Source organism: Archocentrus centrarchus, chromosome 16 (genome assembly GCF_007364275.1).
Source record: "Archocentrus centrarchus isolate MPI-CPG fArcCen1 chromosome 16, fArcCen1, whole genome shotgun sequence".
In the NCBI taxonomy this organism is placed as follows: domain Eukaryota; kingdom Metazoa; phylum Chordata; class Actinopteri; order Cichliformes; family Cichlidae; genus Archocentrus; species Archocentrus centrarchus.
In genome coordinates, this window is record NC_044361.1 from 11,555,991 (window position 1) to 11,626,956 (window position 70,966).

General features: G+C 41.4%; 4 protein-coding genes across 6 annotated transcripts; 2 read left to right on the forward strand and 2 right to left on the reverse strand.

The window, feature by feature from the left end:
* Positions 1 to 243: 243 nt before the first annotated feature.
* On the reverse strand, positions 244 to 16,409 carry ttk (ttk protein kinase). Of its 2 annotated transcripts, none has more exons than XM_030750039.1 (25): positions 16,289 to 16,409; positions 15,679 to 15,766; positions 15,357 to 15,579; positions 15,103 to 15,209; positions 14,868 to 15,011; positions 14,584 to 14,695; positions 14,423 to 14,504; positions 14,205 to 14,314; positions 9,239 to 9,326; positions 9,002 to 9,110; positions 8,664 to 8,886; positions 6,748 to 6,854; positions 6,246 to 6,389; positions 5,993 to 6,156; positions 5,398 to 5,537; positions 5,029 to 5,155; positions 4,628 to 4,720; positions 4,360 to 4,517; positions 4,082 to 4,233; positions 3,839 to 3,963; positions 1,826 to 1,900; positions 1,554 to 1,730; positions 1,219 to 1,315; positions 1,048 to 1,133; positions 244 to 974 (listed from the first exon to the last, which is right to left on the reverse strand). In XM_030750039.1, exons 2-25 carry the CDS (start codon positions 15,764 to 15,766, stop codon positions 906 to 908), a joined length of 3,000 nt encoding a protein of 999 aa, XP_030605899.1. In that variant the 5' UTR covers positions 16,289 to 16,409; the 3' UTR covers positions 244 to 905. The 2 variants fall into 2 exon arrangements, with proteins under 2 accessions (XP_030605899.1, XP_030605900.1); XM_030750040.1 differs by having other exon boundaries at positions 16,294 to 16,364.
* Positions 16,410 to 17,803: 1,394 nt separating this feature from the next.
* On the forward strand, positions 17,804 to 23,794 carry ebag9 (estrogen receptor binding site associated antigen 9). The gene is made up of 7 exons (XM_030749833.1): positions 17,804 to 18,099; positions 18,358 to 18,452; positions 18,768 to 18,849; positions 18,984 to 19,139; positions 20,836 to 20,946; positions 21,058 to 21,149; positions 22,115 to 23,794. The coding sequence occupies exons 2-7, from the start codon at positions 18,370 to 18,372 to the stop codon at positions 22,230 to 22,232; spliced, it is 642 nt and encodes a 213-aa protein (XP_030605693.1). The 5' UTR covers positions 17,804 to 18,099; positions 18,358 to 18,369; the 3' UTR covers positions 22,233 to 23,794.
* Positions 23,795 to 25,213: 1,419 nt separating this feature from the next.
* sybu (syntabulin (syntaxin-interacting)) lies at positions 25,214 to 37,499 on the reverse strand. 2 transcript variants are annotated; one of them, XM_030749757.1, is made up of 8 exons: positions 37,362 to 37,499; positions 32,806 to 32,852; positions 32,472 to 32,658; positions 31,871 to 32,014; positions 30,068 to 30,167; positions 29,736 to 29,888; positions 28,372 to 28,527; positions 25,214 to 27,025 (listed from the first exon to the last, which is right to left on the reverse strand). In XM_030749757.1, exons 2-8 carry the CDS (start codon positions 32,827 to 32,829, stop codon positions 25,852 to 25,854), a joined length of 1,938 nt encoding a protein of 645 aa, XP_030605617.1. In that variant the 5' UTR covers positions 32,830 to 32,852; positions 37,362 to 37,499; the 3' UTR covers positions 25,214 to 25,851. The 2 variants fall into 2 exon arrangements, with proteins under 2 accessions (XP_030605617.1, XP_030605616.1); XM_030749756.1 differs by having other exon boundaries at positions 31,871 to 32,068; positions 37,362 to 37,498.
* A 3,399-nt stretch (positions 37,500 to 40,898) lies between these two features.
* On the forward strand, positions 40,899 to 47,687 carry gdf6a (growth differentiation factor 6a). The gene is made up of 2 exons (XM_030750223.1): positions 40,899 to 41,393; positions 45,357 to 47,687. Exons 1-2 carry the CDS (start codon positions 41,033 to 41,035, stop codon positions 46,334 to 46,336), a joined length of 1,341 nt encoding a protein of 446 aa, XP_030606083.1. The 5' UTR covers positions 40,899 to 41,032; the 3' UTR covers positions 46,337 to 47,687.
* Positions 47,688 to 70,966: the final 23,279 nt, after the last annotated feature.

Consider the following 70,966-nt stretch of genomic DNA (forward strand, 5'->3'; position numbering starts at 1 on the left):
CTTTTATGTAGAGTTTGCATATTTTGCAAAGACATGCATGTTAGGTTTACCGAGAAATTGTTAATTGGCTGTGATTTTAAGATAAAGGTTTTAGCACTGTTTACCATAAAAATCCATGCTAGACAAATGATGTGAAAAGCTGGGAGGAAAAAAAAAAAAAACGTATTCCATGCTCAGAAGTTACACAATTAAAGTACACAATTTGTTCCTTCCTATCAGCTGGAACAAATAAACCAGCAACTCTTATGGTACAATACAGTATGTTTATTTGACTATACTGGACAAACTGATAAACCAGAACATTAAAACCAAGTTAAGCAAATAACACTTATGGGTTCTGCCATTCAGGCGGATCTTTGAGAAGTACCACCCATCTAAACGCTGTTGCAGACCAAGGACATCATTTAATGGCAACAGCACTCCCCAAAACAGGAGGAAAATGCATCCCATTTCACCCCTAAAAGTGCCTAGGAAAGCCTCAAAACACAAAAAGTGTTGCCCTGAACTCCCTAGATCCCAATCTAACATTTGCAGGATGCACTGGAACAAGCCATATCCATGTGATGAGACCCCATCCTGCAACTGACAGGATCCAGATGAGCCACTGCAGAAGGTCTTGTGTCCATGTCACAACAGGTCATTTTTTTTGTTTATTTGTTTCTTTTTTGGTGGTGCGGGGGTGGGGGGGCACTCAATACTATACTAACAGGTAGTTTTAATGATGGCCAATTGGTGTATGCTTATATTTACTAACATAAGTAAAAACAAAACTATTTGATATTTTGGTTCAAGAAAAACAGATTTGTTCATTTTGTCAGCTTACAAAAAAAGGAAACTTTACTTTAGTGGTTAAAAGGGGGTCAAAACAACAAAAGAAGAAATATCCACAACATCTTCCAGAACAGTTAAGATGATGGCTTTGCACACTCTGCAACATCCAGCTTCCTGCCACTGCTGCACATTTTTGCCAAATTCTGTGAGGATCAGAGAGCAAAATTAGTGCTTCAGAAACTTGTCTGAGAAGATATTTCAGTAGGTTAATCTTACGTTAGCTGCTCGGATGATGCTGTTTGGAGACTGGAGGGCTGCGAGGTCTGTCAGGATCCTCTTAAGATCATTGTTAGAAGGATTTTCTGAAAAAAAAAAAAGAGTACATGTCAGTTTCTAATGGTGACCAATAAAAGGTAGCTTCTTAGTAAACAAACTATGTGTATGTACCTGGTTCTGGTGATGCTTGCGGCTTGAGCTGCAGGTATGGATGCTCCAGCAACTCTGGAATAGAGATTCTATCTCTGGGGTTTCGTACCAAGCATCTCTGTTTAAAAAAAAAAAAAAAAAAAAGACCATAACAATGGGTTATTTTTAATTTTACATCACTCTATTAACACTTCTGAGTGTTTTAATCAGCAACTCATTACAATCTCATTTTAATCAATGTAAATTAAACAGAAGTGCCATCTGTGGAAAATGTGTATAATTCTTGACTAGTAACAGTTATCCACGCCAGACCAAAATTATTTTAATTTAATTTAATCTTAATTCTTTTGTTTCACCTTCAACACATCCAGCAAATCCTTCTCCGAGATGTCAGGAAACTCTATCTCATGAGAGGGATCGATGATGGCATGCAGCTTGCTGATCTGATTGGTGATACTTTGGAATGGAGTCTTCCCGTAAGTCATACAGTACAGGATGCATCCGAGTGACCATACATCACCTTTGGGGCTGATCTGTAGAACAAAATTAGCAAGGGGTCTCTTAGATGCTGTTGCATTCATTATTTAGATATTGAACCTGTTAAATCAGTAAATATGAAGACAAGTACCTTTGAGCGTGCTTTTCCTGTCTGGGATGACGTGTCTTTGATGGCTTCAGGGGGCATATAGTTTAGAGTTCCTACCTGTGTTGACAAATGATCAAGTGTTACATGTGTTGAGCCATTATTTCTCCATTAATCTATATCTTGTCTCTAAAGCTGAGGCACAATGAGTGTTTCTCCTTCACTCAGTTTTAACTATTGTTTGCATTTAGTCCCGTCTCTTAGCTTTCTTTCCCCTCATTCCCAACTGGTCCCAGCAGATGGCTGCCCCTCTCTGAGCTTGGTTCTGTCAGAGATTTCTTCCTGTTAAAAGGAACTTTTTCCTTCCCACCGTTGCCAAGTGCTTGCTCATAGGGGGTCATGTGGAATCCTGCTCTACCACATCTCATACTGTAGGTGCTCTTGGATTGAGATCTGGTGACTATGGAGGCCAGTGAACTCACTGTCATGTTCAAGAAACCAGTTTGAGATGATTTGAGCTTTGTGACAATGTTCTGTCATCCCACTAGAAGCAGCCATCAGAAGATAGGTGCACTGTGATCATAAAGGGATGGACATAGTCAGCAGCAATACTCAGGTAGGCTGTGGTGTTTAAATGACGCTCAGCCAAGTACCAAGAAGCCCAGTGTGTACCAACAAAATATCCCCCAATCCCCCATGCCATTACACCATCTTATTTTTTTTTTTTTTTTAAAACATCTTCTATTGGACAATAGAGGATTGTGTAAACTTTTGCAAATTGTAGCCTCAGTTCCCTCTCTAACTTGCAGGAGTGGCACCTAGTGCAGTCTTCTGCTGCTGTAGCCCATCTGCTCCAAGGTTCAGAGATGCTTTTCTGGATACCTTGGTTGTAAAAAAGTTCTGGAGTTACTCTTGGCTTCCTATCAGCTCAAAGCAGCCTGGTCATTCTCCTCTGCCTTCCTATCAGCTCGAGGCATTTTCAACCAGAAAACTGCTGCTCACTGGATATTTTCTCTTTTTCAGACCAGTCACTGTAAAACACACAGCTGGTTGTGTGAGAAAATCCCAGCAGATCCTCAGGCCAGTCCATGTGGCACCAACAACCATGAGAGTTCAAAGTCACTTAACTCCACCTTTCTTCCCCATTCTGATGCTCAGTTTGAACTTCATCAGGTCGTCTCACAGGTGCTCGAAGACAGACAAGCATTTAGGCACGTCTACATGCCTTAATGCTTTGAGTTAATGCCATGTGACTGTTAATACAAACATCTAATCACCCAAGCAGTTGAACAAGTGTACCTAACAAAGTAGCTGGTGAGTGTATATTGTATAAAATTGAACTTTTAAAAAAAAGGAAGAAAAAAGAAAAGAAAAGAAAAAAAGGCCCATTTAAGATGAGAGCAGAACTGTAATTGTCTTACATTAAAGACAGGTTTTGAATTGCACAACAATGCTTCCTTTCTTTCTTGTAGTCAACACTGAGGATGCACCAAATCTTGTTACAATATACTTTCTCGACAGTGGACATTTTGATTTATTATAGCAAAGGAGAAAACACAAAAAAACAACAACCCACACACAGGCGAAATAAATTTCCTTAACAATGGCTCTGTTGCTTTAACTTTCCCAGTAGGCCATGATCACAAGCCAGCAAGCAGTTGGACCTCACCTTGGAGGAATGCACTTATTCATACAGTACATCTGTGTTATTAATTCGTCTGTGCTTTTCCTGCTATGTCAAAACATCTGTTGGTCTATTGGAAAGGACACTTGGAAGAAATGACTGTGGGTCCTCAATCTATCTTATCTGACAGACTCTGGAAGAGATTCAGTTTCTATCCTGGGATTGGGAATATGCAGACATTGACCATGCAAAAAGAAATTGTTTGAACCTCTGGCTACACTGAACAATCTACAACCACTATCATCACTCCTCTAGGACTCACACCCAGATTTCATGCATTTTCCCCACAATTACATTCCTTTATAGTGTGACTGTTGGGGAGCCTAGCTGACACGACACAGGACAGATACAGAGTATGCATTGGTATGACTTACTTGTGAATCCTTCATAATGCTCGTTACATCTGGTTGGATTCTGTTTGCAATGCCAAAGTCGATCAATTTCAGCGAAGCATTCACTATGACAAAGTTAGCTGGCTTCAAGTCACTGTGAACAATTCCTGTATAGAACATAAACACGTGCAGTGGTTAGAAATGACCAAAATTTACAGCACCATTCAGTAAACAACAGTGATAGTCAGTGGGGCAACAATAGTGAGAGGCACAAGAGAAAAGAACCGTGTTTGTGGATGGTATGGACGGCCTCCAGCATGTTCTTCCAGTAGAACTTCCTCTCTAGAGGGTTCACAGTTTTGCGGTTTCGCAACCAAGTGTTCAGATCCAAGTTTCCACACTCCATCAGCATGTAGATATAGCTGTTGGTTATTTCACTAAAATTAAAAAAAAAAAAACAAAAAAACCCACACACATATTACTGTGAGGGATCGATATTGCAGGTAAACAAAAAAAGATTGACGTATTAATACACATTATTTCTGGGTAGGCTGTGTACTCACTAGTCATAGAGCTTTATAATTTGGTCGCTGTACTGCTGCAAGTGGTTCAGATGTTCAATTTCATTTTTGTAACTCTCTATTGTCTGAGCATCAGCCTCCTCCAGGTTGACATATTTCACTGCATACAGCTGCTTTTTATGGTCGAGCACCTGGTAGACCTGGGGTGGGGGGGTGGGCAGTTATTTAAAATACAACACGTGAAGGCAACTGGAATGTTGGAACATGGTGAAAAGTTTTTTAACATCATGGGAACTCAGCACTGTTTTACCTTGCTTGATCCACCACGTCCAATCATCTTCAGAATGAAGAACTGCTTCCCCTTAATGGTAATGGACTCATTGGACAATGCACTAATAGAAGCCTAAAATGAGATCCAGAGATAATATTTTGTCATTACAGTTTAGAGTAATATTTAAATTACTGCTGATCTATCCAACTGACTGACTGCATTCAAGTGACTGTTTACTGTTCAGTCAAACTGGAAAAAGTTTGTTTGCAGTCTTGTGCAATATTCCTAACACACATCTGACATCTTAAAAAAAAAACAACAAAACAAAAAAAAGCAAAACAAAATAAACAAACACCCCCCCCCCCCCCCCCCCCCCCCCCCAAAAAAAAGGTATGTTTTCCTGTATAGAACAAAGCCAAAACTAGGGCATGAAAATGTACCTGTGGTGTCTGGGCACACAGCGTTTGATTTAGAGGTATGCATGGCTGCTGAGCAGGCCCAGCTCTGTGTGCTGCTGCAGCAGAGGAAGACACCTCGGGGCCTCTCTTTACAACAGGAGTAATAAAACTGAGAGGAGACAGATGGAGGTATGCAGAGTATGACAATTTATTTCAATTAAAATATTCTAAAATGAAAATGCACTATATTTTGTTATTTTAGAAGTAGAATTTACTTAATGATCTCTACAATAAAGCATGATATTTAAATACGGTTCCCAATGGAAACAGCAGAATTACAGATATCCAAAACGCTTTTGCTTATGCAGCACATTTAAAGAGATTTCACAGACACCCAAGTCAGAGCATTACCTGTTAGCAGCTGGATTTCTGTAGTTGTTAGGTGTTTGGTAGACCGAATCAACTTTGGATGAAAATTGGAGGGATGGCGTAAGGAAAGACTCTGGCAGACGAGGAATGGGTCTGGGTTCAGGAGGCGTAGTCCGTTTATCCTTAAAAGAAAAAAGAATGTTTAAGGTTAAACAAAGTTTAATAACTTTTTGAGACAAACAGAATCAATGCTAATGGTAAAAATTACTTGAAATTGTCATAACAAAACAAATGCACTGGATGTGAAGTTCAAAGTCTTTGGGACTGTAAAGTACCACAAACGGAGATAAGTAAATTTTACTGAGCTTCCTCAACTTGATCAATTATAACAGAGACAAGTAAGTCAAAACAGTTACTTTCAATTATGTGACATGTTCTGAGTCAAGATAATAAAAGTCCACCAAGGCTTCAGGCATTTCACAAGGACTGCATGCTCTGCATAAAACCAGCTGGCACATAAATGTGACTGGCTAAAGTTTTTAATCATTTTACAATCTAAAAACTTAGCAATTAAAGACAATAAATTAATTAATTAATTAAAAAAAAAAAAAAAAAAAAAAAAAAAGGGCCATCAGACCTCTGGAGAAACATGCCGGTTGATGGAAGTTGGGATCTTCCAGTCTGATAAGGGCTCCTTGCTGGCAGGTTTAGGCCGTTCTACTGAACGATTCACAGGGACGCGAGCAGGAAGCTGCACTTCCTGGATTCCCCCACACACAGACATTACTGGAGTTTTCATATCTAAAAGTAATATGGGGAAAAATTTATTTTAAAAGCATTCAAACCACTGCTTTGACCCATACAACAAATCAGCTTCCAATAAAAACTACCTGTGGGAGGAGCCTCCTCACTGGTGGGCAGTAGTTGTTTTTCTCCAGCTTTAAGGTTACGTATGGCCATCTCCAGGAGCTCAGGTGGCTTCACATTTAATGCCTGAGCTTTGTGCAGAATTGATGTTCCTTTGAGGAGATTACCTAAAAAGAGGATGGATAGGAGCATGAATAAATGGTATTCCACCTATATTTTGATCAAGGAATGGATTGACATGTACACATTTTTATGGCGGAACAAAGCTATGCCTATTGGTCAATGTAGATACAAGGATCCATGGATTAGATCTAGACAAAAACTGTGTCTTCTTACCAGGTGTATATGGGTCATTATTGTAATAGACGACATTGATAAATTTTTCTTTAAAAATAAATACATCTTTTACAGTGATTACATTTAAAAAGATTTCATACAAACATAGCCCTTATTTTTATGAGTTTCTCCTTATTTTCCTTTCAGTGTTTTAAAAATGAGGCTCCAGATTTGGTGAAAATGACATACCTTGAGAGACCTCAAACTGGGCATGTGCAATGTGGACAAAGGCAAAGGCTTTGCAGTTGGATCTTGCAACTACGAAGTAGTCCTCTGCTTCATCTGGATCTTCAATCCTGCAGAAGAAAAAAAGAAATCAGTTCTGAAAGGTAATGTTTGCTTGTACCTGTACTCTTTTTGGCAGGACTGAGAGCTGAATGTTTTTTTTTTTTTTTTTTTTTTTTTTTTAAAGCAAATAAACCACATAAATAATCAGTTAACATTACTAGAATGGCTTATGCATCTTTTCCACTAGTACCTACTCAGTGCCACTTGACTCGACATGGTCTTGTTTTGTTTTCATTACAACTGAGTACCACCTCAATTGCTGCGTTTCCATTAGTACCTACTCAGCACGGCTCGACTTGACACGGTTTGTAGGCATTTCCATTAGTACCTGGTACCAGGTAACTTTTTAGTACCCACTCAGCCGGGGTTGCAAGCTATCTGAGGTGATGCAAAAAAATATGACGTTGAAGAATATCATGCCACTGATTGGCCAGGGAGTGTCATCACTAGTGGAGTCATGAGAGCGACTCCTTCACCAGAATCAACCGCACCATTTTTAAAACCCAACCGCAGAAACTGGAGGCACGCAAACCAACACCCTAGTCGAATGAGGAGGTGCAGACATTTCTGTGCTTGGTGGGAGATGAGATGAGAAATGAGAGTTTATCATGAGGTCTCCAAGCTAATGGTTGCTCACGGGTACCACAGCAGTGTAGACAAAAGCTAACACTTTGAGTCGCAAACAAATTACATCACGAGACTTCTGCCCACGTTGCTACATCGACTCCACCCACACTGAGGTGGTCCTCAATTGTAACGGAAACAAAACAAAACCGTGGTGAGTTGTGCCGAGTCGAGTTTGTACTAATGGAAACGCAGCAAATGTGAGCGGAGTCCATGGGCAGGAGTCTCTTGACATAATTTATATAGAATAGAATAGAATGCCTTTATTGTCATTATACAGGATGTACAATGAGATTGGAGGGCCACTCCTGTTCAGTGCCATGTAACAGAAAATCAAACTCTCTAAAATGAAAATAGAAATATTATAAAAATATTATAATCTAGTATAATCAATGTGATCAAGAGATATACAGAAAATAAACAATGTGTAAAATATACAAAAAATAGAATGTATAAAATATATACATACATACCTACATTGGTGCATCTGTACATTGTAGGAAAGTAAATGCGTGTATACATATAATAATGAAGATGATGAATATTGCACTTGGTGAATGAATATTGCACTAGTGAACTGGATATTACACAATATAGGAGCGATAGATATAGGAGCGATATGTGACTCAAATGCGGCTATTAGCTTCGAGACATCCTGATACACTCATTTTTCGTCTGCCACCAAGCACATAAACGTCTGCATCTCCTCATTCAACCACGGTGTTGGTTTGCATGCATCCATTCCTTGCTGTCGGGTTTTTAAAAAAATGGCACCGTTGATTCTGGTGAAGGAATCGCTCTCATGACTCAGCTAGTGACGACACTCCCTGGCCAATCAGTGGCATGCTGTTCTTCAACGTCACATTTTCAGCCTGGTTGTACTCAACACGTGCTTTTGCCTCAAGTGTCAAACAAGTTTGTCGCTTCCACCTTTAGCAGGAACAATTTTCTTGCAAAATACAGTGCTTTATTGGAGCCCGTTAAAGTAGCTCTCTTTTTACTAAATTTTCATTGGAGGCTGACATGCAGCTCTCAGTCTCAGACATGCTTGGCTGCTCTCACTGTTGTGCACACTAAGGAATGTAAATGCATGGTGTCGCGATATCACAATATGACACTTTTATATCACTTAAAAACTTATACTGGTATTATCATGGACGATATAACGTGGCACAGCCCTAAACCATACTCACCCCTTTAGTTCTGCATATCGGACTAGTATTCTGGCGTAGGCAGTGTTTTTGCTGTACTGTCTGATTGGCAGCCTGGAGAAGACTTTAGCATAACAGTCCTTGAGCTTATTAAGAAGGTTGATGTCTGTGTGAGGGTTGCCTCTCTTCTCCAGGTTGGTAAGGCATGTCCAGCATGACTCAGGAGACTTGGAATTGACGATTTGATCAAAACTCAAAGTTACATCTGTTGAAGAGAGGAAAAAAAAGAAGCAGTTACTAAAACAGGGAAGGGGATTAAAGGTCTTTTGTTCTCACAGCTCCAGAAAATAAATTTAGTGCAGCAATAGGTAATGTAGTACCTTGAATTTTTGAGGCGTCCTTTGTGCCATGGTTTTGAAGGAGAGTTGTGGTTGAGTCTACAGCTGCCTGGTCCTCCCAGAGGCATTTCTCTGGACTGAGAGCTGGTGGCTGAGAACACACAAGACAAGGATTTAACATTTATTTCTTTGGCTCAAGCTAAACTTCTTCACAGAACAGTAATGAAAACCGCTGAGTGTAGAATTTAACATGTACAAAAAAACTTTATTTGTACTCACTTGAACATAGACTGAATCCCAATCTGCAGCACTGTTCTTTGAGGAGGATAGCCCAAATATTGGGTTCACATTTGAACCAGATGTTTGCCTAAGACATAATGACACAAACATGTATATATTTAAAAACACTGACATTATTAAAAAAAAAAAAAAAAAAAAAAAAAAGACACTGCATGCAAAGTAAACTTAAGTTTATTTACATTTCTTTAAATTGTATTTCTTGGATTATAGTTTTCATGGTCTGTCATGTGATTTTTCAGTAATTTACAACAAAACAAAGGCAGTGTTTTACAAGACAGACAAGATTCCTCAGTTCATTAAACACAGTACCATATGTTAGCCCTCAGGGGTCTCCTAGACTCAACACTTTGCTTGAGGCCTTGCAAGTCTGACGAGACCAACAAACGAAAAGTATAATTTATAACATTTCAGTACACTTTTTTTTTTTTTTTTTAACTTTAGAATCAGAATCAGAATCTTTATTGTCATTGTACACAGAAGTTGCACAACGAAATTTAAAATGCATTCCTTTCTAGGTGCCTCAGACAATAAATAATAAAATAATAAAAATATGAGTGATAAAAATGATTACTAAAATACAGTGCACAATAGTAAATTAAGATGAATCTAGCCCCAATACACACACCAACGCACGCACACAGTCAGCACTACCACCCCACATCACTGTCCAAACCACACAGAGTTCAGTTCAATGATAGCCCTGGCATAAAAGCTGTTCCTCAGTCTGTTTGTTCTGGCCTTCATTGTCCTGAAACGTCTGCCTGATGGCAGTAGCTGAAACAAGGAGTGTCCAGGGTGTGAGGGGTCCTGGAGGATGTTCTGTGCCCTCCTCTGGCAGCGGGCATTGAACAGTTCCTGGAGGGAGGGCAGGGGACAGCCTATGATCTTTTGAGCCGTGTTGATGATTCGCTGGAGTGTTTTCCTGTCTGCTGCTGTGCAGCTGTTGAACCACACGCACAGACAGTAGGTCAGGATGCTCTCTACACAGCAACGGTAGAAGGACACCAGCAGATTCTGGGTCAGATAGTTGCTCCTAAGAACCCTCAGGAAATGCAGTCTCTGTTGGGCCTTCCTGTAAATGCTGGTCGTATTGATACTCCAGGTCAAATCATCCTGCAGATGTACTCCCAGGAACCTAAAATCTGAAACCAGCTCCACTTCATCCCCCTCGATGAACAGAGGTTGAATGACATGTGTTGTCCTCCTAAAGTCTACTACCATCTCCTTTGTCTTAGTGGTGTTCAGGATCAAGTTATTCTCACTGCACCACCTTGACAGCCGCTGCACCTCGTCCCGGTATGCTGACTCATCCCCGCCTGATATGAGCCCCACCACAGTGGTGTCATCCGCAAACTTAATGATGCAGTTACTGGCATGTATGGAGGTGCAGTCATGTGTGTAGAGGGTGAAGAGTAGGGGACTCAGCACACAGCCCTGTGGAGAGCCGGTGCTGAGGCTGATGGCTGAAGAGAGGTGGGGACCTACTCTTACCCTCTGGGAACGGTCTGTCAGGAAGTCCTTGATCCAAAGACAGGTGGAGCGTGGTATCCCCAGATCTGACAGTTTAGTCACCAGTCTGCCAGGAAGGATGGTGTTAAACGCCGAGCTGAAGTCCACAAAGAGCAGCCGAGCGTAGTTCCCCCCCTGCTCCAGGTGAGAGAAGGCAGAGTGGAGGGCCGTGGCAATGGCGTCCTCTGTGGACCGGTTGGCTCTGTAGGCAAACTGGTGGGGGGGTCTAGTCTGGGAGAGAGACTGGAGATGACGTGAGCCCGGACAAGCTTTTCAAAGCACTTCATAACAATTGGTGTTAGTGCTACTGGCCTGTAGTCATTCAAACCTCTGATAGTGTTCTTCTTGGGGATGGGGACGATAATGGAGGACTTCAGGCAGGAAGGGACAGCAGCCTGGCTCAGGGACTGGTTAAAAATGCTGGTAAAAATACCAGCCAGCTGAGCCGCACAGACCTTCAGTATCCGTCCAGAGACACCATCGGGCCCCACAGCTTTCCTGGGGTTCACAGTTTCCAGCATACGCCTCACCTCTTGCTCTTGCAGCCTGAGGATGCTGCTGCTGCCTGCTGAGGGATGTTGGATGGCTGTCTCTGATTGCTGTACCTCAAAGCGTGCAAAGAAGCTGTTCAGCTCCTCTGCCAGATTGATGTTACGCTGATCAACTAACAGGCTGGGTTTGTAGTTCAAAATATGCCGAACCCCTTGCCACACCTGCCTGAAGTCGTGGCTCTGGAAACAGTCCTCAATCCTCCTCTTATACACAGCCTTGGCCTCCCTGATGCCCCTCTTCAGGTTGGCTCTGGCAGCGCTGTAAAGCGCCCCATCACCAGCTCTGAAGGCGATGTTCCTTTCTCTGAGTAAGCTCTGCACCTTTCCATTCATCCATGGCTTTCTATTTGGAAAAACCCGGATATTCTTGTCCACAGTTACAGTGTCGGTGCAGAACTTGATGTAGTCCAGAACAGCCGAGGTATACTGCTCCAGGTCCTGGTGCTTGAATACGTCCCAGTCAGTTGTTTCAAAGCAGTCCTGCAGCTGTTGAGAGGCACCTTCAGGCCAGGTCTGAACAGTCTTAGATGTAGAAAGAGCAGTTTTGCTGAGGGGGGTGTATGCTGGAATCATAAGCAGGGACAGATGGTCTGACTGGCCCAGATGTGGCAGTGGCACAGCCCTGAAACCCAGCTTGATGTTAGAGTAGACTTTATCCAGTGTGTTGTTCCCTCTTGTAGGGCATTTAACATGCTGATGGAACTTGGGTAGAACAGTCTTTAAATCGACATGGTTAAAGTCTCCTGCAATGATGTGTACAGCCTCAGGATATCTGCTCTGTTGACTGCAAACCGTGTCATGTAAGAGACTAACAGCCGAGTTAGCATTAGCATCAGGGGGAAGATAAACAACAGTGATCAAAACAGCTGTAAACTCACGGGGCAGATAGATGGGCCTGCATTTAACAGTCATGTACTCCAGGTCCGGAGAGCAGTGGCTGTTCACAGTCATACTGTCTGTACACCAGCTGTTGTTTACATACAAGCACACACCCCCTCCTCTGCTCTTACCGGAGGTCCGCATTCTGTCATGCCGGTGCGTTGTCCTGCCGGCTAGCTCGATGGCTGCATCAGGAATGGATGAATGAAGCCAGGTCTCAGTGAAGAGCAAAACGCAGCAGTCCTTCACGGTCCTGTTTGTAGCCACCAGCAGTCTCAACTCATCCATTTTATTCGGGAGTGATCTTACATTGGCGAGGAAAACACTGGGTAACGGAGGTCTATGAGGCCGTTTACGTAGCCTCTCCAAAACGCCAGCTCTGCCGCCTCTTTTCTGCCTCCTTTCTCTGCGCCGTCTCCGTCTGCGACCCCCCCCTCACAGGGATGATGAACCACAAAGAGCCAGGTGGTCTGGCGATGTCCACCGGGATGTTGTGAGAGTGGAGGAAGTCAGCCATAACCGCCTGCTCACTTTGTGCTCCTATATGTAGGAGTTCGTGCCGTCTGTATGTTATAATGTCCGCCCGACATAATGGTGATGTGTTGAGCCACAGTTGAAGCACACATAACAACATACACAATTTCACAGAGCACCGAAAAGGAGAGCACTGAGCCGCTGCGACTATGCGCGCCGCCATCTTGAAAGAGTTACACTATGTGTATGCACAGTGGCACAGACACTCACTGAAAATTTGGCTAAGAACAGCATACAAATCTTGGGTCGGTCCTCGCCTTGCTTTCTAAAACAGGTGACATGGTCTAAGATGTTGGAAACTTTTGTTTAAGATTCTTTTCTCAATTCATGCTGCCAAGCTCCCATTATACCTTTAACTCACAGCTGTGCTACTGGAGCCAGATCTGGGGTCCTGCTCATATAACAGTGAAACAATCCAGACTAAAATAGCACACAAAAGCCCAAAATGCTCTGTGGACATTTAGATCTATTTAAAAAAAAATTAAATTTTTCTTATAAACAACAGTCAACTAGGAAATGTGTGCAATCAGCCTCCTGTCCCACCTTCTTCATTCCTATATTAAATTATAGATGATAGTACAAAACACCTCATGAATGTTGATGAATTGAAATGGGCCTTCTGATCAATTATTTACAAATTCCTCTACCAGTGCATTCTTCACAAGCATTACACACTGCTGACACCCCAGTATTTATAGATCCGACAATAAGACTGATTGTTTCACACTCTCAAAACAATATTTATACTCAGTTCTATCTCCAACCATTTGAAAAATAGAAGTTTGACTTATGATTAGTTTAGCTGTGGTAAACTTGTCTTAACTTGGACTCTCAATGAAAATTGTGTGTTTGACAGCACCGTAGTGTTCACTGTAGGATTTCATAGAATCCAACTTTATATTTATATTTATATTATATATATATATATATATATATATATATATATATATATATATTTATATATATATATATATATATATATATATATATATATATATATATATATATATATATATATATATATATATATATAAATAATAGATATAGATATATATCTATATCTATATATCCCGTTCAGAGTCATGGGGGGCTGGAGCCAGGTACAGGGTACACCCTGTACAGGTCACCAGCCTCTCGCAGGGCCAATACAGAGAGAAACAAACAGACAACCATTCATACTTATGGACAATTTAGAGTTAACCTAACTGTGGACTTTGGGGAGAACATGCAAACTCCACACTGAGAGGCCTGGGCCAAGGTAGAATCAAACCCAGACCTTCTAGATGTCACTGTAACTGTGAGGCGAGGTGATGGATGAGAAATGAGGTGTTCTTAATTTTTTTTTTTTTTTTTTTTTTTTTTTTTAGTTTTTACTGAAAAAAAGCTCAAATGGAAAACAGTGGCAGATTCTTGGTGCCCTCCCACCCCCACAATAGTCACTATATTTTAAAGTCTAAATAAATGTAAAATACCTGGACAAACTCGCGGGGATGGATGCATCACTTCCTTTGGAGGCCTTCCCATTATTGTAGTCATCATCCTTTTCTGGGATTGAGAAAGGTACTATGGGAACTCTTGCTGGCTATAAAGCAAAAAGGTAGGAACACAATTTCAAATCTTCAAGGACTTTTTTTGGTAATGCATACATACATCAGTTTCTAGGAAAAAACAAAAAACAAACACCACGCACCATTCCAGTTGCTCTCTTGCGGTGAGATCCTGTCCTCCAACCTGGTAGTTGGTCATCTGATGCTCCACCAAGGGAATCCCTCCTGAGAGCCAGAGAACACAAAATGTCAGAAGTTCTTCAGAAGAAGCCTTCTGAAAGGTTGAGAGCTGCTTTATTCTTACCCCGAAACAAAAATACTCGAGAGCAGCAAGTCACCTGTCCCATCTGACATTCTGCTTACTTTTTGTAACTCTGAGACTTTTTTGACAGAGTCCTGCACATTACTGTTGGGTACTAGCAGAAAGAAAACAAAACATTTAGATAAGACCAGCATGATTGGAAAAAAAGGGCATTATTAAATTTAAGTTCCATTATAAACACCAACTGTGTGACTTTGTACTGCTGGACATTAATTAAGTTAAAGAGCAACATGTTAATGACAAGATAAACATGAACAAATACTCACCTAGTACATTTTCCTTATCCTCTGAGCACTGGAGTTGTGGTTTTCCAGTCTGAATGCTCCGCAAGGCAGCCACCAGCTGTTCTTTTGGTTTAGCACCCACTTCAATAGCATTCTGCAATATGTAGATGCCTCTCTTTGTGTTGCCTGGTAAAGTGTTAGAGATTAAATGAAATATACTAGATAGCTTTTCCTGAGAATTGGTACATGTTCAGAAGGACAAATGGCATATTTCTACCTTGAGAAAGCTCAAACTGTGCATGTGCAATGTGGACAAATGCAAAATTCTGGCTGTGAGATCTCGCCACATTGAAGTTAGCCTCTGCCTCATTGATATCTTGAATTCTGATAGAAAAAAAAAAATGACAAAAAGAATAGTTGCAGTGTACCTCAAAATTACTTATTTCATTTTACCTAGTCCATCCACCAATGAACAAAGCTCAACCAAGAAGGGAAATGTAACATTTGCTCTGAAAATTAACTTCTACTCACGCTTTCAGCTCTGCAAATCTGACCAACATCTTTGCATAGCTCTCATTGTGACAGTGTTTTCCCAGTGGCATGTTGGAGAACACTCTGGTATAAAAGTCAATGAGCCTGGTGAGATGATTACTATCCAAGTGAGGGTCCCCCTTCTTCTCCAGGTCCATCAAATATGACAGGCATGATTCAGGCAAGTTTGAGCCAATGACTTGGTTAATATTGTCTGTGTCATCTGTAACAAGTATAAGTTGTCATGGTTATGGCGCTATACATAGACATATGGATGCATATGAATGATAAGCAACAGGACTAATTGGAAGTCCTTTTTTACCTTCATTGAGACACTTCTTGATTTTGTTAATCTTTTGATAAAGCATGGCAAGCTTCTGCTTTCTGTCTGTATGCTCCTCTTCCTCCATCTGAAATTGGCAGTTAAAGCAAAACAAATAACACATTAGCCCAAATGAGGATAAGCATAATGCCTTAATGACTACCAAGGACACCAAAACGAGCTCAAAAACGACGTTTTAATAATAATGGCATGTTTATTAACTGTTATTGAAACGATTTGAGTGCAGACATTTAAAAGAAATGCAGGGCTGCGGTTAATAAAGTATTTATGTAACGTTATGTTAGCGCGGAGTTGTGCTATTTCTGATTCTGAGAAAAGGTATTGCTAGAAGCATCATACATATACACTTGATAAGCAGCAAAAAATAACCTCGCTAACAAATTAAAAACGTGTTACTGAACAAAATGCTTTCCTTACAACCGCAGATAGCTTCGTGTTTACAGTCCGCAGTAGCTCAGTTAGGTGGCTAGTTAGCATGTACCAATTTGGAGACAAATCAAACCTCCGCCTCTACCGAGGCCTCACACTCTCAAGCTAAACATTTTTAAAAACATTACATTAAAGTGCGCTCATGCCAAAAACATCTCACCGTACTTAGGCCTGCCACGAAAAAGTTTCTTCAGACGAGAACTAGCGTAGACCATACATAGCAAAGCGAAGTAATGCTAGACTTTAACTGCCAGATTTCAAATATGCCACTTCCGTTGAAGTCGTGTATTGATTGGGTATTTTGTGGTGACGTCATGGCGCATTCGTTTTACAAACAATGGATTGCGCAAAGCAAGACATAATATTTTATAAATACAAAGGAGAAGTGTATGTTTGTAAACGTTTTCAGTATGTATTTATCGATATTTACAGGCACGTGATAACGCTATAATTACTTCTAGTTTATCTTTTGAATGTGGATGAACTGAATTATGCAGACCTTCTTTTGGATGCTCCTTTTAGTTGTCACCACACTTTCCATCATCTTCCTCCATCTCACCCTATCCCTAACAGCCTTCTTTGTCACACCAACCCTCCGTCACTACATCCATGAATCTTCTCTGTGGTCTCCCTCTTTTCCTCCTGCCTGGCAGCTCCAGTCCAGTATATCCAATATTCCTCGTCTGCACGTGTCCAGGCTTTGCTTCTCTTACTTTGTCACCAAACTGCTCCACCTACCCTCACTACAGAATATAATGTCATCTGCAAATATCATAGTCCACAGAGGCTCCTGCTTGATCTCATCTGTCAGCCCGTCCATTACTATCGCAAACAAGAAGGGGCTCAGAGTAATCCCACCCACACCTTGAACCCGTCTGTCGCTCCTGCCGCACACCTCACCACTGTCTCGCTATCTTCATACATGCCCTGCACCAGCCTCATGCAGTACCACAGTTCCTCTCTTGGCACCCTATCATATGCTTTCTCTAGATCCACAAAGACACACTGCAGCTCCTTCTGACCTTCTCTTAACTTCTTCATCAACACTCTCAACGCAAACATCCCACCTATAGTGCTCTTCCTCAGCATGAAGTCATACTGCTGCTCACTGATTGCCACCTTACTTATTGATCTGGCTTCAGCAACTCTTTCCCATAGCTTCATGGTATGGCTTATCAACTTTACCCTTTGTACAGCTCTGCACATCACCCCTGTTTCTGAAAATTAGCACCAGTACAATTCTTCTCCATTCCTCAGGCATTCTTTCTCTCTCCAATATAGTGTTAAGCAATCTGGTCAAAAGGTCCACTGCCCTCTCTCCTAGACATCTCCATACCTCCACAGGTATGTCATCTGGACTAACTACCTTAATATCTGCCCTCACTTTTTTCTTACTAATCCTCTGAACCGCCTGATTTCCTCCATCTGTCTTCATCGCTCTAATTTTCTTCATTTTTATATACTTTCCCACCCCTTAAATACGTTAATTTAGTTCAAAGCATTCAAAACATAAATATGTGGAATTTTTATCTCTGTAATTTCCTAAGTCCATCAACAATCTTCACATGCAATTAGTGGCTCGGACACAAATTCAAATGTTTGCAAACATTCGTCATTCTCCCATTTTTACCAACTGCACTTGAATGCAGCACGATCACGCTTCCCTGTTTCTGCTCCTCCCAGTTCAAAGATGGCAGCCATGGGGCAGAGACGAGCGACGACACAAATTTAGGAGTTTTTCCATGAAATCAAATTTTGTTGCGGAGCTGTTACCCCCATTGTTTTGATACGACAGTGAATTAAACGGTCACCGCCAATGCATCGTTTTAGGAAGACTTTTAAAGGGTTCAGAAATATGTTTTCTTGTGGGCTAAGCTAGCAAGCAACGCTTAGCAAATAAATGAACTTGTCTCTTCTGCCACACGAGAAGGAAGCAGTTGTTTTTCATACGGTCTACTGACATCTTGTAAGGTGAGCTTGTGTTTATGTGATGGTAAAGACGTGCAATTTTTAATATGTAGACACTGGTCGGTTGCATTTATGAAGGAAGAACTTGTATGATTATCGTTAGCCTTAGCTCGGTCTTCTATGGTGAATAAACACAGGGTCAGGTTGCGGCTCTCAAGATTATGAGTGGGTTGCAGGCAATCTTGAACATTTTTTTGAATATTAATTTGCTTTACTGCCGACGGAGCAAACGCTAATATTTGTCCTTTTCTTTCCCACCAGCTCAGTTTCATCATGGCCATCTCTCAGTTCCGTCTATTCAAGATCTGCACATGCCTAGCCAGCTTTCTTTCTTTCTTTAAACGATTAATATGCAGGTAAGCACAAATGCAGTGTTCAGTACAACATGTGCCATACTTTGCCATACTTTATATTTGGAGATGTTGATTAAAAAATGTAACTTTGTAGCTTTACGAAACTCACAGCATCTACTAAAAATATTTACATGCATCAGCTCCACAACTAGAGACCCCCCCCCCCCCCCCCTTTTTTTTTTTCTATGCTGGATGCAGTGGTAAAAAGTTGGCAGATTTTTAACCAAGGTTGTTACACTGCAGACTAAAAAAGATTTGACATTACTGTTTCATAATGGGCAGTTTCTGCTTTTTACAATAATTGATATTCTAATACAGGACTGGAAGGGGCCGCAAGCTCAGTGGTGATCAAATAACCCTCCCGACAACAGTGGATTTTTCATCATCTGTACCAAAACAGGCAAGTATTGCAGCAGTCGTAAGCAGCTGCTCTGAGAAGAGCCTACTGTACAGTAGACAAAAATTTGAGTGTTTTCTCATCCAAATAACTTTCAGGCACTGTTGTTTTTTTTGTTTTTTTTTAAATCTGTACAGCCAGAGGTTGAAGAATGGAGCTCTTGGGATGAAGAGGCTCCTACAAGTATTAAGATTGAAGGTGGTAACGGCAGCGTTTCCCCTCCACCCAATGATGTCGATGAAGAGCCTGACTACTTTAAAGACATGGCTCCCACCATCAGGAAAACACAGAAGGTATGTCTGTAAATAAGACGAAGCCACAGTAACATCAAAGCAGTTGGTGGTGTGTCTCTGAGATTGTATAATCTTTTAAACTTGTCTTTGTTGAAAGTAAATTCACCTCTGTGGCTCACCTCATCATATGTGATGAACTTTGACTTTTGAGCATCCACCATTATATCAGTGATATCCACCATTATGTGACAGAAAATAAGGGGAAAAAAACTAATAGGTCCACTGTATGTAATGGAATTTTTAGTGTGTTAATGTGATTGGCTGCTTTTTCATTTAGCAGTTTTACCTATTGTAACTCAAGAATAGTAGATATCAGCACAGTGTTGGAGATTGGAGTATCATTGTAGATGAAGAGTAGGTGCCACAGAAGAAGAAAAGCTGTGACTGTTGTGTTTGGAATGAAGCTGTAAAATTTTAAAGATATTTTTGGCCTCTTTGCCTTTATTAGATAGTGTTCAGTGGAGAGAGAGAGAGAGGGGAAGACACAGCAATGGGCCACAGGTCAGATGGTCAGAACCCGGGCCGTCTGCAGCTCAGCCATGTGGGGTATATGGTCGCCTGCTCACCCACCCTAACACCCTGAAGGTGCAATTTCTTAAGGGAAAAAGTTGCTGGTTCGAAGGGACATGCCATGTTTTTCCCCAACAGGCACAAAATATTTCTGAGAAAAATGAATTTAGAAAATGAGATGCCTAACTTGGGGACTTTACAAGCTCATCAGTCTTTAACTGGTGAAAGGCTGCTCCTTGTGCAACAACTGCTGGCACAGGATTCCTGTGGATCATTTAAGTCTAAAAGTAAAATCAAAGAAAATGACTTCTTAAAATGTCTTATTCCCAAAATTTTGCAGTTGGCATAATAATGTGTTTAAGGCTGGTAGACATTTAAATCAGTAAGAATCATTATGTAAGCTGGTTTTAAAGTTGGCATGTTTTACTGTCATCTGCTCAGTGTTGTCTTTTTTTAGCATGCACATTAATTTATTTTTGTGATGTAGTTACATGAGGCAACACACTAGGGGGCAGTAACTGAGTAGAATGCATATTTCATTAGAAACCTACCAGTAACATTTAATGGGAATTAGCACAGACAGTGCAGATGTTAGTCTTATTGCTCAGTTCAGAAATGGGCAGGTGCAAAACAAGAGTGCGGAGTTTCAGTCACTTGTTGCATTGCAATGTTAAAACTTTATCTTGGATTTCCTGAAATAACAAGAAATAACCATCCAGTCTTGTTGTATTCATTCTTTCATTTATTTCTTTTCAGCAAAGGCTTAGCTGGTTTCTAAACCAGGGATCATGAGATAAATATTTTGTAGGCATATGGATACAGTATAGAGGATAGATTATGCTATTTATGTTTTGAATGTGAATAAATGTTTCTTGAGATCCAAACTCATGATTTCTTTGTGAGATAGAGCCTGAGAGAAGTGAATTGCTTGTAAACTTGTCTGTCATTTCTAGACATGTGATTTTTTTTTTTTTTTTTTTTTTTTTTTTTTTTTTTTTTTCCCCTTTCGGCAGAGCTAGGTTAGCTGTGTCCTCCTGTTTTCAGTCTTTCCAGTTTAGCAATTTGAAAATCTTCTGTCATCACTGCTGGCTTGTCTTTTCTATTAATAGTTTAGCAGCAATGCATCGCTGAGTCCTTTACTTTCAGTCTGAGCTCCTCTCCTTTCTTTCTGGGTTCCATATTGAAGATTGTGTTGAAGAAAAGGGAGCCTTTGAACTACCTGGTTCCTGATGGCTCAGCAGGATTCTCCAGCAGACTGGCAGCCTCTCAGGATATGATGACTTTCATTCCCCCCTCAGTGAGTAACACTATTGTAACAAAATGCAACCAATCCCCTTTTGTTGTTCTATTTCATTAGATTCTGATGTAATTTACAACATTTTTTCTTATGTCTAATCTGTTTCCACAGGCTGAACTGGGTGAAATGGACAACTGGCAGGAGGACACAAATGCCTGGGAGGATGAGTCTGATGCTGCCTGGGAGGCAGAGGAGGTGCTCAGGTAAATGGGTGAAGAGTGCATCTGGTTCTGTATACAGCAAATACCAGTTTGTCACCTTAACCAATCAGTTATAAAGAACAACAGGAACAAGATGTTGAGGGTTTTTAATATATCAAAAAGAGAAAATGAAACCATTCAAGATACAATTCCAGCACATTCACCACTGAACCCAGATTTGGTTTCAGGAACAACTGAAGAATGCACCACAGGCTTCATTGCCACTTATTGTTTGTTTTGCTGACTTGGAAAGAAACTGTGAAAGAAAAACATTTTATTAAGCTAACATATGTGTTTCCTCACTTCCTCACATCTTAGCTCCTCCCAGCGAGGACAGATGTGTCCAAACTGCCAAATGAGAAGTCCTTGCTTCCACAGTTTCATTCTTTAGCTACATCACAGCGTGATCACCTGTCCACAGAACGTACAGTGGCACTGTAGCTCAGCTGTGAACACTGTTGCTTCATGGCAAAAGCTTCTCCTGCCATTAAAAAACATGCTAGGTTAATGCTTCCTACCTGGGCCCAGGACAGTTTAACAAGTTTAAAAAAAACCAAAACAATGAATAACATAGCTGGTTATTTAATATTTTCTTTAAATTTTCTAGTTTATGCACTTGCATTATTTTTATCTGCACAATAACAACTGTATGCAATGGTTTGAAAAGATGGGTTTGCAACTGTGGCAACATCACTGTTTGCACCGGACATGAATGGGCCCATTATACTCCATCTTACAATCTAACTGTGCCCATCATTTTTCTAAATGTGTAGATTCATTTCACGGCCAGCAGGTGATAGTGTTTGGTAATATTTCAGCAGCTGCAGCAGCACAAGGAGCAGGTTTTGTTTCCCCCCCCATTCTCAGCTGACCTAGCTTTTGTTGACATGCTCTGCAGTGACATCACTTCTAGCCATCTGTTTGTTTTGCCCATTTTTTTTGTTTTGTTTTGTTTTGTTTTTAACCAGACAACAGAAGATTGCTGAGAGAGAGAAGCGCTTCATGGAGCAGCAAAGGAAAAAGATGGAGAAAGAAGCTCAGAGGATGATGAAGAAGGAGCAGAAGATTGCCGTCAAGCTCTCATAACATTTTACAGGGGCTCAGTTTTGAGCAACAGGAATTGGGGGTGGGGGGGCAAAGACACTAGCTCAGTCATTACTGTCTTTTAAAGTCACCAAACCAACCAGGATTCTTACCGTACACTACTTACGTGCTAGCGATTTGTCATCCTCCTCCTTTTTCCACCAGCAGCCATTTTAGTGTGTTTTCCAGCGGCAGCAGTGTAACGTGTGTCAGTCTTGAGGGTTGATAACGCAGCGGGTATTCTCACTCTTCATGTGGCAGGGTCATTTTGGTCTTTAAGGGAGATTTAAGGGAGATTGTGGTTATACCATCCAAATCATTTTTAGGTTAAAGGTTAGATGCACCTTCAGATGATTCTGATTAAATCTGTAGGGAAAAGTTCTGTTTTGGATTTTTTCCAGGAACATTTGTAAATAAACCGGTACCTGTGCTACCTGTCGAAACTGACACAGGGAGTACAATTCCCTTTCTTTATCTTTTTTATGACCTCAAAGGACAAAGACGTCTAATTTATTTTATGCATCACTGAATACCAGTGACATCCCTTGATTTGCTTGATTATTGTTTTTTTTTTATATTTATGTCTTTGTCTGACAACTGATCTGTTCTTTTTTTTTTTTTCCTTTTTTTTTAAAATGAATGATGCTTTTATATTTCAAGTTATCTCCCTGTGCTGTATAGCCCTTATTACACTGGAAATCTGCATTAAAATGAACGCTGGAGATTTTCAAACTGTGTGTGGATAAATGATGGTAGAATGTAGCCAGACTACAGATGTTAGCTGTGGGTTCCTATGGTAATCTCATGGCTGCAGATCTGCCATTTGCTCTCCTTTGTCAGCCTGTGAGATTGAAGAAGAATATCCAGTGATCAATGCCTTTTTTTCCTTTTATCTTGGGGGAGGGAATCTTGCCCTTGGCTGTTTAATAGTTGATCAACTTGCTGCAGAGACAGTACTTATAAAACATGGATCGGCATCACAGCGGAATCTCAGACAGTAATCTTGGCAAATAATGGGGTGATGGATAAATGTTTCCTAGCACATCATTTCAAGTAAATGCTTCTGACTGAGCATCTTGTTATGCATCACTGTAATGAAATTCCCAGTCAGTGTTGTCATGGAAACATTGGCAGGTGCAGATACAGTATGTGTTGGTCCATGACTTATGATAAATGGTGCAAGGGAAGTCAAAGAACACATATCTGGGTTAGTATTTCTCAGTGATTCACTGACAAAAGCTGTTAAAATTTCAATGATTATGAAAATAATTAGTGCATGACTAGATTTAAGAATCAAATCAAAAGCAGGTGTTCATTTCAAGGGCATTTAACAAACTGGAATTATTTTCTTTGGAAATGCTCTTTCCTCATTTTCACTGAGAAAAGCTGCATGTAATTTTTTTTTTTTTTTTACATTTTGCACTTTTTTTTTCCGTCCAGAAGGTAATCATTGAAATCCTGATTTTGCTCATACTTAAAAATGGCTGTGGTTGAGCACAAACTAGGTCTGATGTGGAGTAATGTTTCCAGAGTTAGCAAATTGTATACCTGCTCTAATAGTCCTATACGGGTTTTTAATAAATTTTGATTCATACCTTCAGTTGAGAATAACTGCCTATGTCTGATATGTGAATAGAAACTCCAACAATCATTTCATAAAGGGAATTTTATCTTCTTTCATTGATACAAGGTTCAGGCTTCATGTTTTTAGCTGTCCATCACAGGGTGAAGGACTCGATTCCACACTGAAACCCCTTTTGGAATGATACTGAGAGTCCCCAGAGGATGAACCCTACTAACTTCTGACTCTGTAGTTTTTATTGAAATTTGTCAAGCAGTTGGTAGAATTGCCGTTCTCACAAAACCGAAATACAGCATGTTTAGACTTTTTCCCTGGCATCAAGGTGAAATTGGCGCAGTACTTTCTTTTTCACCTAATTGATGTTTTCACCAACCTCAGCTGCAGTTTTTAGGCTAATTTGGAAATATTCGGAATATGCTCATATGCTAAACTAGGATTGTTACCATTATTGTTTCTTCTATCATTATATAAGCATTAAATCATCAGCATGCCAGAAGACTCCAATATGAAAACAGTCTTATCAAGCTGGCCTGCAAAAAGTATTGACTATTGTCATCTCTGACCTCTGTCATGTCAGTCCCATCTACCTGGGGACGCTGCCGGCACTGCCTGCCAAACCTCTCAGAGACTGACCCACTTTCAGAAAGGGAAAGTGCACGTCATCAGTCTTCAGAAAGGGAACAAGCCATGTGGGTGCAGTCACATCCAGAGTTCTTTATGAGACTGGTGTGCACTCATGCTTAAACCAATGCTACCCACTCATTTAATCTAGCAACCCCCCACACTATTGTGGGGATTACAGCATCCGATGACTCATGCTGATGCCTTATGAACCGAGGAGTCATGGTTACGCAATATTAAGACAACTCTCCATACAGCTGGGTGGAAATGGACCCACTGTAGCAAAGAGGCAAATGTTCACTCATGTAGATTTAATCAGCTTTCGCTTTAATTTTCATTGACCATGATGGGTGTTATGCAATGACTAAAGACTTGTGTAGCTTTTGTGGGCAGACTCACAGCTGCGCTTGCACTGACCCAGTTTTTACTGGTGTAAGGGCACAGGCTACATTTAACAGCTTCTGAGAGATCCCAGTAAAGTGGATGTAATGCACTCTACAGTCAGAACCGCAACCCAGGGGACATGTGAAGACAGGTTGAGAAAGCTTTTACATAAGATGAGCCATCGTGAGAACATACAGCTTTCTGGCACTTGGGTTCTGATGGGATATCTCCTCCTCCCCCTCCTTTTTACTTATTAATGTGAACAACTCACACAGATGAAGAAACTCCCATTCTTTGCTCCTGGACCGGGCCTCTTACATAAGTCAAACTTGAAAAATATTTCCATGAAGTCCCCGAAACCCAACAACAACAAAAAAAATAAATCCAAAAACACATGGCCAGCGTTATCATGCTTTAATAATAAAGATACAAGGACATTTGATGTAAACTACTAGTATTGCACATTGCTCAGGCACATAACAAGTGTCAGTTGCTTTGAAGCATTAACTTCTATGAACAATACACAGGCAGTACCAAGTAAAGCTCTACACCCAGAGTGCGGGGAGAAAAAAAGTCACAAAACAGTGAACTTACATTAAAGCTTTGGCTGAAGGTTTAAGGTTTCTTTATGAACAATAAAAGGAAACAGATTTCAGAACCCCATCACCCAAACAAACAGAAAAAAATAGCAGTCAGTTTTTCACCTCCTGCAAATCTCATCTTAAAGAACTTTTGTTATAAACAACAGCTAGGGACACCACAGGACTATGATAACACAACCATCTACCCAGATGATCTGCTTATACACGTAAATGATAAATAAATAAATAAATAAATAAACTTAGTTATAAATAATCCCTTCCATGTCACCACTAAGCTTTGCCTCATGGTAACTGTACAGTGCAAAATAACAGTGTTCGAACCAAAATAAATGCATTGATATCAAGTGTTCAAAGATGTCACAAATATGCTTGAGAAAAGATGCTTAAGTGCTTTAAGTTCAAGGTCAAGGGTGTGCATGCGGGTTGAAAGCCATTACGCATCAGGCCTGTGAGTGATGTGACGAAGCGAGTGCAATCCCATGATGCAGCAGCCTCTGATCAGGGCAGCAATGTTGTACACCGGAGCGCTTCCATCTACACCGTGCCGCGAGTACAGCCAAGCCACTGTGGGCAACACTGGTGCTGCTACCGCAAACAGATCCACCAGGAAGCTGTTGCTCCAGTAACGCTTGCCAACCACATCCAGTCCTGGTGACAGATGAGGCTCCTCCTCACCAACAGTGAAGTCCAGCTCCTCCATGAATCGTCTGCTCTCTGAAGGCTCCGAGCAACATGTGCCAGAATCAGCAGAGGTGTCGGGGCTCTCTGGAAGCGTGCTGGTTCGGGAAGGTGCCGGGTCAGGCTGTTTGGTGGCGGTGCAAGTGGAGGCAGGTAGGTTTGGGATCACTAGAAGATTACCTGGGGCTGATAAAGCTGCATCTCCTGCTGCGACTCCATGGAACTTAAGAAGCTGAGAGAGCAGAGCCTGCAGGTCTGCAGACATGGGTGTTATGTCGGTTTGGACTTCTTTGTCGTCTGCGTTCTGCTGCGGAGGTGTGCTGGAGGCGACAGCTGCATCTGGTAGAGGGAGCTGGGGTGTAGCAGATTGATCATTTGACAGTCTCTCTTCTGACAGTGCAGACACCCCGGGCCCAGACTCTGCACTGGCCCTCAGCTTGCTACTAGAGTCCTGACTGAAATCCACTGCAGTGGACATGAAGACTTTCTCCAAAATGTCCGCTCTGTTTGCCATCTCATCATTTGCCAGCAGCCCGCTGTCTGCCATTGCCTCTGCTCCTTGGTCTCCCAACTCCATTGCACCCTCCTCGTCCCCCACCATCTTCTTCCTGCTGCCATCAGGGCTGTCGTACATAAAGTCCAGGCTGTTTTCATCTTGAAGGTTGGCACCACTCTGGGCAAGCTCCATGCTTTGCAGGAGCGACTCCAACTTCCTGTTTTGGATGTTGATGTCAATGAAGTATTTCTGTATTCCTTTATCCTTCTCCATCAGGCTGCTCTTCATGGTTTCCACCACCTGACGCAGCTGTTTTATCTCTTTGCGCGCTTCTTTGAGGGACAGCTGAGCCTCCACCCGGTGACATTCCTCTTCAATCCAGTCCTCCCTCATTCTGCTAAGCTGGGCCTTAAGCTCCTCAATCTCCGTCTCTCTAATAAAGAGCGAGGAAAACATCCAGAGTAACTTAAAAAGGAACAGTTCACAATTTTGGAACTCCACACTTGTGCACATCATGCAATTTGTAAAGAAAGGCCACTTTCATGTCTATATGCCAAGATCAAAGCTACACATACTGTACCTCAGCTCATCACAAAGACTGGAAGTGGTGGGGAGGGCTGGAGCTCCTTGCCACCACTGTGATTAGGTGGATACACCTACACATTACACGTACAGGAGCTGCTCAGCCATGATAAACCCATGCTATGAAGCTCCCAGCACACAGTTTTAGTCCTAATATTAATGCCAGACGAGGTTTGCAACTCTAGTTATTGAGTCAGCACTCAGCGACCCCGCTCTCTAACTTTATGTGGTCTGCCACTTTGTGACTGAGTTGCTGTGGTTCCTAAATGCTTCCACGTTGCAATAATACCACTTACAGCTGATTGTGGAATATCTAGGAGGGAAGAAAATTCTCAAACTGACTTCTTTTAATGGTGGCATCCTGTTACAGTACCATACAAATTCAGTTAGCTCTTTAGAGCAAAAAGAAAAGTAGAGTCCGCACACCAGCGAAAGCTCCTGAATGATTTTTAATACAATACCATAATATGTGTAATGTTTCGGACACAGCTGCCTATTCCTCAGACATGAGGTTGTTTAGAGCAACCCATTCTTTCACAAAGGTCTGTAAAGGCAGACTGCATGGCTAGGTATTTGACTTTATACACCCGTGGCAATGGACACCTGAAATCAAAGATTAAGAGGTGTAGCCCAATACTCTGTTTATATAGTGCATATCCTCTTGTTGGCGTTTGTGTAGCCTGCTAGCTCCCAAAATTTATAACCCTTGTCACCCTAATTCTCACCATAATTTCCTATTTAAAAGAAAAACAAAACAAAAACAAAAAAATACAAAAAAAAAAAAAAATTGCCATCTAAAATTAAAATATAGTATATTTTGATATTTGAGCAAATCCTCCTGTTTGAATCCTCATGCTAAGCTAATTGGCTGCAGGGTCATACTTTATGTATGACAAGGACATTATTTAATCAGTCAATTTCTTGTTAAAAGGACAATGTATCAATCAAGAAGTGCACTTTAAAAGTATGCTTTGCTGTGTACAGTTAAACTCTTGCAAGTCTTTTTTTTTTTTCTTTTCAATCTTATGTAACACTCCTTTTCCAGGGGGTTTAGACTTCACAAGATGTTAGTGGTAAGCAGAGTCGAGGCACGTAGGCGTTACATCACAATTACAGAAGCACATATTCCCCTTGTATGACCACCGGCATCCCATCTTAAAATTGAACCTCGAGATGAGGAGACACTGCGCTGCTAACCTGTCACGAACTCTATTCTCAGACTCCAGCAGTTTGGTCTTCAGGTGTCTGATAGCCACTTCCTTCTGTTGCAGAGGGGTGAGGTACTGCTCAGGGTTTGGGGGTCTGATTCCATGGTTGTCGCCACATGAGTGGTAGCGGCCCAGACCCGACCTTCTGTTGGACAGAGAGAACGAGAGAGAAAGGGAAACGAGGTTGCTGGTGGACATTTACACCTCTAGAACTGATTGTCCATCATTTATCAAGCAGACATTTTAAAACAGCAGCAGAAACTTGAACTAAATTCTCCCTACAGAATGTAATTAGTCTGGGTCGGAGTGCTGGCGGGGCAGATGCTCCCTGAAGCCTGGAATTACTGTCTGACACAGGATTACCGGCATGCAGGCTAGAGATTTAAAATCCTAAAATGCTGAATACAAGCAGAGAAATCACCTTAGTGGAAAGACGAAAAAAAAAAAAACTAACTGCATTTGCAAATGCAAATGACCCCCATTTGCCCCCCCCCCCTTCCTAAAAAGGGTGAGTAGGTGGATTTGGATGATATGTAAAAGCAGCATTTAAGCCCCTCTTTTCCACCAGCATGATATCCTAGCAACCTGGGATACTTAATGCTTTGATGTGAACACGCTGCATCCCTGCCAGAAATAGACACAGCCCAGGAGAAGGCAGCATGTGAGAGGAAGAGATGTCACATGACACTTAGCCAGGCAGAGAAATGGTGACAAACAGCATGACTTGGAGTGACAGGATGGGAAGATTATGATGCATTTATGGAAGCTATAAACGTGGAAAACAGGACAGATTTTTCTTCTGCACATAAACTCAAAGTGCTGAGGGTTGAATGTTTAGACTGCTAAGAGGGGATTTTTAGAGTCAAATCTTATGCAGGGTTGAGTTGCCAACAAACAGAAAGCCTTTCAAATAATCTGTACCCTGAAGCACCATGTTAGAAATTCAGTGGTGCCAAACATTTGAGTTTCAGCCAGTTCTGTTCCACTGTCTAGCCTGAAAATTTTATGACTCTTCTTTGCCAAACCAAGGTGCATTTGCTCTAGTTGCAAATCAGCACCAGTCAGTAGGGTCACTGTCTGGGTACGATATTCAGACATTTGCTTTATTAAATCCTCATTAATCCCAGCTACAGCCAAATCATGGCCAATATAATCCTAGCCAGCTGCAGGAGAGGAAATGATAACTCTCTGGGCTTAATCCAGCCACCCACTCACTAGTGGTCCACTGCACATGGCCATAGACTAAATCTCTAAAGTCTCTTAAATCTACCTGCTTCTCCTTCAAACATAAGTTAAATTTCAAACGGAAGAATAAAAGGGCAAATGATGCACAGCATGAAGTCTGTTTGGTACCTGGCAGTAGGGCTGGAGGTGCAGCTGCTGCTGTTGGTTGAAGAGGCAGCTCTGGGAGGAGTCCTATAGGGAGCATAGAGTTCTGCATCTCTGTTGGCTGCTGGACTCCCGGCTGGTTTGAACACCGGAAGTGGCCTGATGTGAGTGCTGTGACTTAAAAGAAATTTTTAAAAAGTAAATAAATAGAGAAATAATATGGGTGTTCATTATATGCACAGTTTTGCATTCTAGTATTACTGGATTTAATCCATGTATTGAAAAGCCAGTTTAAGTTCAAGTTTGTTGGTGATTAATTAAAGGAAGCAAACATCTGCACATATTAAACCTCATACCTGCGGGAAGGAGCTTTCTTTCCAGCTGAACTGGAATGAAGGCCCTCCCTGGTCTTCAGGCTGCCTGTGCTGCTGGAAGAGCTGAAGTCTGCCTCGCTACCTGAAGTGGGGGGTGGGGGTGGTTACAGTGATTTAGCAGGATTAACCAACTATTTGAGAGCCACGTTTAGTTATGCAAAAGTGATTTGATTTCTATAAATGACAAATATGCATTTCTTGTTTTCACAGTGGGTTATACATCATCAAGCTGCTCAGTTTTAGGTGGCACCACAATGGATCATCTTCCTCCTCCCTCTATCCCCATCATCTTCCTTTGTCACACCTTTGCATGTCCTCCTCCACTAGATCCATTAATCTTCACTGTGGTCTTCCTCTTTTCCTCCTGCCTGGCAGCTCCATCTTCAACATCCATATTTGTCCAGTATATCCACTAACCCTCCTCTGTATGTGTCCAATCCATCGCAGCCTTACCTCTCTAACTGTGTCTCCAAACTGCTCAACCTGAACTGTCCCACTGATGTACTCAATTGCTAATCTTGTCCATCCTGGTCACTCCCAATGAAAATCTTTTGTCAGTGCCACAGTCTCCAAACCATACATCTACAAATACACAATGTCCTTCTCTATACACCCCAGGTTATACATAATTTAATGTGGGTAACAGTTGCCCATATGACCTTTAAGCAACAGCCCAAGTTAATTTGATACCGTCATACCAGGGGTGGGCATTTAATTTTCCCAAAGGAACACATGAGAAACAGACTGTTGTGAAGGGCTGCACCAATGAGCTTATAAAGAGATAAAATTAATATTCAGCAGAATCGAGTTCAGCTTATTCTCGTGCATTTGTAAACTATTTTGGGGGGCCCCAATACAAGCTTTTTATTCATAAACAGCCCTTTATCCTTTTATATTAGGCACCACTGTATCAAAGAATCAAGTGTTAGTTTCTCTAAACACGATTTCAATCAATAATTTTGAGTAATTTATACACATACTTAGCGTAATATGAATTTAAAAAGGAATATACATACAAATGAGCCATATCATCATAAATACCACTGAAACTCCACAATTAGCCAAAATTATCCAGTCTCTATGGGATATTTATCTGCTGTTATGTAGCAGGAAAAGGCTTGTGGCCTGGGCACAATGATGAACAATCAACAAAAACTGGCCATCATTTTAGAGTTTCAATGATTCAACATTTAATTTAAAGTCATACCTGAGTAGCGTCTTTTTCCATTAAACAAAACCATATTATTGTGTCCAGTGACGACTGTGACAAATAAAATTGCTCAAATCTCAGTGATCCTCCACCACTTTGTGAGTCAACTATGAGTCTGTGCAATCAGTGAACTAACCTTCTGATAATCAGCCTAATTGGCTAAGCTCCCCAAACCTTTCTCCCCACCAATCAGCTTTCTTACTCACTCTGACTCATAATCAAACAGTTTTTCCTCTTCCACCTGATTAAAAGAGAGGAAATTTAATTTTCTGGTAAAAAAAAAACAAAAAAGTGCACTGTTTCTGATATAAGTTAACAAAACACAGATGCACAAATGACATTTTTCTTCCATTCTTGTTTTTCTTTTCAGTAAGCAGCTGCATCCCACTCTGGGAAACTGTTACATGTGACAGATACACTGTACCATAGAGGTCAGTGTGTATAGAAAAAAACCCCCAAACTTTTGTATTGCATCAAAATCAAGTCTTATGATCAGATGAGAATAATGCAGGGCTAAGGTTACAGAGATTTCTCTGAAGCTTCATTTTTCTATTTTTCTCAGTATTCTTTCTTACCTCTGGCTTTCATGGCCGACCTCTGCTCTCTCTTGTGCCTCAGCGTGCGTGCTTCACCACTCCACTCGGCCATCATCCTCACCCTCTTCACTTTGGTCTTGCGTTCTGGAAGTATTGGCGATCCGTGGGCACTCTGCTCTGAGCCTGACGGGGTTTTGGAGGGGGACACAGACTGACTAGTGGGGCAGCCGGTGTCATCTATTGTAGACAGGCACACAGACAGTAATAGCCAAGAACAGGCAGCTCAGGGCAGGCAGCAAGCATAAGCAGTCAATCATAGGTTCAGCCCCGGCTGCTCTCTGGCAGATAGCACAACCGCTTGTACAGTGGCTCGTTGCGTCCATAACGTAGCTGTCAAGCGGTTTTTGATTCTCTGTTTCTTAATAGAGGCCCGTCTGGCCTCTTTCTTTTTGAGCTTGCATAAAAAATGTAAAACGCTTGCTGGATTAAAAATACAATCCCTCTCATCACACATACATTATAGTATTAGTATATTAAATTAGTAATTTAATTTGGCACCTGACCACCTGCTAATAGTGCTGCATGTTCAAAGGTTAATACTAGATATGAACTTCTCTTGGCCTGGAGCTGAACTTCTTACCAGAACAAAAACTGTTGGTGCTGATGGTCCTCTTGGAGTGCTCAGAGCTGATGTCACACTCCTTGCCCTCCTCCTCTGAAAAAGGGGAATCAGACAGAGGTGATCCCTTGTCTTTTGGTCGGAAAGGATGGAGGACCAGACGTGGGATGCGGCTGCGGGGGCTCCCTTTCTGTGGTGATTTGTTTTCCTGTCAAAGACAACATTTATCAGAGCACTCATATAGTACATGAAACATACCTAGATTTTTTTTACAGAGTTGGGTTTTTTGTGTAAAAAAAAAAAAAAATCCATACAAAGCTATCCTGAGAGTGTTTTGCTTCCAGTTAAGGCTCACCTCATATTCTTGGAATGGTCCCATTGTGCTTCACTCAGCGTTCTCCCCTAATCAGTGTAAAAGAAGAGAAAAAAATTCAGGTGAATCACGGTTCTGCATGGACAAGCATTTTGATGTGGCAGTCAAACCCTTCATAAACAAGGCCCGTCTGTCTGAACTCTGTTACACCACTAAATACCACCCACCTCACACACACACACACACACACACACACACACACACACACACACACACACACACACACACACACACACACACACACACACACACACACACACATCCTGCCTGGTACAGATGGTACTAGAGGCTTGGAGCCAGACTTGGTCCATGACCAACACAAAAGTGACATCATGAAACAAACAAAAATGCTAAAAATAATTTCATAGCAGATTAGTAAGCCTTTTAACAATCAAATGAAGGCAAGGACCTAAAGGAATTAAAGAGCAAAAACAAATTAAAGGAGGCGATCACATAAATATGACAAGTAGAGTTTGTAGCTATGTAAGCATATTATTGGCAGTGGTGCTTCAATCTACAAGTATGCTGAAATTAACATATATAAGTTTACTATGTTAGCATGGTGATGTTTAACAAGCAGTAATAAAGACATGCAGGGCAGGGGCTGGTTGAAATGTCACTGTCAATCTGAGGACCACGAATCATATTTCATAGTCCATCCTATAGCAGTTTTCCAGTAAAAATGTAATTCTGAAGGAAAGAATGTGGGATCAGAGTCAGTATGGTGCATCATCTGGAAATCATGGCAGTCTATTAAATCAGTATCATAATTAATGAAGAAGTGATCTGGTGGTGGCACTGGAGGAAAAGTCACGACTAACTTTTTAGAAAGTATCCTTAAGGGGACCTGAATGCCATGTGTAACATGTTTTCATTGCAGTCTATCTAATATGTCAACCTCACATTGTAGCCAATGACTGTCAGTGCTATTGTCACAGTATCTTATTATACTATACTGTCACAGCCCTTTCTAGAACCTATATTTGGTTTGTCTTTCTGGTGTGCTCTAAAAACATGTGCAACATGCCTATAAAGGGCTCATTCTAAACTTACAAATAAGCAACAGTTTGTAGTTAGACATGAATATACCCCTAAATTCTACACACTGGTCCTTTAACTCAACTGCTTGTGGTTTTATAGTTCAGTTCAGACTCTGTGCAGATCCAGCTATAAACAGCAGTCTCTTCATGTTTGGCTTATTCATCAAAGTCATCTCAGATTAAGATGATAGATATGAAGCACAGCAGTACAGTAGATGAGACCATGCTAACTCTGCTTATCAGCCGTCTGTGCAAAAAGTGCAGGGCTGCCTGCCAAATGCCTCAAAGTGCTTCAATCAATGAAATATAATAGATGCTGGAGCAATGCTATGGCTTCTTTTTCTAAAGGGTTTCAAGTAGAAACCAAAGCACAGAGAAACTTTGTTCAAACACTGAACTGTTTGTCTTGTATGTGCACATTTAAACAAGAGAGAAGCATATTTTATTGATGCTGCAGAGCTAAATAATGCAGATCTTTTCTCATGCTTGAATAAACTTTGTACAATTACTTCACTTCCTCTAGCCTGTTGATTGCCTCTCAGCACCCTCGCCTAAGGGGGGCAGTTGCATAAGTGCATATAGATTCTTTTTTTGGGGGGGGTGGGGGGGGTGGGAATGATGTAATGGACCCCAGAGCCCATGTGCTGCTGTTGCATCCTTGAATCTGAGCTCATCTTCCACCCCTGCATTTTAAAAACTTTGCCTTGATCAATTGCCTTTTCAAAACTCCACTCCATCAATAACACACTGATATCACCACATGCTGACTGAATATTACGACCTGATATTCTTTTACGAGTAGCCCAGAATTGTGCAAAACCCTCCTTTCCAAACCACCAAGGACCAAAGTGAACTGCAAAATTAGACCACAGAGTCATGGGACTCAAACTCCACCTCCATCTTCTTCAAAAATAGATTGTAATCTGTTCAGAATGGCTTGCACCACATTGCCTTGCAGTTTCATTTTTGTTTTCAAGCATCCAGAGTTTCATCACTCCCTGTAGTAATGCACAGAGGCCTGGTACAAAAGCATGGCAGAATCAGATTATAGGCACCAAGCAGGGCCGAGCGACCGCAGCCGTGCCCTAGCAACAGTCATAGCAACTGAAGGGAGCTACACGAAGGATTCGCGCTAGATGGAACCAGTTATGAATAAATGTGCACAGAGTGAAGGCTTCTGCTGCTGATCCTGAGATGCTGCCCTTCGCTGAGGAAATATCTGGAAGTGATGAGGGGGAGGTACCATTCAGCTGTTCAGTGCTTTTCTCAGGCTGAATGAACATTGTGTACTCTAGCCATTGTGTTCAGGGAGCATTGTATCCTAAATCAAGAGCTACTGACTTTATATGATCAATGTAATTTTTTTAAAACTGTGACTCTCATTAAGGGGCCACGGATCATGTTGTTACAAAAACTGATCATGAGGAAAACATGAGTGAGGCATAGAAGGGCAATGGATGAAATGATACAAGAGCTGAGCAGAGAAGATGGGATCTGTGACTATTGAGTAAAACAGGGTGTGGTTAAGAGAAAATGTGGATGGCAGAGTCGGCCTGTCAGGCAGTCAGTAGGCTCACTGCTACAGTCTCTAAACAAATACGAGGCAGATTGTCATGAACCTTAGAATACCAATGAATTTTCATGAAGCACCACTACCACGCTGACAAATTTTGGTGACTATGCCACTGAATGGACTGGCATTACATAAAGCAAAGGTATTCATGGTTCCCAGAAAATGATCCAATATTACTTTGTTAATCCTTTAACTTCCTCTCTAGCTTCTCTCAACATTTTGCAAAGTCAGCTGGCTCATAGTCATGATGTTCTACATCCCAGGTGGAATAAGCATATGAACTCAAGCCTCCTGGCTGTAGTGTTAATCATATTAACTTAAGACATTTGCTGGCAACACTTACTTTCTTCCAGTTAGTTTTGTAGGTATACTATGTTGTTTCAGCTTGTTTTATAGTCTAGTTTTCTTTTTATTTTAATTGTAAAAACCTCGGTTTTGTAGCCTGGATAAAATATTGTGTTGATGGTCATGAGATCAAAGATTCCTGCACATGCCTTTTCTGCAGTATATCTGATTTGACTGTGACCACATCTTTCTGCTTCCACCCATCTATTTGATCCTCTACTTGACTCTAGACAAAGTTGATTGGCTCCCTGCTGAATAACAGCTTAAACATTATCTTAAGCTCCAAAGCCTCTCTTAAGCAACAAACTGCCTGCACATATGAACCATAATCATTCAAAAAATATTGCATCTAAACAAACTTAGAGGGAGGGTGCTGATTTAGTAAGAAGATGCACTGGGAAAGGGTGACTTATAAAAGCTGGGATACAAGTAAACAAGTCTTTAAGCCTCCACTTGAGCTATTTGCCTCATCCAGATGGTGTCGTTTTAAAACAGCATGGCGTGGGCGTCAATGATAATTTCCTTAATCCACCCCAGAATATGTGTTTTATAATGTTGATCACACACACGGACTAATGTGAAGCCTCTTATTCCACTTTGACATTAATGTCATAATCCAGTCAGTACATTTGCTGTTTATTATTGAGACATTAAGTTACATAATTTCAGTGAATTTCAGTTGATATTTGACTCTTGTGTCCCTCTAGAAGGTTCAAGCTTCTGTGTCCATATTGTTCTACCTTTTGCTGCAGTAAAAAAGTAAATATTTAAATGGAATGATTTCATTCCCTGTTGAGTCACATGTCACACCTGAAACCTTCATTTTAAGCCCATCATCCCTTAAACTGGCTGCATCATCACTCATTGCATGATGTCAGTACTTTCACTTTCAGCATGCTGAAACCAAAAGAGACTTTTAGTAAATGGCTAACTGTCAGTACAATAGATATGTTTATACAAACTCTATAGTGGTGACCACTTTCGTTCTACATACCCAGTGCTGTCAACACACAGACCATCATTAATAAACCCCAGGAAAGCGCTCCATGTGTTTACATGCCTCCCTTTGTTTACCACCTCGCCCTTCAAATCCATTTTTAAACTATTATAAAAGCTCTATCGATGATATCCACCTAACAAATATAGCGACTCTTCTCATATTGCCATTTAATAATCACTCACTTTAAATTTTTACTATGTTGTGCCCAGCCATGGGATTTTGTTGTGTTTCATCTGGCGCCCCCGCGGTTACTGGGAATGTTTTCCTGAGGCGCTGATTGGCCTCCAGAATGACGACGCGCGGAGTCAGCTACAAGATGTCTGTTGCTGTAAACAACTTCCAGCCTGGTGTGGATAGATTTCACCCAGCGGCATCCAAACTATTCCACATTTATGCCCATAGCAAAAATACATTTTTACAAAAATGTAAAAGACTCGTTCCTGAACTTGTAAACAGCTCTTCCCCAGCCCTCTCCACCTTATTCCATCCCTAAAATAGTTTTTTGTTTTTTTGTTTTTTTTTAGAAGCTAATATGCGTTTGATGGGACGTTATTTTTGAGGAAAGGATAAAAACACCTGCCTGGCCGTTGGATGGTGAGGTCTCTCAGAAGGATGCGCGTCAGTTTGGGTGAAGCACAAAGGGTCGATCCTCTGCTGGTGGTGCCAGCCTGCGTTCTGCTGTGTGGATGGCGAGCGGATGAGAGCTGAGTGCAGACTGACGACGCACACGATTGGGCAAGAAGTGAGACCACTGACAGTGCGCGCGCAATACTGTGCCCGCCATCCCAAGTGTGTTACATAACGAGCGGGGCGTTATTTAACCACTGAAGCCCCCCCACCGTATAGAGATATGGACTGAATAAGGCAGTGACATGTTTAGAGACTATATTATTCTGAGAAATGCTCATTTTGCCATGATATACCGTGCAACCCCCCCCAAAAGGTTTAACAGGCTATTTACGGGAATCGAAATAGTTTGATCCATCAGTGAGCTTTAACATTTCCTGTAAGGATCTGTGGAATCTCGTAATTCCTTAAAGCCGTTTTAATGGACTCAAAACCATGCCATCTAAATGCCCAACATAATATATGCACCTGTTTTGGGTCCAACACACACATACAGAAGGTTTATTTGTACAAATATGCACATGAAGGGAAATACAGGCTGCTGATTTGCTGTTAGGGTGACTGTTGGCTCTCCATGGTGCTGAAATCGAGGCTGATGAAAATTTGATTCTGGCGCTTCACATGCCATTCATACATTTACAACCCCCCCCCCCCCCACCCCCCCCACCCCCACACACACACACACACACACCAAAACAAGCCACTGACTGGCAGCAGAGCAGAAATCAGAGTGAGATCCACCCATAACAGTAAAACGTGAAGCGTTGTGAAGTAACCCGATTGTTAATGCTCATTTACTTGTATTTTCATCAGCTAATTCCTGTCGTCTTAAACTGCATTCTAAAGGGAAACACTAGACAGTGAATAAAACGATCGGATGACGCCTATAAGTGGGAGCTTGTTTTGTATTACCGAGGACCTCTGCTGGAACAAGAAGATACTGAATCACAGTAGGCAGTGAGCCCATGAAACTCCTTTGTACTCGTCTTTATTTTAAGCTGCTAAACAGTATAGTTCACTGTATGCCGATTTAAAATCAGCTGCTATTTTGTCCTCGTAGGCCTATTCCACAAAGGGCAGTTCGAGATGTCACAGCAGGGAAAGTAGTTATAGCTTTATTCCATGTAGCTGTTTCGGCTTCAGTTTCAGTGTCCTGATGTCCTGACCGCTGTGTTACTGTGCATGCTGGTTCACTGCCAAACTGTCTACTTATAAGGACATTTAAAAGAACTTTATAATTTTGTCCCAAAGCATGTTCCATTCACAAAAGAAAACAAAACAAAATAAAAAACAAAACAAAACTGGAAAATATCGTAAAAAAAAAAATCTTTAATCCTTCCATAATTTCAAGATCTTAGACACCCAGGTCCAGATATCACTTTCGAAGGCGTTGTTCAGTGACACCCGTACCTGCTATGGTAAACTGCCTTTTATTTAAAAAAGCATATGACATATGAACTTAATATAAAAACAATACAGATCTGGGCAACATGTTTTTTTTCAGGTTTCTGTTAGGTTCTATTTCAGGCTGAAGAATATAGGATCCTGCCAAAAACCCTGCTGTGGCCTTACGTGGGCCCAACCACTGCAATAGTTACTGTGAATAAATCTTTATCTCCATGATGAAGGAGATACCATTCAGTATTTGCAAATCAGAAACACCATAGCATAATTTGTCAATTTATATGGAAGCCACAGACATCCAAGACTAAATATTTATTATGATGATCATTAGCTGTGTGAGTATGGTGTGTGGGATCACACTTGAGTCTATGCTCATTAGAATAATTTCCTTCTCTGTGCCATGTTTGAATCGGTGCTATTTCTTTCCTTCCAATCAGTTCACCTTCGCCAAAGTCCAGACATGACTATGGGAACACCCATTTCTCTGCATCTGTCTATAAAATCAGCAGCACACCAAAGAACTTTTCTTTCCCAAAACTTGTTATAAAGATTTTGGAGTCTGCTAAGAATACATTTCACACAAGCATAAAAAAATGTGCTGAAATACAAAACACTGGTCAGCTATGTATTTGTGTATCATCACACAAAAAGAGAGACGAGCCCTGGAAGTCTTTATGTAAACATTTGAATCAGGACTATGATGCGACTGTGATACTTCTGATCTTGTGTGTTGTGAATACATTTACACAAATGGTGAGCATGATCTCTTTAAAGGGGGGCCTATTGTGCTCATTTCTGCTGCCAAACTTTATTCTTGGACTCTACTAGAGTAACACTGCATAATTCAAAATAATCCTCATTTATCTTAAACCAGATCACGATGCAGCCCCTCAGTTCATCCACTGTCTGAAACAAGCTCCTCTCACTTTGAGGCCATCCACTGTTTAAGCCCACTATATTGCGATCGCTGTCTCCTGTAAGCAAAAATCTTTAAAAGCAGATGCTCATACCAAGAACTGTGTATCTGAGATGACCATATGAAGGACACGCAATCTTAATGGCATCATACAGAGCCAAGGGTAAAAAAAATGTCCATCACTAAACTCTATCTCACAGCTTGCTCAGTAAGAACCAAGAACAAGAACAAGAACCAATGTTTTAGTGAAAGCTGACCACAAATCAAAGTTTCAAGCCCGATTATGGCGCCTTTTTTATTTTAACCCTTTAACCCTTAGCTTCTCCCATATTGCCCTCAGTTCCGTTCACAGGCGTGGGAAACCTTTTTCTTCTCTTGTAATGTATGCAGGAGGCCAATAGAGGTCAGTAGAGTCTCGACTGAAGCATTTGTAGGCTCCGTGTTTTGACTTTACCATGTTCACAGCACTGAGTTACATTTAAACCCAGGAGCCTTTACAGGGTATTTAATGACATTTCTGTTTCTGAAGAGCTAAGCCTACTCCGTCATTAAAGTGAGAAAAAAAGCATGCGGTGATATTTGATATGAATGTTTATATTCCCCTCGTTTAATTGTAAAATATGAATCATTTTGGTTTCTGACGCCTCTTTAAAAATTTCACAACTTCACGATCACGTCGTTTGTGTCTTCAGCGTATCTGTACCTAAACTCCAATCTAATCCACCGACATCGTCCTTGGAAGCTTTCAGGCTGTCAGGAGGAGGGCTGTTAGTCCGTTGCAGTGTTTCTCAGATTTGACAAGACTTAAATCTAATGTTACCAGCTTGACAGAAAGCATCACTAATATGAGGAAACAGATAATTGTTTAATTTCGATATAAGAATTACATAATCGAGTTTTTAACCATTAAAAATAAAACAAATGTAATTTCCCACGCACACGCACTTTATTCGTTGCTAAATCAAAAACAGCTCAAACGTTCCCACACTGTTTCACTCTTTCACTCTGTCCTCTGGCATTCCGGTGGCTCTACTGCACGTTCTGTAGTACGTCTGTGACATGAAATTGTTTGGGAAGCTTGCACTGAGACACCATGTGGGCGTGTTTCTTTTCGGCCCAGCAGTCTCCGGAGTCCAGAGCGAAAAACGCACTTCTTCTGGTGCGGCCAGAGAGCGCAAAAGTAGCAGCTCTCAGACCCCGATGCACACACCATCTTCGGCTCCGGCGGCTTACCGAATTTAACTTCATTGCGCGAGGGAGGGAAACATTGAGTTACTTAACGTCTCCCGGTGAATCTTCCAGCCATGGACGCATTTCGAGTCATAACGATATATCTGGGCCTCCTCCTTGTTTTCCTTGGGAATATACCGTGTTTCCAGTCTGCTGCTATCATAGCTCCCTCTGCGCCGAGGAGGAACAGGGATGTCAGGATCCCTCATCAGGATGGACAAACCTCCTCCAAATTCCTAAAAGACATCTTCGCGTCCTCTCATCCTGTCATGGGACACCACAAAGAAGATCTAAAGGACGCTATTGTTCCGCATGAATACATGCTTTCAATATACAGGACATACTCTGCTGCAGAGAAGCTCGGACTAAACGCGAGCTTTTTCCGCTCTTCTAAATCTGCCAACACCATAACAAGTTTTGTGGACAGAGGAACAGGTTGGTTTCAGTCCGCTGCTGTCTGCATCAACTTGGTCTTGCATAATTCCGTGGCACAGTTTCCCCCCCCGATCTGACTGGTTTAATATTCTCCTTGTAGAGGTTGTTAAAATGTTGCCAAAAATGACAATAACGCATAACAAGTGAAGAACAAGCTACTTTTACGCACGTTTTAAAGCAGTGTGCAGGCGGACTTTTACGCACGCATAATCCTGTGAGATGCTAAAATAAGTGTTGAAAAAAAGCAAAGATTTGAAAGCTGCAGGTTTATTTGTTGTTCTGGAATACAAACTTGAGTTTCGTGATCATTTTTGGATGTGCTTTTCGCACTGTTGGCGGAAACATGTAACTTTTTTTTCGAGTATTATATTACGCTTAAATTAACCTCTGGGCAACACGACAGTAAAACACTAATTGAGGCGCTCTCTAGATGAAGGCTGTAAATCACTGTCAGTGCAGGCTGCAGCAAAAGCTATTCTACTCCCACCCTCCACGTGTACACAGAAAACTTTTGCCTCCACTTAAAGCACTTGTTGTATGCGCAGTGTTCGATTATTTTGACCCAAGAATCCTTAAATAATTATTGACGTTTAAAATGCAAACGCTCAGATCGCACATATGTTAAAACAGGAAATATGTTGCCTTTATGGTGCCCGATCTGACCAACTCGTTCTGACTAAAGAGGAGCTGGGGGCCGGGGATAAAGCGGGTCGGTGTGAGAAGCAGGTGTTTGGGTCAGTTAACATGTGTAACCTAGTGATATGACCGGCCCGCGAGAACAAACACAATCTGATAAACACTAACACATCCAACACACACAAGAGGACATACGCCGAGTTAATCTTTGAGGGAGAAATAAAAGCTATCTTTGTTTGCGTTCCCTCCTGTCTGAAACACTCTGAGCTTCGGCTCTGGGACGCAGACTGCGCGCTGCAAAAAATGTCCGTCCTGAGCTATTGAAGCAAATCATCCTCAATGATGTGCGGTTGGAATTATTCAACCAATAATCAACTTTTTTCTTCACTTGTCAACAAACTCTATTTTTAAATAAGTTTATTTTAAGATTCGAGACGTCCCCTAAAAAACAAGCTTCTGCAATGAAAATTAAAGCAATTTTCTCACACATTTGTTCTTTTTAAGAAAGAAAAAAAAAAAAGGACTCTTTTGGGGGTGATTATAAAATTAAATGGCTCGTCCCTCACAGCCATTTCTTGCAGTGTGAGCTGATTTGATAGGAAAAACGCCTCACTCTCTCCTGTGATTTTGATGTGATGTGTCACTGGCTGTGACCCCGAGCTGGACCTTCTGAGAGCTGCTTGGCATCGAACGGCTGACTGGAGTATTTGAACTCGGTGATCTAATTGAGTGTTCATGTCATAACATATCAAACACTGTCTATTCTCCCATAATGACCCAACTCGGCCACGATGGGCACATCACCAAAAAAAAAAAAAAAAAAAAAAAAACTAGAGAGGAAAAAATAAAAAGAGAACTTTCGTCGCTGCGAAACGGTTTGTATTCTTTTTTTTTTTTAACTGCAGAAACTCCACTTTAATTACGGAAAATTATTTTTCTTTCCGTTCTTTCAGCTCAAGCACCTTCGGTTACTTCTGGGATTCCTCCCAGCATCCCTGAAGTGTTGCACTGAATTAACCTGCAGAATGAACCTCAGCTGGGACGTTTCCCTACTTGAATCGCCTCCATCAGGAAACACGGGGGAAGGCTTTTGACGCGTAAAGTAGCAACTTTTGCGCATGACTCATGCCGGCAGAGATACGTTTTTAAATCTGCAGCTTCTTTGGCTTTCCCAATTTTTTTTTTTAGGAAGATGAAATTTGCTTATTAACCGGGCGGGTGTTTCCTGGAGGTCAGAAAAGGCAAGATCAGAAAAGAATAACCCGAATCTGAAAATTACTTTTGGCACTTGGGGTAACTCATTAAAGCGCAGATGGTGCAGCCTGGCCTCTCTCTCTCTCTCTCTCTGTCTCTCTCTCTCTTTCTCTTTCTCTCTCTCTCTCTCTCTCTCTCTCTCTAAACAGAGGAAAGATGACAAAAACATGTTTTGCATTTGCTCAAATACAACCAACAAGGTCACAAAAAAGTGCACAGGATGCAGGCTTTAACCAAGCAATAAAATCTACCGCATTCTCCCCCAATTATCCGCCGTCAAGCATGTTACGCGTAATGGAAAAAATTGGCTTTGTGCATAATAATGAAATGAAGAAAACTTTGTACATTTTTTACGTCAACACAAATACTTCAATAATTTCTGCAGCAGTCAGTCAGTCAGTCAGTCAGTCCATGCAGGCGCGTTTTAAGGGGAATGTTGTCGTTGGCAGGATGAGATGAAATATAAGAGGGGAAGTGCTTTAATGAGGAATATGGGAATTGAGAACTGTTAATTATTTGGTGAACTTGTATTCGATTTGTTTGAGGTCTTATAAAAAAAAAAAAGTAATGCAAACCAGACGTGCGAAGTCACTGAAAGGAGCACAAGGTTTCAATCTACTTTTACTGTTTGACTCGGCTGAGATCACAGAGGGAAACTGACAACCACATTCAGATACCTCTTTGGAGTAACTTTTACAAATCAGATCACAGGGGCGTTTAGATGTAGCTATGTCACTGTAGTAATAATAATAATAATAATAATTCATAAAAACTATCAATGCGCCGTAAATCATGGCGCAATGACAATGCTGAAAAATGTTGAGATATATACGAAAACTTTAACATCCCATTTTCTCAATCTAAGTTCTCTTTTTTTTTCAATAAATACATTTTTGTGCCGTACTGAAAATGTTGAAGCTCCTTTTGGGGAAAACAGTGAAAAGCACCGGGGGAAAAATTTTTTTGATTATTTCACCATAGTGACAGATTTTTCCCTTTCACCACAAAAAAGAGAAAACCAAAACCAAAACTCTTTTACAACACAAAAGATTAAAGAAAAGTTTAGTGTTTTGACGAAACTTTCCCAAACACGCCCTTTTAATTGAATAAACCATTTCCATTAAATGAGACATTTAATGTGTGCTAACGCCTTCTCATGCCGCGTTTCTCAGTGTTAAATTCCAGCCTCATTGCTTCGCCTTGATGAAATATTTGTTAACCTCCTGGGTCTCCAGTAGGGAATAATGCATTAATTGTGTATTGTTCAGCTGAGTGTACAGTATGTCGCTTGGTCCGTTGTGTCTGGCAGCACCCAGGGCCCTTCACATCACAAAGCCCCTTGTTTTGTTTTTGTTTTTTTCCTTTTTCTTTTTCGCCTTACAACTCAGCAAGAAATCTAAAAAAAAATAATAAATTTTTTTGATGTTCTGGCTGCTGCTCAGATTTAAGAGAAGGAAAAGTTTTACTTCTGCTGAGCCAGAGAAGTGGAAATTAATGATCAGTCTGTTAGCGTGTAAAATGAAAGTGTGGGTATTTTCATTAAAACACGCTGGCTTTGATTAAAAGTGGCACGGAATGCAAATATTGCCAGGCTCGTGTGGAGGTTTTGTTACAGAAACATAAAGAGCTCATGACAAGCGCGGGATTTGCGGAGAAACGTGATATCAAGTGAGGAAAAGATACAGTTTATAATTCATTTCAAAGTGCTGCACGTTTGCAGGAAATGAAATAAAGAAAAGCGGGCAACCGCAATTTTAGAGAGGAAGCTTCAAAATAAACGCAGTGAACTTAACCTTCATTCCGCCTTTAGCGTTATAAAGTTTTTTTTTTTTTTTTTAACTATCATTTAGAGGGAAACAATCGTGTGAGTTTTTCTTTATTCTTCTCCAGACTGGGGACTTGTCAGCTGCAGTTTGTTTCAGTCAGGTTCAGGGTGGACATTTGAACAACAAGAAAGAGAGAGAAGGCCTCTGTGGGAGAATGTGAGCCCCCCACCCCTCCCGTCCTCCCTCTGAACACTGTACACCCTAAGTGAATCTGACTGCAATTATTTTCTTCTTTTTATCCTTGCAGACGATCTTTTGCACTCTCCTCTGCGACGACAAAAGTATCTGTTTGATGTCTCAACCCTTTCAGAAAAAGAGGAGCTGGTCGGGGCGGAATTAAGGATATTTAGGAGAGCGCCCGCAGATTTGCAGACTTCCCTGCAGACCACGGGCCTCTACGACATCCAGCTCTACCCCTGCCGCTCAGACAAACTGCTGGACTCCAGGTCTCTGGACCCGCTGGATTCCACGAAAGCTGGCTGGGAAGTGTTGGACGTGTGGGAAATGTTTAAAGCGCGCCAGCATCATTATCATCACCCCCATCGCTCTCATCACCATCAACAGGAGAACCAGCTCTGCTTCCAGCTAAAGGTCACCCTCGGCAAATCAGACACCGAGGTCGACCTGAGAAAGCTGGGACTAGACAGGAGCGACCGGTCCCAACAGGAGAAGGCCATCCTGGTGGCCTACACCCGCTCTAAGAAGAGAGAGAACCTGTTCAACGAGATGAAGGAGCAGATCAAGTCGCGGAGGACGGTCGGTGAGAAGGAGGCGGCGGCGGCGGCGGTGGTGAAGGTGGCAGGACAGGAGGGGGTGTCTCCGCTGATTAGGGCCAAAGGAGAAGGGCCCAGGCGGCGGAGGAGGACGGCGCTGGGTAACCGGCACGGGAAGAGGCATGGAAAGAAATCCAAATCCAGGTGCAGCAAAAAGGCGCTGCATGTGAATTTCAAAGAGCTGGGCTGGGACGACTGGATCATCGCGCCTCTGGATTACGAGGCTTACCACTGCGAGGGGGTGTGCGACTTCCCCCTGAGGTCGCACCTCGAGCCGACCAACCACGCTATCATACAGACACTCATGAACTCCATGGACCCCAACAGCACCCCGCCCAGCTGCTGCGTCCCCACCAAACTCAGCCCCATCAGCATACTGTACATTGACTCGGGCAATAACGTGGTGTACAAACAATATGAGGATATGGTGGTGGAGCAGTGTGGGTGCAGGTAGCGGCCATTAGTCTGAAAAACAATAACAAAAACAACAACAACAAACAAACAGAAGATTGTTCAAGATACTCTTAATGGGTTCTAGGCTGAAGATATAAAGTCCTCATGGGTCTGAAATGTTTTGACCATGATGCGCCTTGTCTTCATTCAAAAGGGATGCACACACAAGGCCATATCTTCTATTTATTCAGGCTTAGTCGCATTAAAGTTCACTCTCTGCCTTAAAGTGTTAAGCACAATATTTCCCAAACATGCAGCAAGTTATCGTGAAATAGGCTTTTGTTTCCCAGAAAGTGAGAGTGTCCATATGGCACAAGAAATGGGTGCATGCTGTATGTGTTCTGACTGGGACAGGAAGCTATTGAGTCCTACTGCGCACCTGTTCGTGCCGAGGACAGTAGGCTTTGCCTGCAACCAGCGCTTTGTTGCAGCACTGCCGTGTGATCCTGGCAGCCAGGCCAGACTCTTTTGGGTATGTGCATCCAGGCCTTAAATGCAACTGTCCAGCTGGAGTCATTACAGGCCCGAGCAAGTGCCCGTTTTACAAAAAAGAAAAAAAAATGAAGGGGGTGAATGTCTAATTTACCAAACATAAACACAAACTGGTCTAAGGAGAGGAAATAAGACGGTGGTGGTGGTGGCAATGCCTTCAAGAGATTTTTTTTTCTTTGCCTTACTGGAGACCAGCTGAAAGGCGCTGGGAGAGGGCACATTTGCGGACAGAAAGGACACAAACTCAGACTTGTGGCCACGCGGGAAAGAAAGAAAGAAAGAAAGAAAGAAAGAACTGAGGCGAGATTTTAAGCTCAAAAGTCTGCATCTTTACAAACTGCACTTCCACAACTGACTGCGCCAAGGACACGTGGTCAGCGAGTTTGTCTTCTCTGATGACGAAAATCTAAAAAAGAAAGGACTCGAAAACGAGACGTTATTTAAATGCACATTAGCTTTGAATGCACTGCTGTTCGTTTTTTTGTTTGTTTGTTTGAGCTGTAAATATTTGTACAGTCCAAAAAAAAAAAAAAAACTTTACAAAGTGCAACGAATGAAGAAATGAGAAAACGGCATTTCTTTGTAAATATACTAAATGCACTCAAATCGGTATAATTTCTATTCTATAATTATTTTATTATTTGTGATGTACAGAGTTTCATGATAATCATATATTTCTTACATTGACAAGAGTAATTTAAGGTGTATTCGATATTTTGCAGAGGGTGGAAAATACCATTATTAATGTCTACCTCATTATTGCATATAGGATTTGAGTTTTGAGGTGCATTCAGTTAGAGTGTAAAGAGCTTTTACGATGATATATAAGATCATTTATATACTTATATTACTGGATAATATTCCACACCATTACTGTACAAATAAAATTCAAAACAAAGCCCACCAGCCTGGCCTTCTGATGATTAATGGCAACTATTTTCTTTTCTTTTCTTTTCTTTTCTTTTCTTTTCTTTTCTTTTCTTTTCTTTTCTTTTCTTTTCTTTTCCATTCATTTTATGTGTTTTTTAAATCCAGTAGGAATTCTGTAGGGAATTCCTTTCTGATGAGCCTATGGAAAGCCAAGAAGATGTAATTTTATCAGTGGATAAACTACATTGCTGGAATTTTTGATTCTTAACCCTTTGCAATCGTTTTTTTTATATTTTCTCCTTTTCCCAGTGGTGCAATATCCCTTGATTACAATCACATCTTAATAAAACCATTACTCTCATTCTGAGAAGAAAAAGACAAAGAATCATCTGAGATGATTTCATTACAGAGTCTTTCCAAGTAGTTCAAGTTTTATTCCGCAATAAGGTGTGCAAAGTGCATCTGGACCACATACACCTTTCTTGGCAGGTCAGATCTATTCCCAGCCTTTGTAAACACATGCTCATCATGGACAGCAAATTTAATTATGCACTGAATGGATGTCTCAGGATTGCACCACAAAATCCTTCATTAACATATGGTGACCATCCACAGTGAGGGGAATCCACTGACTGACTGTCACTGATATGGCACTGAATCTACAAACCCCCAGCTATTTCCCAATGAATTAGCCCTGCCTGGGTCAAGTTTACTTAACACTTTAATGTTTCCCCAATCTGTGGATGAAAACAGTAAAAAGAAAAAAAAAAGTTTGAAAGAAGGGATTGCTTCCATATAGACTATCGACCTTGGCCTGGAAACAATTAGGAAATTGCTTTGAAATGTTATATGTTGTCCAGGCTCTTGTACAGTATCATGTCACTCCCCACATGTTTGCTAGGGGGAAACAGAGGATGCTAAGTGCACTCTTTAGCGGCCCCTGCAAATGACTGACACAACAAGCATTCCCTTGAGTATAACCAAATGGCCCCCCAGGCTACATGTCTGGAACACCATCATCGGGGTGCTGCTATGAGAGATATGGTGCACCTCCATGAGACTCTTTTCAGTGTCAGAGATGAGGGTGTCGCAGCTGATTGTGGATTAGACAGACTCTAAAGTTGCCTGATCAAGCTGAAATTTCTAAGCTATTGCGTATTAACTTGTGGGATAAACCTTTACTGCTTGATTTATATTTATTTGACAAGTCCCTCAGTCTGGTGGGCACTGGCCTGGAGGTGAGACTGGATTTTAAGGGAACAGTTAAATGGTGATGAAAGGGAAAGGAATGCTTTGTTTACCCGCTTCAATCCCTCACTCTTAAGTTGAATGTTCCTATAAAGTTCTTCATCACAGCCGCCTTATTGTCCCTCCATCCGCACTGAGGAGAGAGAGCAAGCACAAAACGAGAGTTGTGTTTATTTGAAACTTGGTCCTAATACATTAGTCTAAGCAAACTAAAACTGGCAGAGAGAGGGGTCCTTTTCATCAGAAATGTGGAGAATGTATAACACAAATAGTCTTGACACCCCACATCTGTGCATGCATGGAGGCTCCTCTTGAGAGAACTGTAAGAATGCATAAGTGAAGATCTACAAGGTGTTGCTCTAAGTGAAAGCCCGGGAGCATCTCCAAGAGTTGAGAAAATGTCTTGGCTCTTATGGAGACGTAAATGTTCCTCATACTTAACGGCTCTCTTATCAGTGATACCCTCACCAGTGACAGGAAAAGCATAAATCATGCTGATCATTCACACAACAAGGACCTCTAAGTGAGCAAAAAAATTTGTTAAACAGGCATTAAGCAGCATTAGAAAATTTATCGCGAGAGCTCAGATGCTGTGCTTTGACTTGTTCACTGGATACAGTTTAAATGTGAAAAAGGGGAACAGAAATGAGGAGCTTGGATTTTGGCCCAGGTTTGACTTAAAACTGCTACTGATACACTCCTGCAAGAACATAATTGTTTCCTCATTTTATTTTATATATGTATATTTTTACCCCTGGACGGGTTCCTCCATTGCTGGTGTCCCTGCTAGTGTAGTCCCCTCAATAATAACACTTGACACTTTTGTCCAAGGCAGTAAAGGGAGGTGCTTCTCTGGGTTCAAACAGATGCAGAATAAAGTGACTCCCACAGACTTACCGTGCATTGTCCAGTGAGTGTGTATTTTTAGATGTAGCTGTGAGTGCATGTGAGTGGACAGAAGGGCAGCAGCGCACACAGATGGGCAGATGAGTGGTGCAGGAGAGGAGCAGATGCCTGAAGTGACCCCTACTGCTGCCTTTCATTGAACCACTGGCTTCAGCACAAAGGCAGGGGCTGGCCCCTAAACATTAAATACACTTGCTTCTGCCTTAATGCCAGAGGTCACTTTTTTTTTCCTTTGCCACAAGTCATAAAAAGCCAAAAAAGAAAAAAAAAAAAAAAGAAAAAATAGAGGGGTATTTAGGGGTAGGGGTATTTAAATTATTATCTTTTTTGTAAAAAGAGAACCAAAACGTCCCAGATTGGAAATGCTGTTTGAGCAGAGACATTTAATAAACCCTGTAAAAAAACAAACAGCTATGATGTAACAAAAGACTGGGCTGCTTTCTTCTAATAGGGCATCTGCCTTGTCTTCCTCTGTGGTACAAAAGAAAGCCATCCCTCCCTCCTGCTAGGCCATACGGTAACAGGAAGACAGCAGACACCTCCGCTTCACCACAGATAACCTGCTAATTGCATTAAACACACTCCCAACTGGGCTTTTGAAATGTGAGGATGAAGCAAATGTTGCAGTTGCAGTCGAATGTCACTTTCATGTTTTGAGTAATACAGCATTATTTTCCCAGTGTTTAAGTCTGCATTTTATTGTGACATTAAAATAAATTTAGAAACTTCAAGAAACAGCAAAAGCCAAGGCTGATTGATCTGCGTGGAATACCTGTCCAGAGAAGCCCGTTTTTGCTCTGTTTATTTTCTAAAGGAATGTCTGAGGGTGCCCTTTCACCCCTCCTCATCCATTTAGTGCCCCTGGTCTATGTTACAGATGGTGACCCAGGTCCTCACCATCCCTGATTAACAAGCGCACCTTTAGATTCTCCTGCAGATCTCTGCATAAAGGCAGGTTGTCTTCTTGTATGCTTGTAGTCCATCTTTTTGTTTTTACAAGAGTAAATGCGTGAGGATCTCAATGAGCTCAAGTGAAAAGTAAATTTACTTAGTTCACTCTGACAATGCTTATGTTTGTGAGCAAGGCAAGGACATGACCTCGCTGCCAGTTTACATGGATGCTTGAGAGCAGAGGGAGGGTCACTGACCAGCGGGCGCCGGACAATAGCTTTCACTGGCCTGGACACTTGGGCCACTAGAGTACATGTTTATGTCTAATGTGTATATTTTTGCTAGCAAAGTCAAAGAAAAAACAAAAGAGGAATTATTCAGCAAAGTAACCCCAGAGTATAGTGCAATAACCTTTATGGCTTACAAATAAAGAAAAGCTGAGAATCTTTCTTTCTGTCCTGATTCACACTACATCAATAACTATTGACTTTTTCACTCCTCTACACAAGACACACCCTTAATTTAAAAAGGGGCCCCAGTGGTATTGAAGAGGTTTGGTTCTGCATTGTAAAACGAGACATGTAGGCAAACAAACATGGGTCAGGGGCAACGAGGCAGCAAGACAAAGATCTGACATTGGAGGGCAGGCTGGGGTGGTCATGGTGGGGGTGCAGGAGGACTTGATGGACAACTCCACAGCTTGGCAGAGGCAGAGCTTTCACTTAAAAATGGTGCCTGGCCTATCTCAAAAGGTCAGAGCCCAGAACACTAACACACTACATTAATCATGAGAGGCTGCGGCTTACCTGTCTAGCGTTTCAACTGCACCGTACAGTTAACCTCAATTATGCTTGATTACAAGGTGTGGAAGACTCACGGCTCAAGCCGGGTCATGCATAAGATCGGGCATCAATAATGCAATTTCAGATTAGATATGCCTACCTGTCACTGTGCAGAATGGATAGAGAGGCTTCATGGGGAGCTATGTTGAGGGTCACTAAACAGGTAAAAATGGAAATCTTTCTTTGCAGCATCATGTGCTCTGGCGTTTAAGCTAACATCTACACACAGAGGCCTCAAGCTAGAATAAAGCATAAGCATATGCAGAAACATATGCATGTGAGACTCAAACACATACACCAAAGCACTGTGTGGTTTACCAAAGAGAGCTAAAGGCTTCATGCTGTCCCAGCCCCCTTCTTGGTAATTGCCCCATTATGTGTTGGTGGTAGATGGAGCCATTACAGATGTTTTATGACGGGGCCATTTTCATTTTGTCTTCCCAGTGAGGGACAGATTTATGGTGCAAGACAGTCTTCCATTCAAGGGTAAAGAAAAACACTCACCACTGCATTTCCTAATATGCAGACACGCACACTTGTACACTGGTTTGGGTTTATGCATATAAATTCGCTGCATTGTCTTTGTTAGCCTAACATGCCCTGCCTTCGCCCAGCACAGTGCAGTGCCCAGGCCTCTGAGTGAAGTTGTTGGCATGAGCTTAAGAGATGAATAAATGTTTGATGGCCTCGTGGAACAGGGCGCACTTCCAGGCCGGTCGTCAATCTGTTGCTCAAGTTGGAAGAGTGGGAGGGAGTTTGCTGGGGGAAGACCTCCTCAAAGAGTCCCTGGTCTGTGGGGAAACAACAGGCCTCGAGTAAAACCGAGTCTGACACTTTCTCACCAAATGTTATCCTACCAAAAGAAACCATCATAAAGGGCAAAGTAAACAGCAGTTAGCTTTTCAGAATTAATCTCTTTTAGCTTCCAGTGAAGTGTTTGAAGTGCTGAACTCTTTGGCTATGCGGTTTCTTTCCAGAGGCTGTTTTGGTGTGGTTCCCCAGAGTTCCCGTTTGGAAATCAAATCTTTAGCTCAGTAGCTTTTATGCCAAGAAAAATATTGGTCATAAATTGGTCCCTGAATTGGCAGTCTAATTACAGGGCTGCGGATTGAAAATTTTCTCTGCAACTCATGGCTGCAATTATTAAGGTTAACAATGGGGACAGTGGGGTAGAGATTGCATATCTTCAAAAAAACTGTGCTTATTTTATGACTTGTTTAACAGAGACACGGGGATATGTTCTGAAATCGGAGTAGGTCCTGGTCTTTATTGGAAGCGGTTTTCTCTTCATGCACAAACTGTGGAAAGTTGTCAGGTACAAGTCTTTTAACAAACAAAGTCAGCAGAGGAACACTCATTATTAATCATTTACTAGAGTAGCACAAAGAGAACTGGAGAGACTAGATAGCCCGGAGGACCCAAGGGTTTGAGACTGAACCACTGCCTCATCGTGTTACACAGACACCAGCCACTGAGACATTTTTGACACCTCGCTCCTATCAACCCTACCTGCCCACTGATGATTGATTTTCTCCTTGTGAGAGGTCGCTTCAGATAGTAGTAAACCCCATGTGACTTTGCTGAAAATTGCACCGTTGTGGCTGGAAAAACAGCAACTTCCAAAACGCAGCTGTTTTGGCTGCATCAGGAAATCCCACCTGGCTCGAAAAGCTGGGATGTGGATGTGGAGTTGAATGAATGATGTATGGCTGACCATGTCCGACGTTAGTTTCTGTCAGTTCTCTCAAATACTGCTTTTTATTCACTGCAGCATAAATTCTCCTTCTCTGGCATGAGGAATGGAGTGAGGTTTGTTTGACCAGATGTAACTTTATCAGCGACTCTCTCTCCCCCTGCTATTCTTGTGTCTCTCACATCTCTTAGCTCAGGCACAAAAAAAGGGAGCTCTCACACAATATTTCTGTTTGCCGTAGTCTGACCTCTTTGTGAACTGCGGTAAAGTGAAAGGCACTTTCAGCTGGGGGGAATCGGATGGCAGTAACCATATGCCTTTCAACTGATACAAAGGTGGGAAAGGGGGAGGCTAGGAGTGTGTGTGTGTGTGTGTGTGTGTGTGTGTGTGTGTGTGTGTGTTTGTGTGTGTGTGTGTGTGTGTGTTGGGTGGTGTGGTGTGGTGGTGGTGGGGAGAAGTTGCATGCTAGGGTGAAAAGGAAAGTGCCGTGCTGCATCTTTTGTGTTGGTAAAGTGGTGGCGGTTTAAGGTTGGGAGATTTGGGGCAGGGGGTGGGGGTAGGGGTGGGGGGTATTGGGTGGGTGTGGTGCTGAGCTCAAGGCAGTGTCCGGCTGACTGGCTGTTGAGGGGGAGACCTCTTATGGATGAGTGCAATAAGTAAACAGCATTCCTTTCTCTCTGTCTGACCCTCTCTTTCTCTTTATGTCTGTCCTTCACATAAAGTACCCCCCCCCCCCCCCCCCCCCCCTCAAAAAAAAAAAAAAAAAAAAAGCTTCCAATACAGAATGGTCCAATTTCTACTTCTGAGACTTCTTGGAGTCACTGCAAGTGTCTTGAGTACTCACAAGAAACTTCTAAGGGACGCAAATAAAATAACATTCTTGGCCCTTTGGTATCGTATAGTATACAACATTTTGTGGCAACTTTGTGGGGCATTGCAGCATTTTAATTCTGGACTGGTTCCTATAGTTTCCCCACTGTTACCATTTCAGTTCAATTCACTTCAATTTAGAAAGCCCCAACAATCAGATGATTCCCAGTGATGAAACTCGAGGAGCAGGTGGGGAAGAAGAGCTCCCTATTAATATTTGGAGTGATCAACTTTTAGCTTGTAAGCTCATTAAACATGCATAAGGGTGTCAGTCTCAACAGGATAAAGTAATATTTGTACATTATAGAGCTGCATATTTGCCACAGAGATTAAAGTGTTAGTGATTCACGTGAAAGTGAAATATTATTCTTCTGCTTTCCCAGGAAAAATTGCTGGTCTTCAGAATCAAGATCTGGATCTCGACACAATCAAGGCCCTGGTTATGGAGTGAATTTTTTTTCATTTATATTGGGAAAATAAATGGAATTTCCTAACCTTGGGGTAAATAAAGTATATTTTATCTTATCCTAAATGAACCCTGTAGTCAATGAGGGGGCTTGGTTTACATCTACTTATATTCTGCCTGCGAGTCAATTAGCCATACATACCGAAGATTAAGTGTACTTAATATCCTCGAATAAAGCAGAAGAAGATATTTCAGGAAATCAATATCTCATGCAAAAACTGCTGCATTAAACGATGGCTATTTATTATAATTAGAAAGTCATTACCTAGTTGGCTACAGTAAATGTTAGATGCATCTAACCATCCATCCAATTTCCTTACTGCTTGTCCAGCCCTGTGCTGCCCCAGTGGTTTCGTGGTGGTGGCACACAGAGATGCAGTGGTAATCACTGCTGGGTTTGAGTTGGGTTTGCAGCTTTTCTGTGTCGAAATTGAAATTTCTTTCAGTGCCTGGATACTCCAGCTTCTGGCCACAGGCCAGAGATTTGCACGTTAGGTTAATTGGCGATTTTAAATTGGCTGTAGGTGTGAATGGTTGTCTGCATCTTTGTGTCAGCCCTATGATGTCCCTGCCTTTTGTCCTGTGACAGCCGCGTTAGGCTCCAGCCCCCCTGCGACCGTAAGTAGAAGCACTTTCAGCTATTTTTACAAATCAGTCTGTGGCACATAAAAATGACTCATTTTTGGAACTTGTTGCCATGACCTACCATATTATATATATTTATACACTGTATATCATATTGCTGCTCCCTTTGACAATGACTCTTTGTTAACTGCACCATGCTTTCTCCATCACTGGTATTCTCTCACTATGAGGGTCTGTTTGGCTTGACCGAATTTCAGTCTAATTGCTCTCTGTAGGTTTATGCACACTGCATCTGTACTTTGGTCTCCTTTACAGGAAGTCATTCTTTTTTAAATGTGCACTTCGGGTAGATTTCTAACTTGTTGGATTAGATTTGTTGCAACATTTTAGAACTCTACTGTTAAACATGATGTGACTGAAATATAAAGCAGTCATGTGAAGTTGCACCAATATTTGTGTGTGTGTATTTGTGAGAGAGAGACAGCTCAATCTCTGGCAGTTCATTTTATATTTTCCCTCTTTTCTCTTTATGCTTAGCTTGCTCAGCATATATGTTCATAGTTTCATGCTCCTTCAGATAAATTTGCAACTGACAGATTTGCAGCTATCCGCATCTTCCCTTTGGCTTTGTATGCAGCAGCTACTAAAATCTGTGCGGGTTCAATCTGAACTCACCTTAAAAATCATGGAGTCACTGGATATATGGCGGTCTTTCTTGATTTGACAATATGTTTTTGAATCCTAAATTTAGAGCTTTGAATTCTAACACATGCATTGACAATAGGATGTAAAGAAAACCTTTGTATTTCAAATAAACTGAGATGGACTGAAGAAGCAGTTAATCAGTAAAAGAATGTTTATGTGGCTGGGCTCTGTTCATTCAGTAAGGAGTAAGGAGTTTGTTTGCACACATTCAGTAACTGCTACTAACCTGTACTCAAAAAAAAAAAAATCACACGACACTCATTTTATTTCCCACAAGTAATATTACTTTCATCTGTGCTGTATGTGTTCATATGCCTTTCCAATTTGGTCAGCCTAACTCAAAGGTATATAATCATTTAAATCCAGATTACATAATGGAACTTAACGCAAGCATATTGTGATATAAAAATGAAGCTTAAACTCCTTATCAATTTAAAATCATAACCAGCACATTGTTGATACACATACACACAGCTTAAAATGATTTGCTGTCTTATCATTCTGCAGTCAGTAATCTCTGTTTATGCTTACAGTAGATATGGGGAGCCGGCGTGTTTAGTAGGAAAGGCGAACAGACAGGAAGAAGGTTTGTTACAGAAGCAACATTAATCTATTCCTCTCGGCACTCTTTGAAGAGCAGCGGCAGCTATGACAGGCTAAACGTTTCCAGAGATGTCACATTTCCACAAAATCTAGAAAGGCTCTTGCGAGCACTCATCCTTTCATGTTTGATTGTGTGTTGGAGATCCTATGATAAACAGACGAGGCTGGTGGTGGTGGTGGTGGGGGTGTGTGTGGAGGGGGTGTTTGGGAGAGGGGCTGTGGATGGGAGCTTGCTCTGCTGCCTGGTCTGCTTTGCCACCGGATCCAGATGCTTTTGCAAATTACCTCTTTGTCTACTTCAGAGGGGTTTGAAATGAAAGTCTGAATTAAGATCTGGGCTCTTGCTTCAGACTTCTAGGATTGCAGGCTTATTGCACTGAATCTGATTAATCAGAGGCAAACTGTTCCAACCAAACCTGTCACTTATGCACTTATTGGCCCTAAAAATGCACATTCACCCTCACATAGACATAGAACAGATGCTACAGGCTTTCTGAGCGGCTCATCACTGTCAGATTGAAGCACAACTGGATAAAGCAGGTACATTTAACACCATACGTGCTGTGGAAGCCAGACACACTTCCTGTGAGCATCAGGAAAAACTTTAAATAACAAAAAAAAAAAAAAGCTTGGTCACCACACACACACACACACACACACACACACACACACACACACACACACACGCTCTTCCGGTCTGTCTCCATCTGTCTTCTCCTCATTCCTTTAAGGCTCTGTGTCCCTGTTTGTCAGTCCCATCCTGCCGTCTTCTGCGGCGCTGCTGAAGTGTTTTGTGTCTCAACACTCTGTTACAGAGTCATAAAATTCTTGTGGAGAAAGCAGAGCACTTCCAGCTGAACTCCGGAGAAAGAGCAGTAAAGAGAGTTAACTGAGGCAAGGAAGCAAAACGGAAAGGGAGGAACGAAATTCTCATAAAAATGAAATAATAAAAATACCAGACCAGGAGTGAAACATCTTTTCATCATTTTCAAAATAAAATAACTTAACAGACTTAGACATTACTAAGTACATTTTCATGAGGGAGTGCCATTCACTTGTCTTTGACTCCATTTAAATTGTATCAGCACTGCTGTACAGGCTCATGAATACTAATAAAAATAAAATAAATTTAAATAAATTATATATTAACATTGTTTTTCTGTTTGTAAGTCAAAAATATCCGTGCTCCCTGAATGACACTTTCACCTCATTGGAATATGAGACTGTCTGTTATTACATATAGCAGAAATATCATTTTGGCATGCACAGATAGAAAGCACACAGATGCAAAGCATTTGAGCTCATAATCCTACACCTCTGAGGAAGTTGGTGGCAGTCTTCTCATGGTCCCAGGATGGTGCGGTCACAGATCTCCTGGTGAGTTTGGTATGAGCTATTAGGAAAGGAAGGAGGAGGAGGAGGAGGAGGTAGTGGCAAAGGATGAGGAGGTGGAGAAGGAGGGCATTCCTGATTTCCAGCCAGGCTGATCGGCAAAAGCCTGCTCCTCATCTGTCCCATAGAGGCAATGCTCTCTGGAGCCTGCAGGGTGTCCTGTGACTGGCACATCTTGTTAGCATGAGGAGGAAGGGACGGGCAAGGGTGAAACTGAGAAAATTAGACTGGGAAAGCAGAGTTAGTTTGTTCTCAAGCCTGCTGCTGGTTTGCTTTAGTTTGAATTGGGGATGGGTTGCATAAATACATAATTTGAATACATGTAACATCAAGTAAAGCCACAGGAGAGCCATTAATTCTCCTTTCACTGCCCAGCAATTTGGGACATGAAAGGATTTTCTGCGGGGGGAAAACTTTAGCCCATAATTCATGGCACGTTTAATCTGTAATGTACAGTGCTTCCTTTTGCTGGGTGGGATATTGGAAGTAGATTCTTAGCAATGTCAGTCAGGCTTCTATAGCATAATCAATCAAATTGGCAACAGCTCTTACTCTTACCCCTGTTTTCTAATTTATTAGAATTAAAGAAAGAAGGGCAGCACGGTGGCGCAGTGGTTAGCACTGCTGCCTCACAGTTAGAATACCATCTGGAAGGCCTGGGTTCGATTCCACCTTGGCCCAGGCCTCTCCCTCTCTCTGTGTGGAGTTTGCATGTTCTCCCCGTGCTTGTGTGGGTTTCCTCCGGGTACTCCAGTTTCCTCCCACATTCCAAAGACATGCACTTACTGGGGTTAGGTTAATTGGCTACTCTAAATTGCCCATAGGTGTGAATGAGCGCGTGAATGTGAGTGTGAAAGGTTGTCTGTCACTCTGTGTTGGCCCTGCAACAGGCTGGCGACCTGTTCAGGGTGTACCCTGCCTCTCGCCCTGTGACAGCTGGGATAGGCTCCAGCCCCCCCCCGCGACCCTTAACAGGATGTGCGGAAGCGGATGGATGGATAGAATTAAAGAAATTATTTTCACCTAACATCTTTGTTCTTTGTGGTCCCAGCACATGCTTAAGTGTAATAATAATAATAATAATAATAATGTTTGTTTTTCTTTCTGATCTCATTAAACCCTGCATGTAGATAAATACTGATCCACAAGCAGCACTTTATTTTGCATTGTTAATTCAGCTACATGTTATTACATGTAATGTTTCACGTGTAATTTGGGTTATGATAGTTTGTTTAAAAAGTCATTACAAGCAAAAAAAAAAAAATCAAATATAAATCTTCAGAAACAGGAAATGAAAAATTCAATTCAATTCAATTCAATTCAATTCAATTTTATTTATATAGTGCCAAATCACAACAAACAGTCGCCTCAAGGCGCTTTGTATTGTGGGTAAAGACCCTACAATAATACAGAGAAACCCCAACAGTCAAAACGACCCCCTATGAGCAGCACTTGGCGACAGTGGAAAGGAAAAACTCCCTTTTAACAGGAAGAAACCTCCAGCAGAACCAGGCTCAGGGAGGGGCAGTCATCTGCCGCGACTGGTTGGGCTGAGGGGAGAGAAAGACATGCTGTGGAAGAGAGCCAGAGATTAATATCAATTAATGATTAAATGCAGAGTGGAGTATAAACAAAGTAAATAAGGTGAATGAGAAGAAACAGTGCATTATGTGAACCTCCCAGCAGACTAGGCCTATAGCAGCATAACTAAGGGATGGTTCAGGGTCACCTGATCCAGCCCTAACTATAAGCTTTATCATAAAGGAAAGTTTTAAGCCTAATCTTAAAAATAGAGAGGGTGTCTGTCTCCCGAATCCAAGCTGGAAGCTGGTTCCACAGAAGAGGCGCCTGAAAGTTGAAGGCTCTGCCTCCCATTCTACTCTTAAGTATCCTAGGAACCACAAGTAAGCCAGCAGTCTGAGAGCGAAGTGCTCTGTTGGGGTGATATGGTACTATGAGGTCTTTGAGATAAGATGGTGCCTGATTATTCAAGACCTTGTATGTGAGGAGAAGAATTTTAAATTCTATTCTAGATTTAACAGGGAGCCAATGAAGAGAAGCCAATATGGGAGAAATCTGCTCTCTCTTTCTAGTCCCTGTCAGTACTCTAGCTGCAGCATTTTGGATCAAGAAAAACAGTTATTTGGCTCTTCCAAAGGTCGTGCTACATAAAAGAACTTCCAACGCCAATCATAAATCTAAACCACACACTGTATATAAAAGATCAACATAGCCAGGATGAACTCACCTATTGGGTTTGTGAAGTTCTGTTTTTAGCCTCATGGTTGTCTCCAGTTTGTTATTTTGGAACCAGAAGTGACCACATTTGGATGTCAGCTGGAGCCTATCCCAGCTGACATAGGGCGAGAGGCAGGGTATGGCCTGTACAGGTTGCCAGCCTGTAGCAGGGCCAACACAGAAAGGCAGACAACATCCACACTCACATTCATGCACTCATTCATACCTATGGGCAATTTAGAGTTTCCAATTAACCTAAAGTGCATGTCTTTGGACTGTGGGAGGAAACCAGAGTACCCGGGAGAAAACCCACGGTGGGTTAGCAGTGCTAACCACTGCGCCACCGTGCTGCCAGAAACAAGACATATATCAACAATTTATATATTTAACAAACAGGGGCCTCAGTAGCTTGTGGAAGAACCATACACAACCCCAAGAACCTGGCACCTCCTCCTCATGCTGGTCACCAGCTTGGCCATGCACTGCTGTAGGATGGCATCCTATTATTCAATCAGCATTTGTCCCATGTCAGCCAGTGTGGTTGAGTTGGTCACTCTGACACAAACAGCATGCCCAAGCTGATCCCACAAGTGTTCAGTGGGGTTGCGGTCAGGACTGCAGGCAGGCCTTTCCATCCTTTCCACTCCCAAATTCTGCAGGTAGTCTCTGATAAACCCGCTCTGTGAGGGCCAGCGTTGTCATGTTGGATGATAGGGTTCAGTCCCAGAGTGTAGAGATATGGGATTGCCACTGGTTGCATAATCTCATCTCGATATCTCTCTGCACTGAGATTGATGACAAGCCTGACTGTCAGCATCTGGGGCACCAGAAGCTCCAAACAAGAGTCAATAACAGAATAAGCTGTTTGGCATTGGCAGAGAAGACTTGGCAAGATTATCAACCCACATGCTCAACTCTGTTGCTCAACCCACAAATGCATTTTCCTGACATATATGACACCATTTAAGGGGAAATAAACAGGCTTTCCAACAGTATAAGATTTACTGCCAAGAACCATTGTTACAACAAAGAAATAACTGACCAAACACAAATTTCCTCACTTTTTGTGCTAAATTTATTTATTTTTGTCAAGCATATCAGTAATGATTTGATGTTTCAAGGTGTTAAAACAATGTTTTTGTATATTTTATTAAATCCCAAACAGTACAATAGCATTTGAGGTAACCAGCCAGAAAATAACTTTCTTTGTAACTACAATGGACATGCTATGATAGATTGGGTTGCAGAAGAAGTTTTTTGCCTGCTTTGGACATTTGTGAACACATTCAGGAATTATCTATGGTTGTAGATGTTTTTATTTTGAGTTTTATTATTTTATTTTTTCTACACCTGCTTATTCCTGTTTAGGGTCACCAAAATTGGATTCAAACTGCACAGCATAATGTAATGTTTTGTCCTTGTCTGAAGATGAGAGCCCCCTGATAGCTATAATATACAGCCAGCCATGACTCTCTGGCTTCAGTTCCTGGAGTCAAACTGAGCATGAGTGCATCCGCGAACAGTAAACTTTTCTGTTGTGTGTTTGGTCTGGCTGCAACATTCTACTAAAGGATTCTGAAACTTGTTTCTTTCAAACAAAAAAAGAAGAAAAAGAAAAAAGCACTTCCCTCAGACTGCGAACCTAATCCAAAAACTGTCCAGATGGCTGAGAATAGAGAGAAAAGCGCTGAATGAAATAGCAGAAAAGGCATTGCATCTATTAGTTTGTGTCAATAAATGCATGAATTTACAGACATGTCAATTTTATGAGCCTCTGGCTGGAGTGCCAACGCTATCCACTAACAGCGAGTTGGCCAAATAAAATGGCTCAACTCTTTATGATTGACTGTGCTCACAGGAACAACAGTTAAAGTCTGGCATACTGTGTTTGCCTACCTAAAGCAATTTTATTGTGTGTGTGTGTGTGTGTGTGTGTGGGTGTGTGTGTGTGTGTGTGTGTGCGTGTGTGTGTGTGTGTGTGTGTGTGTGTGCATGGGTGTGGGTGTGGGTGCATTTAATACTATTTTGAACATCTGCTGGGAAAAGAAGCATTCACATTCAGTCTTTTGTACATATGTGATACAGATGCACATATTTCCACCCATAATTCAGATTTCACTTCTCCTCAAAAACAAACAACTTGTCGTTAAAACTCATGATTTTTTTTTCCTGTAAAGACAATTTCATGAGCTACTTGAAACTGATAACACCACCCACTCCACCCCCACAGCCCTGCTGCAGAAATGAGTGGGACTGCTGTTTGCTGATTTATTAGCTTTACATACTACTGTGTGTACTTAACTTGGCTTGGAAAACATGTGGATAGAAGTTGTTGCAGCTCCTTTCTCCCCCTCCTTGCTCCACATTGAGCTCTTCGCCAATCATATCCCAGGCCTCGCGATGTCATTTGAGGTGGGAGCCCTTCTAGAAGGGCTTGAAGTGAGGGTGGGTGGGTTGGTGGGGGATGGAGGGACAGAGGGGGGGAGGCGTGCGTGGGAGTTCATTCTTAGCCAGACACTAGGCTGAATAAATAAACCCGGAAACATTAAAAGCCCTTTTTCCCTTCACCTTTGAACTTGTGCATTAGATTGTGTAAACATACATCAAGACATTTGGACACAGCTTGTTCTGACACTGTGCTACACACTCCGATTGCTCTTCCTCCTCTGCAGATCTACCCACTCAGTGCAGTGCAAAGGGTCAGAAATAAAAGTGACACTGAAATTTTTTTTCTTTTATTGAAATGAAATATGAAGAGTCTGCCAGTTCATCCCGGATTTATAAATCTCAACAAACCTATATCTGTTTGCAGCTCCATAATTTCAGCTGTGACCATTCAACCAAAAATTCAACCAGTCAGTGTACAAAAAAAAAAAAAATCAAAGATGAACATAAAGACTAAACAACCAGCAGCATAACTGTTACTAACAAATAATTGTTCAACCAAGGTGTTACATGGACATTCTGAAGTACACATTACTGCATATGCAGCAGAAAATCCCCATGTTCAAAGCAATTCATGTGAACTGAGTTTTACTTGATTATTTATTTATTTGTTTAACATCTCCAGGTTAAAGGCAGCTTTATTATTTTAATACTACCTTCAACCTGTTCCCAGTACATTTTGGCAAAAGACAGTTTACAAAAATGAAACAAACTAACATTTGTTAGGGGAAAATTTAAATAAAGCTGTGATAGTCACTTTATCAGTTGTTTAAAAAAACATGTTAAAGGCATTAAAGTTATTATCCATAAAGGGTACCTGTTATGCTCAGGCTTCTGGCAGCTTTTTCTACTCTTCTTGCTAAAGGATCTCTGTGAGATATCCCCAATGTGGTCATCTCAGGCAAACAGCTTTGGCTGTGAGCTCAGAGTCCCACCCATCTGCTGTTTAAACCTTTTGTTTACGAGGGGCAGGCAATCAGAAGAAAGTTGGCTTAAATGGAGGAGGAAGGCAGCTAAAATAGCTTGTTTTAGAGTGAATGAAGTGAAGAGCTGCATCAAGGTCCCCACTATAGGATAAAGGATATATACTGTGAGTCAAGCAAAGAATAATAGGCCTGTTTTAGATTTAAGTACTGGTTGATTCAGTCAAAGCTGTGGCTACTGCCGCAAAACAGGGAAAACTCTTTCTTTTAAAGAGTGCAACCAAACATGCAAATGTTACTTTAATAGAGAAACCCCTCAATAATAATTATGGTCTCATTATTATAGCTTGCCCCCAGGGTACAATACAAGTGAGTAGCTTGAGAAATGAAACCCCTTGTGAGTGGTTGTTTTCACACAAAAAAGAAAAAGAAAAAGAAAGAACACAAAAAATTGAATGTGAAGCAGTATCAGTAGAAATTGAATCCCAGGGATTACAACATCTGGCCTAAGTCATAGTACATTTTTGCATTTTGCAGTATACATTCAGAATACATAATACGTGCTCCTGCGAGGATGAGGTGTTTGACGTCATCTTTTTGAGTTTTGCTTGGTGCCGGTTCGGGTTGGCAACAGAACACAGCCTTTTCAGGAGTGCCATATTTAAGGAGAAAGAGGATGAAGTTGCTGCTGTGGACTTTTGAAGAGCTACCTGGGTGGGCAGAAAGAAGAGGAGTTTCCAAATAGGCAGTCAACACACACTCACACTGGTTTAAAAAGATGAGGAGAGGACTAGAGCTGGAATGCAGATCTTAAGTAAGAATGTAAGTGTTTCATCTTTACAATGGAAATATAACTTGTGGGGATCAGAAAATGAATCCCTGTGATGTCTTGTATAAGCAAAGCACAATAGGTCTATATATATATATATATATATATATATATATATATATATATATATATATATATATATATATATATATATATATATATATATATATATATATATATATATATATATATATATATATATATACATACACAAATAATATTCCTTTCATGCTTGCATAAGTATGTTTCTTTGTTTAAGCCTCTTGTAGTGTCTCAGCATGTTAGTGTGCATATGACCTGCATTATCCTGCTTTACTTTGGTTACAGGTTTCTTTTTTTTTTTCATTCAGGAGCTGGAGCCCTGAGGCAGACAGCAGGGGTTCCATACTTAGTTTCCTGTAAAAAATACCTCTGCACTCCACATCCTAATTAATGTGAAGGGCATGCCCAAGATCCCTATAAAATCATACAAGACTATACCAATTTCCTGGTAGCTTGCTTGCTACATGTGCTTCTTGTTCGTCAGCATAAGAGTTTCCTTCCTTGCAAACCTCATGAAGATTTATACACCACCACCCTGCCTGCTCCCCCCCACACCTTTCATTCTTCTCTTTTGTAGCTTCCCCCCTCAATGTGATTTGTACTTTATAACATGATACACAGAGAATACACTTTCTGTCCCTTTTACTCTGAAATAAAACATGACGATCTCATGAAAAGGGACTGTCAGGGTAACATAAGAAACACATGGCGTCTGCTGGTTGGATGAGGAATGGGTTTAAATCACTTTGCTTGGAAATTTTCTTTCATATGTATTTCTTTGTATGTATGTGTGCATGTGTTTGGGAATGTGTGATTGTGTTGGTGTGTTGGTGCCGAGCTATAGAGTGCAAAAAAAAAACAGACATATTGAGAATTATAAAGAAACAGACTGATTGCATGCACGGCTGCACCCCAACACTCAGAAATGGTAACAAAGCCCCCCGTTTGAAATGTAACAGATCCCCTTAAACATGCATACACACACCTACACACAAACACAGACATGAGCACATACACAAAGTATGCATACTAACCTCCGTACCGTTCTTATCATGTTTTCCATATGTTTTTTGGACTTTCAGTAGATAATCTCTTGTTTTCATTGGTCTTCACGGTCCTGCTGTCCAAAGCCACATGTGATCCAGTGTGATGAAATTTGTGTTACACAGAAACTTGAATTTCATCTTCCAGAAGAATGAGCAATATTAGCTTTGCAATGAAACGGTGCTTTTTAGTGAAATCTAAAGCTTCATGATATAACTGTGCACATAACTGCCCATGTCCAAATTCATGCAGCATGATGAAAAATGTGCTGTTGCCACTCAGCACAGCTGGAAAAAAAAAAAAATCAAAAAGAAGTTTAAAAAGGTTTGGCTTACTCTAATACATGACAATGTGGTTCTGTATCCCCTGTGCAGCACTGAATTGCATCCATGCTGCACAATTCTGCATCTTCCCATTTGCATTCAGTGCCAGCATTCAGTAGTAGTTTAGCAAGGTGGCAGGTGAGTGGTGTTCATTGGTTGCCACAGACCTGCAATTAATTTTGACTTTCTTATTAACTGGATCTCCTGAACATTAGCCAAGTGTACCATTATTGAATTGCCACAACTTGAACCATATTTGAATGACACAAATATGGTCTGAAGTGTTACTTTAAAAAGATGTTGGAATTGCTATTGATCATATTGTGAGGTTTTGAAGTTTGTGAATGGATGTGGAATTGGGAATTACAACCAGTATAAAGTCATTGTGTCCCAATTCAGCTACACCTACACAAAGAGTGACTCCAGCTGTGCAGTTAGTCTGTTTCTTCATAATTTTCAGTATGTCTGTTTTTTTTGTTGTTTTTTTTTTTAATGTTATGGGCATCTCTGTTAATAGTAAATGGCAAAATTCAGTGCATGGTTAAAAATATGGAAAAACATCCATAAAAAAATTATATGGAATATTCCTTCACTTTAAAGTATTGCATTGTACTGCATTTTTCCAGATTTTATTTTTCCAGTGTGCTTCCAGCAACACTCTTAAGCCTCGATTATACTTTTATACACGTCTGTGAATCCGCTGTGGTCCCCTCGGGTCCAAGTGACGTCACTTTCATCAGACGGTGAGCATACCTGTTTTTTGTGCCCCTGCAGACTCGTCAGTGAACAGTTTTTACAATGCACCAACTACACGTGCCCCAGGCGGACTTCAAGCAGACTTCAAAGAAGTGCAACAGGAGTGACTCTGCTGTCGGCTCTCCAGCTGTCCACGTGCATGTTCACAATGGAGTATAATCAGGGCATCAGAGGTAGTGCGCTATGTACATTATTGCTTGTGTAATCCATGAATTTTTGACAGTGTAGTGTTGTTTCAGATAAAACAAGCCACTTGCCTGAAAGGATTCCCAAGCAGTATTTGACTTATTATTGTCATGCAAGGTGCCATGTTTTGTGAACATTTATAACTAAGACTGAATTCTTTACTATACACACCAGACTATAACAAATACATGTAATATAAATACCTGTATCATCCTCCTACTGTTGCTCAGTTCTGGCACATAGCCAAGAAGATCATTAAAGACAAGAAGTTTAGAGGGCACTCAGCACTCAGACTGGTTGACAGTCAAGTCAACCATGGAAATGTAGCCATACTTGTCAGTGTGAGCACATGCATTTACTTGTATTAGCAAGTGTAAATATGGATGTTTGGGATCTGAGATACAACATTACTCTGAATTCTTTTATTAAATGAAATCACACTTTTTCCAGTTTCCCTCTAGTAAACCTGCTTAGCTGGTTATCAAAGCTAGCGTAACTTCACAAGATAAGAAGAGGAATCTTGCAAAGCTACTCCAGCAGCATCCAAGGATGGAAACAAGGATCTGGAAATTAGGACAACAGAGTGAGCCTGCTATTTTGTATAATTCATTATTTGCATGGATTAAAGGAATTATAAGCAGATTATATAATGAGAATTTAAACCCCTTGATAATATGTATCTGTAAAGGCCAATTTTATTGGATGCGGGTTCCTCTTATTCGGGGTGGTGTTACTGTAACAGCTGTTCACTGACGCTTAGGAACATGTATAGAATATTACTCTTGTAATTCACATTAAAAAATATAGAGCAGTGCAGCTTTAAATATAAAACTGCATGTCTTTGAATGGATTGACTGGATGTTTCCAGATTCCTCATCAAGACTCAAATATGGCAGTGCCCAATATTTGCTCATGGCTTCTGCTTTTATGCTGGCCGGGGAATGAATCATCTGAGCTTATTGAAGTCCTTTTACACAGACCAGGTCCCAGCTTGAGGAATGTGTGTGAGTCACTGCCGCTCATCGGACGACGTTCTATGGCTTGCCTGCAGCTTCTCTGCCTGATCACACCCCAGAGACCCATTCAATCAACTCCCCATATATTTTGTAATTAAGTCGACCTGATGACTTTATGCAATATTTGTGTTTTACTGTCTCCTTTAAATGGTATTTATCATCTTCCAGGACTGGAGGTCCTAGAGCAAGCCCCTCCCCTCAGCTGAGCCAGTCAGGTCCAACTGAGCCTGTTCTTAGCTGTGACCCAGCTACCCACCCAACGACCCCACCCTTTTCTCTCTCTCAGGGTGTCTTATGACTGACCAGGACAGTTTTATTAGCCTCCAACCAAGTCAGCAGGAAAGGGGCTGTTGTGAGTTTCTAGCAAACACGCTGGCGGTTGAGGAAACAACTGGCAGAAACAACCAGGTTTTTACTGAGAGACTGATGACGGAGCTGAGAGAGGATTGATAAGCAAACTGCCCAACAGGAGAAAAGAGCTGTGAGGTCAGAGGACATGAGGAAACTGGCCTGGCTGAATGAGAGGAAGAGGTGGAGATGTGCCCCATAAAATTGTTTTAAGTGTGAAAAATTCTGACAACTTGGCTGCTAAAAACAGAATTAAATTCTAGACTTAACTCTTTGTTTTCAGATTTTTTTCCCCTTCTTTTCATTATAACAAACCAAAATTGACCAAATACCAAAAGACATATCAAAGCATGTAGAGGGAAAAAAGAAGACAGTAAACTTTAGACTGCAGACTGAAAACATTTGGGTTTGACATAAAAAAAAAATCAATTTGAAACAAAAGATCAATGTCTTAGCTTTTATTTTCAGGTATTCACATCTGGATCTGACACAGTTCACAAGGTAGCACCTTTTGTATGAACTCTCCCATTTTTCTTGTGAGCAAAACTGATACTGAACTCATAAACCTAAAATAGAGTAACGTGAATAAGACTTAATATTTAGTTGCAAATCCTTTGCTTGCAATAACTGCATCAAATCAGTGACCCACTGTCATCACTAAACTTTTGTAATCTTTTGTGATGCTTTTCCAGACTTTCATTGCAGCCACTTTCAGTTGCTGTTTGTTTTAGCAGTTAAAATGCTCTATAGGGTTTAAGTCTGGAGGTTGACTAGGCCAGTCTAAAATATTCCACTTCCTGCCCCTGATGAACTCCTTTGTAGTTTTAGCAGTGTGTTTTGGGTCACTATCTTGCTGCACGATGAAGGATCTCCCAATCAGTTGCATCTTCCTTTAAACTAATAGACAAAATGTTAATGTAGACTTCTGAGTTCATTGTACTGCTACATCATATGTGACATCATCAAAGATTAATGAGCCCATTCTAGAAGAAGCCATGCAAGCCCAAGCCATGACATTACCTCCACTGTGTTTCACAGATGAGCTTGTATGTTTTTGATCATTAGCAGATCCCTTCTTTCTCCAAACATAAGCCTTTCCATCACATTGGTAAAAGTTCATCTTTTTCTCGTCAGTCCATAAAACTTTGTCCCAGAATTTCTGAGGCTTGTCTCTGTACTTCTTGGCAAATTCTAGCCCGGCCTTCCTGTTTATTATTATAATAATTTGTGGTTTACATCTTCCGGTGAAGCCTCTGTACTTTTGTTCATGAAGTCATTTGTGAATAGTAGATGGTAACACCTTCACTCCTGCCCTCTGGAAATTGTTGCTGATGTCACTAACAGTTGTTTAACAGTTATTTATTGTTTGAATAGTCAATGTAACAGGACACACCTGGGCAACAAAACACACCTGTCCATCACGTGTTCCAATACTTTTGATCACAAGAAAAATGGGAGGGTTCAGACAAAAGGTGTGTATCAGATCCAGATGTAAATACCTGGAAATAAAAGCTGAGATGTTGATCTTTTGTCTGATATTGATCTTTTAATGTCAAACCCAAATATTTTCAGTTTACAGCAAAAATAAAGGAATTGGCCTCACTGTTCCAATACTTTTAGAGGGGAGTGTGCATACCAAAACATACTGATGACATTTTCTACAGTTACATCAGCTAAACATTAACTGCTTCTGCCAAGATGGCTGATGCTTTTACCAATTTGTCTCCAGATGTCTGGGCAAGTGTTGTGAATCTTTAAAAATCTGCCTACTTGCCTAGTTTATTTCCAGGTGCAATGGAAGGTATAACACATTGAAAGGATCTAGGCTGGGCGGCAAATGCAGTCTGAGAATGTGCACAGTCAAAGGTTAGGTGTTCCAGAGGCCTTTAATCAAGAAATGTTCTCAATTTCCTCCCTCCGTGTTCCTCTTTTTGACCTCTGGTCCTCATAGTAAAGTTAGACGTGTACTGTAACACCCAAGACAATGCAGCTCTTTAATCTTCTGCTCCTCATTAGAATTACTAATGTGTCTGCAGCTGACGAAAGGTGTGACTGTTTGCATGTGTGTGTTTGTGTAAGTGTGTGCGCACACGTGCATGCATGGATGTTCATCTCCATTTGGCTGGGCAGGGAAGGAATACTTGAATAACAGCCTAATAAATATCAGGGTTAGGTTTATTGGTTTTGAAGCATATTTGCCATTTGTTGGGAAACACAAAACCGTGGAAGGTTCCTGGCAAAGTGGCAGGGTGGTGCTCTTTTCTGGGTCACAGAGAACACAGAGGAAATCTATTCTGACATTAACAGGCTGCTATAGGAAGTGTTTTTGGATTAAATTAGCCTGGCACGAGAGGTTGGCTGGTCTGGATCAGGGGTGAGGGCACAAGCATGAACAATGTTGGAGTTATGGGGGTACAGAGGAGCCATTTTGCCCAGGTGAAGATGACACCAGAGAGAAGCAGCACAGAGGGTGAAGGTGTCAGTGCAGCTGCGATCTCAGTAAGAGTTTAATTATGCCCTGGGCAGCAGGGTGCGTCACCAGTCACAGATGACAGAGCTGGAGGATGAATCATGGGATGGATGGACGCCGAGACGTGTTGGTTTTGAGGTGCCGGGGAACCATGGAGAGAGTTGGTGTATGGGTGGGGTAGTGCTTGTTCCTTTAAAGCCTCTTTAAAACTCTTATGCTCTGGCATCAAGTAGGTAATCATCCAAAGGAGGATGTGTGAGGAGGTAGATTCCTCACTGCCAACAGAAAACCCAGCAGGAGATGTTGTTCTCCACAGAGTTTTAATGCCATGTGGTAGAGAAAAAAACAAACTTAGTTTTTTCTTTTTCAGGCAGCAAGTTCTCTCCAGTGACACACAATATCATGTCAAGGATGATGAGCACGTGGCTGCCGGCTAGGCCAGTTCTGA

Coding starts and splice junctions, on each gene's coding strand:
- ttk (XM_030750039.1), bottom strand. CDS start 15,766: ATGGAGGAAGAGGAGCATACAGACAGAAAGCAGAAGCTTGCCATGCTT. Junction 9,111..9,238: donor GGGATTCAGTCTATGTTCAA/GTGAGTACAAAT, acceptor GTGTGTTCTCAG/CCACCAGCTCTCAGTCCAGA. Junction 1,134..1,218: donor GCAAGCATCACCAGAACCAG/GTACATACACAT, acceptor TTTTTTTTTCAG/AAAATCCTTCTAACAATGAT.
- gdf6a (XM_030750223.1), top strand. CDS start 41,033: ATGGACGCATTTCGAGTCATAACGATATATCTGGGCCTCCTCCTTGTT. Junction 41,394..45,356: donor TTTTGTGGACAGAGGAACAG/GTTGGTTTCAGT, acceptor TTATCCTTGCAG/ACGATCTTTTGCACTCTCCT.
- ebag9 (XM_030749833.1), top strand. CDS start 18,370: ATGGCCATCTCTCAGTTCCGTCTATTCAAGATCTGCACATGCCTAGCC. Junction 18,850..18,983: donor CATCATCTGTACCAAAACAG/GCAAGTATTGCA, acceptor AAATCTGTACAG/CCAGAGGTTGAAGAATGGAG. Junction 21,150..22,114: donor GAGGCAGAGGAGGTGCTCAG/GTAAATGGGTGA, acceptor GTTTTTAACCAG/ACAACAGAAGATTGCTGAGA.
- sybu (XM_030749756.1), bottom strand. CDS start 32,829: ATGGGACCATTCCAAGAATATGAG. Junction 32,659..32,805: donor GACCATTCCAAGAATATGAG/GTGAGCCTTAAC, acceptor TGTCTTTGACAG/GAAAACAAATCACCACAGAA. Junction 30,168..31,870: donor GTCGGCCATGAAAGCCAGAG/GTAAGAAAGAAT, acceptor CCCCCACTTCAG/GTAGCGAGGCAGACTTCAGC.